Raw genomic sequence first — 72,089 nt, 5'->3', positions numbered from 1 at the left:
AGCGGCATGGATCCTTGACTTTTGCAAACCTAATCTTGAAACTTGACTCATATTTCTTGAATCCGAGACCGAGCCATTTAGGGAGGACAAAGGCATCTTTTCGGGGTGGTAAATTTTGTTTTCCTAGGATAGTTCTTTTCAATTTTTGTTCCTTTTGGGTTTACATTTGCCTTCTTGCTAACCATTTGAGACTTTTCCCTTCTTTTCAAGCCACATCTTTAGATTCTTGAGCCTTTTTCTTCCATATTCGGTTTTTGTGAGGCAAATGGTCATATTTTGGAGATTGTGGTGTATAAGTTTTGTTATTAGTTCAAATTAAAGCAAGTTTGTGTTTTGTGTATATTTTGTGAATAATGGCAAGTGAATAAATGAAAGATCCGTCCAATATAAAAAGGCAAGGACAAAGGAAGTGCAAAGTTCAAAAGCCGTCCAAAGTTAAATGAGGCAAGGACAATGCATTACAAAAAGAAAAAAAAGTGAAAAATGAAAATCCAAAAAATATTTTGATGTATTCTTTTCTTCTTCTAAGCATTGAGGACAATGCTTCATTTTAGCTTGGGGGAGGAGCGTTTACGCCTTTTGTGTATATGTTTGTGAATGTAGTTTTCAATAAGCTTGGGGGTATAAGATGTATGTATTTTTGTTTGGTTTGGTGACTACTTGATTGTGATCCTAAGAATTGGCCATTCTTTTGCTTCATTGATTAGGAAAACCACCAATTTCAAATTTTTTGTATTACAACCTTTGAGAAAGCCCTTTTGACCTAAGTGGTTGAGTCATTCATCGGAGGAGAGGAATGTGAGTTTTAGCCTAAGGAGAGGGGATGCAAAGTCAAGATGTCGAGTAGCCTAATTTTTTTTTCCGGTTCCTTAGAGGAATCATTGGGATGCTCACTAGAGGTTAATTTGAAGCTAGTAGGGAGAACGCGGTAAGAATGAACGGGATGAAAGTGGAGTGTGATACTTAGTTCTTTATGCTTAGCATGTTTTATTCTTTTATCAACCTTGGATATCTTGAAATGTGCACACCTCTATTTATTTGAGAAAGTTCTTCATTCATTTGAATTGTAGTCATGATGAAAAAGTCCAATTCGTAGAGCTTTCTATCTTTCTCTTTTCTTTTGTTTTGATTTTGCCTTTTTGTTTTGCCTCGTGTTCTCTTTATGAGAGTTATAGGTCAAGCTCTTAGGAAACCTTTACGAGACCTCACTCGTCCTCATAGGCGACTTTGGGGTTTAAAGGGCTTGTTGTGGCTAAAAACAACCGTGATTCCTACGACAGTGAGTCTTAGTGTATATTCTCATCTTGAGTCTTTCTTTTTCTTTTTGAATAAGTCTTTCATCCTTATTCTTTCTTGCTTTGTTTTTCTCAAGGATGAGCAAAAGTTTAGCTTGGGGGAATTTGATAAGTGTCATTTATGACACTCATTTGGCTTCTTTTAGGATGATTTTCATGCTCTTTTATAACTCTTTTCTTTAGTTTTCTTTAGTTTTGTTCTTTATTTCTTTAGTTTGTGCTTTCCTTAGTTAGTTTTCTTTCTTTGTGCATTTCTTTATTTATTTGGTCTTTTTCCCTTTTATTTGCTTGTTTTCATTTATTTTCAGGTTATGATCGTGTTCTAAGGATTCTCGAGCCTTCCCCTCATATTTCTCATCATTTTGGATGCCTCTTGCTTGTCATTTGGAGCTCAAGTTTTAAGGAATGCAAGGAGCAAGTTCATGAGATCGGTGCATGCATGCGGTGGGGACATCATCTTTGGCACGAACCCACCAAAATGGCCATTTCAAGACTGCCTACCTTAGTGTTCATCATCATCACCAAGACGAGCGCACGAGGATGAGCTAGGACGACGAAGAGGATGGCTCCGCTGCTGCAAGGTGCGGGCGCGCCTGCCAGGGCCCCTGTTCCGTACCCCTTTTCTCACGGCCGCGCCTCTCCCTTGTTGCGACCGCACATTCCGAGGTTTCTTTTGGACGATCTAACTAAATTTTTTCTTGTTAGTTTTTCTATATATAGTTTTTCCTTCTATTTTTAGAGAGAGAATGATTAGAATATAATAAGAGTTAGTTTTAGATCAAATTAGAGAGATTTTTAGAGAGAGAAACTCTAGGTTTTAATGAGAGAATTTCATGGTGGATTGTTGATGATTGAATATTTCTCCATTTCCTTTGATTTTTGATCAAGTTTGTAAGGATTCTTTTTCTTTAATTCAATCTTTAGTTTGATCTTTAGTTTGATTTCAATTGTTTTGTCGAATGTTCAAGTTTGATTGAAGTTTGATTGATTTGTGATTTGATTTTAGTTTGTTAATTTGATCATGATTAATTTGTTGTTTAGCTTTGTTTTGATCTTGATTTCTATGGATTGTGAGTAGTTTGATTGCTAGGGTAATGGTGAAACATATATGAGTAATGGATTGATGTTAATTTGGGGAAATTGATGGACTTGATGATGTGATTAAATTGGTTAATTGATTATGAGCATGTGTGTGTTTGATTTAGGCTTCATCACCCTAGTTATTCACACTAGATTGCATTGTAGGTTCACATTGATACGGACCATTGATTTGTGGCTTGCATTTAACGATTGAGGTGTCTTGTAACATTCCTAGCTAGAGTTTACCGTAGTTGACGCTAGTTAGACCTCTAGGAAATAGCTTGATATGCTCTTTTGGTTGCATGATTGGTTTTCCCTCGCATCACTCGACTTAGTCAACTCTTTCCCAATAAGCGGAATCTGTTACAAGTATATGTGGATCCCGAGCCCTAGTGTTTATTACATTTGTCCCAACCTAGCTTGTTTAGGTGTTTAGCATTCACGCCTTTACCTAACCTTTCCGGAATAGCTTGACTTGACAACATAAGATCGCCCTCCATTCCTTAGTGGTTCAACCTTTGACTTACCATTATACTTGTATAAGGGTGTGTTGAGAGATTACAAATTTTGTTTGCCCTAGGGTAAGGTTAGTTTCAACGACCTAGTCCGACCCCTTGTTAATATTCTTCCAAATGAAAGAGATGACATCCTTTGTCTTGATGCTCTTGACCGCCTCTGCCTCCACCCACTTGGTGAAGTAATCCACAACCTCCTGAATATATCGCTTTTTTCCTAGTGAAGGCGTGTAAGGACCCAAAATGTCCATGCCCCATTTGGAAAACGGGAATGGGTTATGGATTGCTATTAGGTCAGTTGCCAGCTGATGGATGAACTTGCCAAATCTTTAGCACTTGTCACATTGTTTTACCATCTCCATGGTGTATGACTCAAGAGTGGGCTAGAAGTAACCCTGCCTCTTGGTCCTAACAGCCAGGGATCTGCCGCCTTTGTGAGAGGCGTAGTATCCCGCATGCAGTTCTTCAAAAACTTCCTACCCCTTTTCCGGGGTAAAACACTTCAACTACGGCTTTAAGAAATCCTCCATGAAGAATTCTCCATTTTTATCTCGAAGTTTGCTGCTCGCTTCTTAAGAACAACTGCTTCCTGCGGTGAATAAGGCAGCGTGCCGTCTTGAAGATATGCCCGGATGCTATCCATACAGGTAGAGCTTCGGTCAATAACTTGATGGATGTTATAAATTGCACCCATTTGATGAGCATTTAGGTTTTTTTCTTCCTCTTTTCATAGCTTTCATGCTGAATAAATGCCTAGTTTTATGCATTTGGTCTTGGTTTAACCTTTTCTCTCTTATTTTGTAGCTTTTGTGTATTTTGTTGGTTTTTCTACTCTTTTCTCCTTTATTTGCTCTATTTTTGTGGTTGAAGGTATTGTACGATGTCCGGGTTTTTATATTGGTGATTTACTAAGGTGGAAGATGCTTTTGGAGCAAGCTCATGGAAATTGGAAAGCTCAAGATGCAAGGAAGTGGATTCTCCAAGTCCTACCTCTTGGGCTCTCAAGCCGTGCTCTCATGAAGATGGGGTGTTGAACCCACTGTCAAGTGCTTTTGAGGACTGCCACTCTTAGTGTTCATCATCATCATATTGCGCGTCCACTCGAAGACCTTAGCGAACGCACGAAGTCGCAAGATGATCCGAAGAAACCTAGAAGAGCGCGGGTGCGCTGCCCCCTTGCGCCGGCGCGCACCGTTTCTGTGCGGGCGCTCCTCGGGGGGTTCCGACTTAGCTCTTCTTTGTTTTGTGCCTCTTATAAATATCCATAAATACCCTTTTGAACCCAATTGTTGGAAGCAAGTTTCATTATATATTTTGATCATAATTTTCGCTTAGTTGAGAGCTTCTCTCTCTAGTTTTAGGGTTAGTTTAGGAGTAGATTTTAGAGAGAGAAAGTGAGGAATTTCAATGGTGATTGAGAGATTGAAGATTTAATGGTGACAATTGTGTTGGAGATCTTCTCTATTATTAATGAGCATTTCTAACTCTATCTCAATTTATTGCTTTGTTTGATTTCATATTCAAATTTGTTTGGTTTGATTTTGATGTTTGATTGTTGATTAGTGTAATTGTTGTCCATATTTTGTTGATTCTTGATTCCTTTACTTGATTGTTGATAGATGATAATGTTAGAGTAGTTGTTTGGCTAAGGATTGGGTGAAACTTGTATGACTGTTTGATTGTGCCTAATTTGGGGATTGTTTTGATTAATTGTTTAGATTAAAGTGATTAATGGAAGTTTGCATGTGTGTAATTCGATTAGGCCTTGAGGATTATGCTAGATTGCATTGTAGTTTCTAATGATACGGACCATTGATTTAGGAATTGTAATTGTTGATTGAGCTTGATTAGTGATGCTCCTAGTTTGACTCTCTCGTAGTTGGCGCTAGTTTAACCTCTAAGAGATAGCTTGTTGACTCTTTTGATTGAGCTTTCCATTAGTCTTCACAACCATTGACTTGCATGTATTTCCGAGTTGCTACAATTGTCATGATTACTCTTTGATCCCCGTTCCTAGTGCCTTATTTGTTTGGTTTCTTTGTTTGGTAGTTGGTTAGTTGTTCTCTTTCTATCTTTATCTTCGACCTAGCTTAGGCGCATAATTGAGAGCGCATGAACATTACCGTTCCTTTTAGTTTGACCCTTAACTTGCCTCTATACTATTATTTAGGTTGGTTAAGTGTTTATAAATTTAGTTTGACCGAGGGAGGATTTGTTTCAACAACCTAGTTCCACCCCTCGTCAGGACTCCAATGAGATCTTCCTCAATTATACTTTGTTTTTCCATTACTTTCCAAAAGACTGCCCGAGGCGTATCATAGGAGGCAAAGGACGCCAATTTTGATAGTGCATCTGCCTGATTGTTTTTTGACTTGGGCACTTGACTCATATGGAATTCTTCAAGTGTCCCAGCTTCAACTTTTCTCGCCTAAAGATATTTTATCATAGCCGGATGGATGGCCTCATAGTCACCATGGTATTGGCTAACGACCAACTGTGAATCAGAGCAGGCGTCAATATTTTGCCCCTATCGCCTTACAAATGCAGATATTGGCTAGCAGGGCTTTATATTCTGCCTCATTGTTTAAGTCTTGGAACTTGAACCTAGTGCATACTCGTTTTTGTCCCCTTCAGGAGAATGACAGATTATGCCTTCATCACAACCGTTCATAGTAGAGCTCCCGTCCATATACACTTTCCAAAACTGATCAGGATTGTTCGGAGCAACTGGCCTTGCCATTTCGACGATGAAGTTGGAAAACACCTGACCCTTCACTGCCTTTTTAGGTTCAAAAGTGATTTCAAGACTTTTCCTTTCAATAGCCCACTTAAGCATCCTACCATATGACTTCAAGGTTGTCATTGGCCGCTTGAGAGGTAAGTTTGTGTAGATCACAACCGGATGTACCAAGAAGTAAGGTTTCAACTTTTTGACAGTCATGTAAAGTGCAAGGCAAAATTTTTCAACCATGGGTACCGTAGTTTAGCGTTTCTGAGTACGTGGTTAATGAAATAGACTGGGAGCTAAATGTCATCTCTCTCAGCAAGGAGAACGACACTAATGCAATGATCTGAGACGGCTTAGTACATGTAAAGCGTCTCTTTGGGCAGAGGGCTAAAAAAAAACTTGGCAAAGAGTGTAAGTGTTCTTACCATTTTTAAAAGGCCGCCTCAGCATTATCCCCCCATTTAAATTTTGTCTTCTTTCTTATTGCTTGGAAGAAATATAGGCACTTGTCACCTGAGCGGTTGAGAAATCTTCCCAATGTCGCCAAGCAACATGTGAGCTTCTGAACTTCCTTGACAGTGCGGGGTGACTTCATGTTAATCACCGCCTGTATCTATTTGAGGTTAGCCTCTATCCCCCTTTGATCAATCAGGAATCATAAAATTCACATACTCAACACTAAAGACACACTTCTTGGGATTGAGCATGACCTTGTGCCGCTTGAGTGTGGTGAAGGTTTCTCGGAGGTTAGCAAGATGATCCGTCTGTTACTTGGATTTGACTATCATATCATCAATGTACGCCTCTACATTCCTCCCAATATGATTAATGAAGACAGTATTAATCATCCGTTGGAAAGAAGCAGTCGCATTCTTCAAGCCAAACGACATCATAGTATAACAGAATAACCCCTGATCGGTGATGAAGACCGTCTTCTCTTGATCTTTTTTCTATAGGGGTATCTGATGGAAACTTGAGCAGGCATTCATAAAACTCATCAGGGCATGCCCGGCTGTAGAGTCGACCAAACTATCGATCTTTGGGAGTGGGTAACTGTCCTTTGGACATGCCTTGGTTAAGTCAGTGTAATCTACACACATGCACCAGGTACCATTCGGCTTCTTTACAAGCACAAAATTTGCAACCCAGTCAGGGAAGTTACATGGTCGAATGAACCCAGCGCCTAACATTTTTTAACCTCGGCAGCTGCCACCTGACTTCTCTCCTCGCCGCGATTTCTTTTCTTCTGCCGGATGGGCTTCTTTTTAAGTTCAACGACGATTTTGTGGATAGCGATATCCAGGCTGATGCCTAGCATCTCTTCCTCTTCAAAGGCAAAGATGTCTTTGAATTCCTTCAGCAGAAGATGCAAATATGCACCAAACCTTTCTAAGGAAGCCATCCTCACCTTATTAGTTCGCTCTGGTGATATGTCCAATTTATATAGTGTTTTACCCCCGTCCCTTGGTCATAATTAGTAGTGTTTTTGGCTCTTTAGAGCCATTTTTATTACTAATTAGTGTTATTGTAGTTTTGCTTGAGTTTTGCAGGAAATTGCACATTTGGAGTGTTTTCCGGGTTTTTCGTGGAGCAACTACGAGCATTAGGAGGACACGACCATTTTTGAAGCCCAGGACCAGTTAGAGCCGGTGATTAATGGCTCGGTATATGATACCGGGGCATTTGGATCGAGTGTTCAAGACCCGAAGAGGAAATCCGGATTGGGCCGAAGAATCAAGCCCAATCGAAGTCCAAGCCTCGAGGAAGAGACCGAGCCCGATCGGGCAACCTTGCGCCCGATTGGGCGGGCGCGCAGAAGAGAGCACCAGCAAGAAGGCGTGCCCGATCAGGTGAGCATAAGCTCTATCGGGCGCGGGTGCCCAGGAAGATCGTGAAGAAAAAGGCGGGCCCGATCGGGCGGCCTTTCGCCCGATCGGGCGCGTGTTTTTAGAGCCGAGTTTTTAGTTTTCAATTAGGATTTGTTTTAGGGATGTTTAAGTACGATTTTTGTACGGAATTTTAATTACCTTCTCTTTTAGACTTTCTCTCTCTATTGAGAATATTTTCTCTCTCTTAAATTCTCTCAACTTTGTCCTTAATTCCATTCCTTAATCCAGATTTCTTTTGGTAACAATTTCTTCTCTTTTAATTTCAGTTATTTTCTTTAATTCTTTCATCATGTCTTATTTTATTGTTTTGATTAGTTTAGATTTAATTATGCTTGAGTAGTTTTATTTCTAGGGTTTATGGGGATCTAATAAATAATATGAAGGGGTAATTTGTGATTGTTGATTATCAATGCTTGATTAATTTTCTATTGATTGATTTAATGTTATGCAATTAGGTTTGGAAAGATTTAATTGTATGAGTTTACCAATATTGATTCGAGATTCGAGAAATGAAAATTGATGTTTAGGCTTAGTTTCAATAGGCGGACTAATTTATAAATGGTTAAGTCGAGATTCGAGAGATGAGATTTAATACTGGTAAATTAACTCTGTGATTGTAATACGTAGCGAAAGCCCTTTATAATATGATTAATTGATGCATTGATGATTGCTTATTATGATTTACCCTGGAATATTATTTATTAGTGAACATATGCTCTAGGTTTTTCCTTCATTGATTTATATCTTATTTTACTCCCTTCCTACTCTTACCTTTAGTAGTTTAATTACCCTTTTACAACAAATTTGGTTACTTAATAATTTAGATTGCTTCTAATTAATTAGGAATAAATTGACATGTTTCCTTGTGGTTCGACCCTTCTTTCCTATCTACATAGTGGATTTAGGTTTTATTTTTTATTAGGTGAATACGACTTGAGCCTGTCAAATTTTGGCGCCGTTGCCGGGGGAACGGTTTTATTTTTATTTTCTGATTTTGTTTTTTTGTAGTCTAGATTACCCCCTCTTGTCTCATAGAATGTTAGTTCTTTGAGGCAATTCTCATATTTGTCTTTTAGTTCCTTGTTTATGCCCAGGTGTTCCAGATCAGGTTACATCCCATTCGATCCTGAGATCGAGCACTCGTTTCATAGGCAAAGGAATCTCTATTGACAAATCCTGGCGGGTTCTGAGGAAGACAATAATCGAAGAGACCCTCCATCTGATTCTAGCGATACAAAAATTCCTTCAGATTTAGAATCAAAGATGACAGCCTAAAAGAAGCTCAGTGACTACTCGCAGCCAAAGCTCATAGATTTTCCGCACCTTACTCCCACTCCGGCCCTAGATGGAGTACAATTTGAAATCAAGCCCCAATTTATCACTATGATAGAGAGGAAGCAATTTAGTTGAGCTAAGGGTGAAGATTCTAATCTTCACATTGCAGATTTCTGCCAATATTGTAACACCATTAGACAAGTCGGGGTCACGCAAGACCAAATCAGGGAGATTCTTTTCCCTTTTCATTATGTGGCAAAGCTAAATTATGGTTTAATGGTTTGAATAGAACTACACTTGGTATTACTAACTGGGAAACTCTTTCCTTTAATTTCTATAATAAATATTACCCTGCAGAGAGAACATCTGTACTAAGGAGTGCTATTCAGAACTTCGCTCAAGAGGCGTATGAAACTTTATATGAGGCTTGGGAGAGGTTCAAGGACATATAGAGAGAATGCCCCCACCACAATCTAGCACAATGTAAATTAATCCAAGCTTTCTACAATGAACTTGGAAATTCATCTAGATCAGTTCTAGATTTTGTAGCTAGGAGGAGATTCATGAATTTAAATGTGGACGATGCCGGACAGGTTATCGAAGATATGGCAATACACAATTCCCAATACAAGAATCCGAGAGGGTTTTCAAATAAAGGAAAACATAATGTCGATTTCGTATCCTTTTTGCAAGCTCAATTAACATCTATTTGTCAAAAATTAGATAATCTTACTACTGCTCCTCACTCTATAGCTAATGTTTCTGCTGTTGCTAACAATGAAGCTTTTTGTGAAAATTGTGGAATTATAGGGCATTGGAAGCAAGATTGTAGGAGTTCCAAGAAACAAGTTAATGCCTTCCAAACCTATAGGCAAAATAACCCATATTCCAACTCTTATAATCCTGGTTACCGGAACCATCCATATCTTTCGTACCAGAGTACCAATGTACAAAAACCTCCACCTCCACAACAACCACAACAGCAACCCCCACCACAGCAGAAATTTACCATCCAAATTCTGGCAAAAAAAACCAAGCACAATCCTCATCATCTTCTGACCTTGCTATGACAGAAATTAGAGCAATGCTTACTAACATGCAAAAGCATATGGAGAGTAGGGATGCGCAAATTGATTCTATTTTAGCCCATAATAAAATCATGGATAATCAAATTGCACAACTTTCATCTACCCTACAAACCCGTCAGCAGGGAGCTCTACCATCACAACCAATCCATCCCTCAGATCATGCCAATGCAATCACTCTAAGGAGTGGTTCATATTATGATGGACCTCATATGCCAAAGGAAGATGGACCAGTTCCTGATCCATATTCCTCTATACCAAACGCTAATCCTGCTAACCCTGCAGGGCTACAAATAGATACTAACCCTTCTAATGTTTCTTTGCAGGGTAAATCTCAGGATAAGGGAGGAGATGTTCAGAGCCCAGTTATTAATCTATCGTTCCCTAATAGACAATTGAGAGTAAGTTTGATAAACAATTCGGTAAGTTCTTGGAGGTTGTAAAAAACTTACAGGTAACAGTTCCTTTCACTGATTTAATCACTTAGGTTCATGTATATGCTAAATTTATGAAAGACATTCTGACTAGGAAAAGGGCCTTTCATGAGGTAGAAACTGTAGCTTTTACATAGGAATGTAGCCTTATTGCAAAATACATCCCCTCCTAAATTAAAGGATCTTGTTAGTTTCTCTATCCCTTGTCATATAGGGAATGTTTTTAGTGATAAAGCTTTTTGTGATTTGGGTGCCAGTGTCAGTGTTATGCCATCGTCTGTCTGTGCTAAACTTAATATGGGTGATTTAAAAGTTACTAATATAACATTGCAAATGGTAGATCGTTCTGTAAAATACCCTCTACATATTTTAGAGGATGTCCCTGCCAAAGTTGGTAAATTTGGTATCCCTGTTGATTTTGTAGTTTTAGACATGGCTAAGGATACACAAATACCCATTATATTAGGTAGGCCTTTCCTCCATACTGCAGGAGCCATTATTAATGTAAAAAATGGTAAACTAACCCTTTCTGTTGGTGGTGATAATGTTACTTTTAATTTAGGGAAAGTTTTGAAAGGGCCTATGCTAGAGGAAAATTATTGTTTTATAGATGTAATTGATAAAATGGACGATATTTGTGATGATAGCTTGCCACAGGTTCTTGCAAGGGATCCCCTGGAGGAAATTCTTTGTGGGAATTTGAAAGGAATGGTGTCCTTCGAACAAGTGTATTATTCTGATAGCGGGTTCAGAATTATTAGAAAGCTAATATATTCAGTAAGGTCAAGTGATCGGAATGCCTGGGTGGAGGCCGCTTCCGATCAGTAATATTAATATAATTAATATTACAGCTTAATCTTGACTGAACCCTTCGGGTCACACCCAAGCAATTATATGCGAACCAACTCGACGAATTAATTCGGAAGAAATTAATTCGTCGCCCGAGTGTTAAATAATTAGACGTCCGTAATTCGAGCTTAGAGCGTCGAAACCGATCGTCGGAAGTCGAGTCTAAATAATAAAAGACGAGACGCGCAAAATAATAATAAATCAACAATATTCCCGAAAATACCCCTAGCATCGGAGTGCCCCGAGCATCCGAATGCTAGGGGCAAGACGAGCCGGCACACCGTGCTGCAGCCACGGCCAGCCGCGGCTAGGCACAGCAGCAGTCGCGCCGCGCCACGGCAGCAGCCGCAGTCGCAGTCGCACCACGCCACAGCAGCAGCAGGTGCGGGTTGGGCTCGGGCCAAGTGCGGGCTGGGTGCGGGCCGGGCTTGGGCCGGGCTCGGGCTTGGCTCGTGGCTTGGCTCGGGCCATAGGGTCGTGTATAAGGGGAAGGTTGGGAGCAAGTGGGTTGCCATGTGGCACAAGGTGAGGGAGAGAGTGGGGAGCAAGTTTGGTCCCCATCTCCAAGTGGTCCTCACCTACTCTCTCATGTATGCTTGACACTTGTTGATTTATTACTAGTTTGCATAATAATTTTATTTTAACTTTAAAATAAAATGAGAAAATCTCATTGTCCCACATTGATGGGAGAGATTTTCATACTCCATCATTCCCTATAAATACCCAACTTTGGGCATAGGAAATGATGCTTGAGTGGGAGTTAAAAAGATCATTCCATAATATTGGGAAAACTCTTAAACTCATATAACACTCGGGTTTTGGTCGGACCTCGCTAACCCCGAGGTAGTAGACCTTAAAGTTGTGTTCGCTTTTTTGTGGGTGGATACCGTTGGAGGCGCGGCGCTTGACGTGCTCGTAGCTTTCAAGTAAGAGCCCCGGTTTTTGGGCGAAGCTCGCTTCGAGGGTAAGATTCGTTATCTTTTCTTAGTGATTATTTATTTATGCTTTATGATTTTAATTATTGCGAGTGGTTCCTCGGGTCGGGGTTTGTTTCCGCGGTGAGTCGGACTCACCAAACCCCAACAGCGGTATCGGAGCCCCGCTCGTTTATTTTTATAATCATGTTTTTCAAGGTTTATTTTGGCTTAATTTTCTGGTTTAAGTTGCTAATTAGATTAGTAGCTCGGTTATATTTATTTTAATCCCGTTTTTAATGTCGATTTTGGCCCAGAACCCAGATTTTCGCCAAAGACTAGTGAATTTTGGGTGGAAAACGTGTTCTGGAAAGGTTTTTAATCCCAAAGGGGAATGTGATTTTAGCCAAATTCTGACCAGAAATGCCTTTTTCGAGGGGTTTTTCATTTTTGACGAAAAATTTTAAGTCTTTTCTAACCTTGAAATTAATGGCATAAATTGTTGATTATATGGTTGATTATTTGCATTATTTTCTGCAATTTTATGTCCCCTTAAAGCACACTTACTTGGTAGTATTTGATGCTTAAAGGTTGATTTATTTTCACATAATTGCAAACTAATTGCTTTTTAGTGTGAAAGTTTTAATTTTGAGGCTTCCATAAGTGTTAAAGATTCAATCTTTATTTGTGATAAGTGATTGAAACTTTAAAAACCACTAAATTCCATGTTATTTTGTGTTAAACTTTGATGTTTTAATCATTTTGAGTTGATTGGAAACATAAAGTTTCGATTTTTGTGATAGAAATTTGGTTATCTTCATGTTGGAAGATATAATTTTCAAGGATTCACAAAATTTAGATGTTGGAATTTTCATTTGAACATTAAAGTTCATATTTTTCCAACTTCCCTTTACTTTGTCAAAATCTCAAGTTTAATTTAAATTGATTAAATTGAAAGTGAGAAATTGCCTCAATTTTATGTTGCACCAAGCTAAACCAATTTAATTAAGAATGGTTCTTGGAATTATTTTGGTTATTTGCACTTTGAAAATTTTATTAAGTTAGACTTGTTTAAAATTTTATTTTGCTCTCTAAATTAGTTCTAAAATTAATTTAAAATTAATTATTGTTGTCTCGCGAAAAGGGATCAAATCCCGAGGTCGTGGCACGCAAAACGAGGCATTGCATCACCTTGGCGAGCCGGGCTGCATAGCAGCCCATATGTGGCTGCCAAGGTGGCAGCATCGCTTTACTTGCGGCCACACGCGCGGCAGCAGCCACGCAAGGCAGCAGCACACGCGCGGCAGCAGGTGCGGGCTGCAGCAGCCACGCGCGGCTGTGCCGTGGCAGCATTTCGCGGCCGTGTGCCGTGGGCCGTGTGTTCGTGGTCTTGGCGTGTGTGTATTCTTGGTGCGGTGAGGTGGCTAGCCATAGTAGGCTTGATGTTGCATATTTTGTCGTTTTACTTATTTTAATTAACTTTGTTTATTTTAATTAAAATTTTGGGAGGCTAGGCCTCGGTTTTGAGCGGCATTGGCAAAATTTCATTTTGACAAGTTTGGGTGCAACCGACTTAATTAATTGGATTAATTAAGGAAATGCAGAATTTAGTGGGAGCTTCAATTATTAATGACGTAATTTATATAATCGGTTAAACAACTTTGACTAGTTTTAATTAGGCGTGTTAATCGGATTAACCACCTAGATTAGTTACTAATGCGCGCGTTGTTCAAATGCATTTTACTTTGTTTTAATTTGTAAATTGCATGGGCCATTCACAAATAGTGAATGGATGAATGGAATATATGTATATATTCTCTCTCATAGGTTTTATGAAATGGCAACTAGTGGGACCCGACTAGAATAGAAAATACGGACTACGTGCCGTTATGTATTTTTGTAAATCTAAATACGGTCTACGCACCGTTAAGTATTTTTGTACTTTAATATTTAGATCTTTCCTAGTTGTAGACACTAGTTTTTGCATAGTTTGGTTAAGTCTTGAAGACGGCGTATCTTGGAAGACAAAGCCTCGAATTGCAAATGAAGACCTTTTGAAGATATGAAGATCTCAAGGGGTCATGCTAGTTTCCAATATGCATCTATAATTTCGATTTATATTTTATGCTTATATATATGTGTGAATTATTCGTTAGATGCATGATTAGGTTTTCTTGATGTTGCGATGATTAGTTAAGTTCACTTAAATCAACCAACATAGAAATCCTAGGTCCCTAATAATATTGAGTCAAACTTGCCTTTCCAAACAACACTTACTAACCGAACGAGAGTGATGGTAGGCTACGCCAAAGCGAGGTGTCATCACTTCTCCAAGGGGCATAAGGCACACCGGGTGTGCACGTTGGTTTTGGTTTAACTCATCGGTATGGGTGAGGAGTCCTCACATACCGTGGCAAAAGAGATACATCGTCAAAGATGCATTAGATGCGACGATTGTCTAACCAAGAGTGGCTTAGAGCCATTATCAAGGCAATGCTTACCTTAGAAGATTGAGTGTTTAAGACAAGCCAAAGCATGCTTAACCACTCTTTGTTTCTTCGGATCTTGGATTCGCCTTATTTTCGCCGAATAGGGACAATTATTATGCGTAAATAAGACGTTTAATAAGATTGAAGTTTGCATGAATGCTATTAAATTTCAAACTTATTATGTTCTTGATAAATGGTTATACTTAGCACTTATATTTATAGTATTCTAAATCAAATAATATTGTTTCCATGATTGGTAAAGGAAATCCTTGAGAATAGTTCTCAAAGAAAGGAAAAGCATTTCTAAAATACAATTCTCATAAATGACTTTTATAATTAAGTCCGAAAGGACGGTTGGACATCATGTATTCAAAATACTAGGTAGTTTTGATAAAACATGAGGTATTGAGTTGCAAACTCAAGATTGTCAATGTTTGACAACCAATGTATCTTTTCGCATCACAATTGAGTAGGACTCATTGATGTAGTAATTCGAGTAAGAATTAATGGAAAAGATGAAACTTTGTTTAACGGCGCACTAGGTGCTTGATTATGCCTAACAAAGTATAAGAGTCAAGGTACTTAAAGAAATGATTCTTAAAGTAAGATTATGAGATATTGTATGATAAGAAATATAGGAAAGAAGGAACGAAGAAAAGGAATTAGATTTCATTTCAACTCATGAGTTCATGTTATTGTAGTTAACTTAGCAAATCGTTATCTTCACAAGTATCGGATACTGCTTGAGTGTTCCAATATGATAGTGACCTCAAACTATTGAAGTTAAGCTAAGTTATCTTCTTACAAGCTTAGAATGAAGCAAGAAAAGCTACATCAGTTGTAAGGTCGTATGTTTTGTTTAAAGACCTTTTAAGCCAAAGGCTGGAACAAGTAATGGTTATTATGTTCCATAATCAGCATCTGATCCGTTTACACACGGAAAGACTCACATTCAAAGTAATGAGAAATAGTTGCGAGATTTATTTGAATGGGATGGTTATCCAAGCGTTGAGTTAAGAATGCTTGATTATAAACAAACATTTCTCTAACATGATAAACCCACTAAGTTCAAGTCATGGGCTTGATTTGCGTTCCAAACATCTTTAGCAATGTCAGATCGAGAAGAACGTACTCAAGGCTCTATTAAATAGGCTCTTGATAGTTGCTCGATTTGGAATCGTTCTAAGACAAGCAAGTCTTACTTGTTGAAACCGACAAAACAGAGAGCTATTGTTCTTGGTATACACAGTTGACTCCGAATGCTAAAGAGGATTCAATTACTTCAACGTTTCACAAAGAATTTGAAAGGATATGGCTATATTCATCAAATGTGAACAAACTTGACTTGAGTAGCTCAAGAGTTCGGTGAAGTACATAATCGACTTGGCAAGATATCAAAATGTCTAGATTAGATCGAGCGATGTTTGCTTGAGCCCAGCGTGACTATCTCAAAGTTATGAATGGAAATTTTCATAAATAACTCCATAAAGAACATGGTGTGTCTTCATGGAGACCTCGGTGTCATTTGAAAATGACTCGAACAATGATGGTTCACAACCCTTCCTATAAAGTTCTTAAAGATTTGCACAAATGACTAATGTTACACTAAACAATGTGTCGAAGCTAAGAAAGGACGCCATATTCAGTTATGGATAGAAATAACTTCTAAAAGTCTTTTCAAGTATATGTCTAAGGCTCTTAGTCTCAGTGGGAGTTCACTAGCTCAGTGGGAGAAAAGTGGCTCAGTGGGAGCTAGGTGACTCAGTGGGAGCTGAATGGCTCAATAAAGACTATGATAGCTCAAGTAGGAGCTAACTGTTTGTTTCACAACGAACTTTTAACCAAAGACAATATACATGTCTCTTTGTAAGCATTCAAGTGAGACTACGGGTATTACCTCCACATCCTAATTGAGAACAAAAAGTTGTTTGTTGCTCTAAGTAGTGTCTTTCTGGAAAGTAACACGTTACCAAAACGACAAGTGGGAGGAAAATGAACTCGATGACCATCGATCTTAGCAACAAACTAGAACTGAGAATCTCGGAAGACCTTAAAGGACTTCGTGATAATGCTTGATCAAGAATACTCAAAAGGACTTTACAAGTGCCTTAAAAGAGAATTCATTACTCATAAAACATTAAAGATGTTGGAGTAAGATCAACATAATAGAAGGGCTTTTAAAGCGCCTTAAAACTCAGTATTTGATGCAATTGCCCCGTATAGGTATAGAATTCACCAAAGGCTTGGATTGAATCCTATAAATTTTCTATTAAGTTAGAAACAAACCTAAGACTTACAAGCATACTATTTACTATTATATAGTAAAGGAATAATGTCTTGTAAGATAGCTACGACAAATCCAAATTCCGAATAATGGTTAAAATCCATGAAAATCCGAAATAGACTCCATGTTTGAAAATCATGTTTGAAACTTGATTAATTTGCATGAAAGGTGAAAGACCCATCGATTGCAAATAAGTTTTCAAGGAGAAAACTAACAAATGTGGAAATGTATATGCATACATAGCTAGATTGGTTGTAAAGGATATAATTAATTTCAAGGAGTTGATTTTAATAAAATCCCATTCACCAATCGGATTGCTCAAGTCTTTTCGTGATTGATCTAGCAAAATTGCGCATATGAAATATGGCAAAATAGATACCAAAACCGCCTTCCCAAAATGGAATTTTGGAAGTGACTATGGAATAGTCTAAGGGTTTTGAAAATCTAAATAATGCTAGATTTGAAAGCAAGCACATGGAATCCGTCATGGGATTAAAGGAAGCATTGCATGAAGGAATTGGAACGTGTTTTCTCATAAAGTTAATAAGAGGACTGACTTATGGAGAAACATAAAAAACAATTCTGATGAACAAGAAGTTTAGTGGGAGCAAAAGTAATGGTCCAACAAGAAGTTTACGAACTTTATTGTGAAACAACCATCAAATGCTAAATGTTTAGATTTGAAAGTATTTTCGACAATGGACCGAGCTAAAGACGATACTTAGTACATGTTGGGAATTAAGTTCTATGGTATAGACTTAATTAAATGTTTAAATGAGTAAAAGAAATTACCATGTTAAACATGAAAGACTTTGAAAGGATTTCGACCCATATGTATGAAGCTAAGTAAATGTTTGAACTAAGTATAAGCTAGGCTAAGTACTAAATCAAACAAGAAAGACTCTAGTAAGAGACTTTTAATCATATCATACAGCGAACAATTTGGCAAGACTCAGTGTAACTGTATGAGCTAAATGTCACATGGATGGAATAAAATTGAGAATCATTCTAGAATTAAATCCATCATGTAAGGCTATGATATGGAATCGTCAAATGACTTACATGCTTAGAGCATGTGAAGTACGTATATAATACCAATCGACATTAATCTAAGTATTAGATCATTAGATTATAGTCAAGAACATCCAAAGAACTTAGATAAGTAGTTGGATGAGTTCTTGACGCATGGAAACAAATATAATTTGAGTTTTGATGTTGCAACCACAAACCTTAACAAGGATTATATCCTTAGCAAGGAAGCCATTTATAAGCACGAGGAAAGAAGTGTCGTGGCTTGAGAATGTTAACATGGATGTGCATCTATGTATAATGTGCGGGAATTTAAGGAAAATTTCCATGATCACAAGTGATTAGGGTATCCCAAATCGTCGTGAGTCGCTTGGAGTAAAACCCAAGCAAGGCATCATCGGGGAGTCTACTAAAATATATGTTGAGAATATTGTTGCCTTAAAGGCAATAATAAGATAGATCTTAAATGGAAAGGTTCGTTGTTGAACATTAATGATTGTAGGTTGTCAAGAAGAAGGTCTCAAATCATGAAAATGAGTGGGAGCCATTGCTTGGACAATAAATCCTGAATCACATGTAATCCATTAACACTCTCAAAAAAATTTCATCTTATTATGGAAATGGTGGATAATGAAGATGCTAAGGTTTGCAAAGTAATTTTAACTAAACCTTTGCAATAAGTGAACGACAACATTCATAATTGCATGAAAGAAATCAAGCATATCAAATATGGGTGTGATTTCTATGAATGTTTTATGAAGAGTATTACTCTTTAAACATTTGGGAAAAACCATTTATCATAAGATGAAACATTTTGAAGTTCCATAGTGGAATAAAATATTTCTAAATATTCCACAAAACTATTTAATTGTGGTTTAGAATTAAATAATGAGTCCATTCGATTTTAATAAATATTCAAAATAGGGTATCAAGTCAATGGCTTGGATAAAGAAACACCTATTAAGTGAACATTGAATATTTTAATCGAAAATTATCCCTAATCAAGGTCATATTTAGTGGACGATTGATGACCATCAGAGATTAGTGTGTAGTATGATTTATAGCACCGTTTCTTGTGCTATGAGGATATAAATCATTTGCACAGGTATTGGTTTAGAACCATACTGGATCGACCTATGAGGATACTTTAAGAGATTTAAAATTGTCATAAGTATTTTCTCATTATTACTATCGGAACTCTTTTCCTTTGACCATGAGTAGTGGGAGATCTCTTGTTTGAGTACTGATCCGCTTTGGTATCCGCCAAACGTTCGTCGTAACTAGGGATTATAAAGACAAATATTGGGCGGGTGAGTCCTCTTAGTAAGAGAAGCTACATTACAAGACTGGAAATGTCCTCCTACTAACAATAGGTAACATGTCTTGTTGTTTACAAGGCCTCTCGAAGAGCGAGACTGTGAAAAATGCATGGCCGTGCTCAGATGGATTTTAGAAATCATCTGCTTATTAACAGTCAAACTCGGATTTCGAGAAACACTTCTGGACGTAATAGAGATGACTAGTAATCTTACTATGTAGTTCATGAAGAGACATGAAGAGACATAGGATAAGGGCTATACACTAAATACACACTTGTCCGAAAGGACAAGTGGGAGATTGAAAGGAATGGTGTCCTTCAAACAAGTGTATTATTCTGATAGCGGGTTCAGAATTATTAGAAAAATAATATATTCATTAAGGACAAGTGATCGGAATGCCTGGGTGGAGGTCGCTTCCGATCAGTAATATTAATATAATTAATATTACAGCTTAATCTTGACTGAACCCTTCGGGTCACACCCAAGCAATTATATGCGAACCAACTCGACGAATTAATTCGGAAGAAATTAATTCGTCGCCCGAGTGTTAAATAATTAGACGTCGGTAATTCGAGCTTAGAGCGTCGAAACCGATCGTCGGAAGTCGAGTCTAAATAATAAAAGACGAGGCGCGCAAAATAATAATAAATCAACAATATTCCCGAAAATACCCCTAGCATCGGAGTGCCCCGAGCATCCGAATGCTAGGGGCAAGACGAGCCGGCACACCGTGTTGCAGCCACGGCCAGCCGCGGCTAGGCACAGCAGCAGCCGCGCCACGGCAGCAGCCGCAGTCGCAGTCGCACCACGCCACAGCAGCAGCAGGTGCGGGCTGGGCTCGGGCCAGGTGCGGGCTGGGTGCGGGCCAGGTGCGGGCTGCGCTTGGGCCGGGCTCGGGCTTGGCTCGTGGCTTGGCTCGGGTCATAGGGCCATGTATAAGGGGAAGGTTGGGAGCAAGTGGGTTGCCATGTGGCACAAGGTGAGGGAGAGAGTGGGGAGCAAGTTTGGTCCCCATCTCCAAGTGGTCCTCACCTACTCTCTCTTGTATGCTTGACACTTGTTGATTTATTACTAGTTTACATAATAATTTTATTTTAGATTTAAAATAAAATGAGAAAAATCTCATTGTCCCACATTGATGGGAGAGATTTTCATACTCCATCATTCCCTATAAATACCCAACTTTGGGCATAGGAAATGATGCTTGAGTGGGAGTTAAAAAGAGCATTCCATAATATTGGGAAAACTCTTAAACTCATATAACACTCGGGTTTTGGTCGGACCTCTCTAACCCCCAGGTAGTAGACCTTAAAGTTGTGTTCGCCTTTTTGTGGGTGGATACCGTTGGAGGCGCGGCGCTTGACGTGCTCGTAGCTTTCAAGTAAGAGCCCCGGTTTTTGGGCGAAGCTCGCTTCGAGGGTAAGATTCGTTATCTTTTCTTAGTGATTATTTATTTATGCTTTAAGATTTTAATTATTGCGAGTGGTTCCTTGGGTCGGGGTTTGTTTCCGCGGTGAGTCGGACTCACCAAACCCCAACAGAATTTATCTGCAGATAATGCAAGCGTCTAGGGTAGTGAAGTACAGGATATTGAAAGAGCTCTTTCCCTAAAAGAGTTAGACCCCAAAGAGACAATGAAGGTAGTAAATCTAGTTCAGGAACCGAAACCTGCAGAGGTCAAGAAACATGAACTAAAACCTCTCCCTTCTCACTTAAAATATATGTTTCTATATGAGCAGGAACTATACCCCGTGATCATTAGTTCTGCTCTTGATGACCTACAAACTTCCCAACTTCTAGGGGTTCTTCAAACCCATAATAAAGCAATTGGGTACATTATTGATGATATCAAGGGTATTAGCCCTGATTTTTGTATGCACAAGATACATCTAGAGGATAACTATAAGCTCTGCATTCAACCCTAGAGAAGATTGAATCCTAACATGCAGGAAGTAGTCAAGAAAGAGATTATGAAATTGCTCGATGCAGGTATTATCTATCTTATTTCTGACTCCAAGTGGGTAAATCCTGTCCAGGCGCTTGGAGCGCGCCCCCTATTTTCACCATGTCCCGCAGAGCAAGCGGGCCTCCATGACATCCGGCCTTGCCAATTACAGGCGCAAGGTCGTAATGGGACATGGCTTCTCCTTATCCGTCCCCAACAAGGAGTATACAATAACCTGACCCTCTCTAGTCATTTATAAGGACAAAGCCTTCGGCTGCTACGAGGCGGTCGCTTACGCTTCCCTCTCCATCCGGCCGTGGAGAGGATACTGGATGGATACCAACTGGGTATCTGGCAACTTGTCCCGAATTCATGGATAAATATCATTGGGTACGTTGCCGCATGTGAAATGCTGGAGGTGGATCCCATCTTTGAGGCATTCGCCCACATGCAATATCTCAGCCGAGCGCCTGCCAAAGGCGGCGAAGGCAGGTACACCTTGACCACCTGCAAGGGGTACATGATGGCAGTCGGCAAAGAGAACAAATGGAAGGACTAGAGAACTAAGTTCTAAATTGTCCATTCCCCTGAAAGCCGACTGAACCAAAAATACAATCGGTGGAACAAGGAACCGCCCCTTCTTGCTGGCAAGAGTGCCTTGCCCCCTCTCCCTAGGCGGGCCCAGGAGGAAATTTTCGACCGGGGTCTGTTTGCAGTGTCCGTTCGGACAAACGAGCATGGGGAGAAAATAGTCGTCCCCAGAGCTACATTCCCCTTTACAAGTGGGTAGAAGATGGGGTGTTCTTGGCCGCTTGTGGTCTAAGTTCTGAGATGCCGAGAGGTAGTCGGCCGTCTGTCTTTTAAGTAAACTTAAAATTGTTTTCGGTGTATGCTTATAAAGCCTAACTCCCTCTTTTTGGTGCAGACAAAGCAACGGAAAAGCTCTCGGCAACGAAGAAGCCGGTTGTTGTCTCTGCAGCTAAGTACCGCACCAACGTCCTCAACAGGGCGAGTGACGAGCAGAAAGCAGCCGTAACTCCCAAGGTAGCTGTTTATGATACTTGAAATATTTTTCAACAAAGGTTAAATTTTGTCCACCTGCTTTTCAGACGCCTTTCTTTTCGTCCAAACAGAGGGGTTCTGTCAGGCCTTCTCCCTCCAAACAATCCCAACTCAAAATTCAAAAAACTGGGGCGGGCGATGTGAGTGCATCCGACAAAAACCATAAACACATTGCTCAAAAGTCCAAGAGAGGGGACGGCTCTGCTCTCGAAGCTGGCAGGGAGGTCAGCAAACTGGATGCTACTCAGGCATCAAAGGGTGGCTTTAAGAACCCAGCACTACTGTCGGCTCAACAGGAGAGAAGAGACGTCAGGGGAAGGAGAAGGAGGAGGAGGCCTAGCCGAACGGTATGGGCCGCATCTTTATTAAACTTCAATGCTTAATGTTGCTTCTTGGAATTTGACTAACTTATAATTTTGCAGCCCCCCCCCCCCCACAAAGGCCGACCGTCGTCCAAATGGCCAAGGAGATGCTACGGTCGCTTGATCCTGAGGACAGGGCGTCCGTAAGAGGAGTCGGCACCCTTAACTTGGATGCCATCTTGGGGAACCTCTGCGAGGTAAAAGAGTTAGTTGAATTTTCCATAATATTTAACACATATCCGACTGGTTTTGACCATTCGGTCTTTTCTTATTTCCAGGCCATGCTGCGCGTCCAAGGGCTCAAACGGCCAATCTAGGAAAAATCAAAAGAGGTAACAGCCGCTAAAGCTCGAGCCGAGTCCGCCTTAGACCGAGCTCAATTTGAAATTGCTTAGAATGAGCTTCTGACCCTTGATATGATGTATTCCCAGGCGGACACCAACCTGCAGGTGAAGAAGGACCTGGATTCGGCCCGCTCCAAAGTCAATGAACTTAAGGCCAAAGTTAAAGGCCTTAAGGAAAAACTTGAGCCTCTTCAAGAAGCCAAGAATGAGGTCGAGAGGGCCAAGGAGCGGGTGAGCCGCCTGGAGGGGCGCCTGACGAACCAGGAGCAGCAGCTGAAGGCCAAGTTCGAGTCCCGGGCTGAGGAGGAGAAACAGGCCCTTGTCCAACAAATGATGGAAGACTACGAATCCATCATGCGGGCGACATGGGAGGCGGTACAGCCGGGTGCTGATTTTGGCATCTGGAAATCAAAGTTTGATCAGGCAAACGAGGATTACAATGCTGAACTCCTTCGTCGGGCTGAAAAGGAAGAGGCGGATGGTGAAGAGGTCGACTCCTCTTCAGGCTCCTTCGGGGATGAAGACGGGGAAGAGGATGGTGATGACAATGAAGAGCAGCCAGCAACTGATGATGCGGCTGCCAATGCTGACAATCCCTCTGCCCCTTTAAGGTTTTTAGTAGTTATATCTGCGGCCGAATGGCCATTAATTTCATCTCCCGGCCTGCGTGCCGAGTATCCATGTATCTTTATGGACCGAGGGGTCGGGTGATTTGACAATTCCTCTAGCTTTGCCAGCTAACAATCTTACCCAATCGTCTGATGGCGATTGGGCCTTTTTAATTTAAAATCATTCGGCCATTGGCTGAAGTTAATCATATTGTTGTTCCTTAAATTTTTTCATTGCATGTTTCTTTTTTCTTTTTTTTGGCCAAGTATTATAACCTGTTTAGCATGCGAATGTTCTTTCCCCTGGACGGATGTCGAGTGGATAGATTGGCTTAGAAATTATTGATACTTAGAAGAGTATACATGGTTTTTAAGTCAATCAATCACTATGATGATTGCCCCAAACCACGCGACAGACGGCCATCAGGAGCGAATGAATAATTATTTTCATTCAGCCATTGGCTCAAGCGAAATACAATATTTTTGACATAGCAAATTTTGCTAAAAAGAAATCCCTCGCCTGTTTTGTTCCAAGAACTAAAAGCAGGCGCATTCGGCTTTAGGCCTTGACGAGATAAGGTGCTAAGTTTTAACTTAGTCTTGATATTTCTTTAGAATAATCCGCCTGTCTTTCCTCAAGACCAAAGAACATGCGCAGTCGACCCACAAGTCTCTTTTTTAATCTGCTGTGTTTTAGCTCGTTTTCTCGCAAGTAATAGTCTGCCTATTCTACGGTCGGACAGAAACAGGCGTATCTGGCCAGAGGCCTCATTAGGTGACTTGTAGATCAGTAAAAATTTTCCGCCTGTCTTGTCTTAGAGCAAAAACAGGCGCATCCGGCCTAATGCCTCAATGGTTTCTACTTGTGAAATAGTGACCCCTTTTCCGACTGTGCTAGAACAGTTAGAAAATTCTTGGCCTCTTGGATTTCACTTTCGATGGAACCAAACGACTACGAATGCTGCCTTAACATTCGGTAGGGTCGCTTGATGTATTTGTAGAGCAATGTGCCACCCAAATGGGAGATGCTTCTCCTCGACGAATTCGCCCGAATGGGCGTCGCCGGTTATCTGACTCATGTTGGAGCAGATGATCACACTCATATTGGAGCAGACTGTGACTATTCGGCCTCTATGCGTTTTTCTTAATATCCGGCCATTGGCCTCAAAATTATTTAAGCAAATATTCGTTAAGTGTTTAACATAATGCAGTAAGAATTTCGTAGGAACGACTGCTCTAGAGTAGTCGGTTCCTTCATAATGGTTGGGGCGTCTGTTATTGGGACAGACTTTCCCCAAATACATTGGCCTTCTGTATTTTGTACATGCGACACTAAAAATAAAAAGACAAAGTTGGAAAATGAAGGCATATTCTCATTAGAAAAGTTTGAAATGACAAAATTTGAGGTATTTACATTCGTACTTAGAAATGCTACTTTTTCAAGTTGTCCACATTCCAAGTTCTAGGAAGCTGCCTGCCGTCTGGTTCTTCCAGGCGGTAGGTGCCGTCTCTTAATTCCTCATATATTCGGTAGGGACTTCCCAATTTGGGGTCAACTTTCCCTGCTCATTCGCCCTATCGATTGCCTCCATTTTCCGTAGCACAAAGTCCCCCACTTTGAGAGGACGCTTGTGTACTCTTTTGTTGTAAGCCCGTGTCATTCTCAGATGGTAAATCTCATGGCGCAAGGTGGCATTGCCCCTTCGCTCTGGAAGTGAGTCCAATGCTAGCCGCATGGCCTCCCAGTTAGCTTCTTCGTCATATAACATGACTCGAAGAGTCGGCTCATAGTGTTCAATGGGCAGGACAACTTCTGCACCATACACCATGAGGAACGGGGTTTCTCCAGTAGCCCCTTTAGCAGTCGTTCTGATGGACCAGAGGACATGTGGTAGTTCATCCACCCAAAGGCCACCAGCCCGTTCAATTTTCTTTTTAATCCCGTCTGAGATTAGCTTATTGAAGGCTTCAATCTGGCCGTTTGCTTGAGGGCGGCCGACTGATACAAAGAGGCTTGAGACCCCTTGCTCTCCCAGCCAAGTCTTGAGTTGAGGCGTCTCAAATTGAGGACCATTGTCAAAAACATAGACATGGGCACCCCGAAACGAGTGATAATACTCTTCCAGATGAAGGAAATGACATCTTTTGTCTTAATGTTTTTTACCACCTCCGCCTCTACCCACTTGGTAAAGTAATCCACAGCTAGAAATATGTAGCGCTTGCCGCCTGGGGCCGCGGTGTAAGGCCCAAGTATGTCCATGCCCCATTTGGCAAAGGGAATTGGGCTGTGGATGGCCGTCAGGTCCATGGCCGGACGATGGATGATCTTGCCAAAATTTTGACACTTGTCACATTTTTTAACCATTTCCATAGCGTCTGACTCCGGAGTTGGCCAGAAATAGAGCCGCCTGGCCTTGGCAGCTAAAGACCTGCCGCCTATGTGAGAGGCGCAGAAACCCGCATGCAAATCTTCGAGGACCTCTCTACCCTTTTCTGGGGTAACACACTTCAATAGGGGTTTCAAAAAACCAGCTTTGAAAAGTTCCCCTTGTCTCAGCTCAAAGCTTGTCGCTTTCTTTTTTAGAACAGCCGCCTCCTAGGTGAATCAGGTAGCGTGCCGTCTGCAAGATAAGCCCGGATGCTGTCCATCCAGGTAGAGCTTCGATCGAGGATTCCAATGGGATCTTCATTAGATATACTTCTTTTTTCCATGACCTCCCAGAAGACCGACCGAGGCGTTTCACAAGAGGCGGATGATGCTAGTTTTGATAGAGCATCCGCCTGATTATTTGACTACCTGGGCACCTGAGTTAACTGAAACTCCTCAAGTGTACCAATTTCACTTTTGACCGCCTGCAAATATTTTATCATGGCCGGATTAGTGGCCTCGTACGTCCCATTAACCTGGAGTACGACTAGTTAAGAGTCAGAACATGCGGCTATCTTCTTTGCCCCTGCCGCCTTACAATATCGAATGCCGGCCAGCAGGGCCTCGTACTCGGCCTCATTGCTGGAGACCTGGAACTTGAAACGTAGTGCATATTCGTACTTATCTCCCTCAGGAGATTGACAGATAATCCCTGCACCACATCCGTTCACAGTGGAGCTCCCATCCACATAGACTTTCCAAACCTGGTATGTATTGTCCGGTACAGCCGGCCTTGTCATTTCGACAATAAAGTCGGCGAATGCTTGCCCCTTTATTGCCTTCCTTGGTTCAAAAGTGATTTCTAATCCTTGCATTTCAATAGCCCATTTAAGCATTCGTCCAGAAGACTTTATGGTTGTGAGTGGCCGTTTGATCGGTTGGTCAATATAGACTTTTACCGCATGCGCCAAGAAGTAGGGTTTTAGCTTCTTGATGGCCATGTATAGGGAAAGGCCGAATTTCTCAACCATGGGGTACTGAAGCTCTGCATTCCTCATAACATGGCTAATGAAATACACCGGGAGCTGAGTGTCGTCTCTTTCAGCTAAGAGAACGGCACTGAGGGCATGGTCAGAGACGGCTAAGTACATGAAGAGCTTCTCTTTGGGCAAGGGGCTGACAAGCCTTGGCAAAGAGTGCAAATTAGTTTTCAGCTTTTGAAAGGCCACCTCTGCATCATCCCCCCATTCAAAGTTGGTCTTCTTTTTTATTGCCTGGAAGAAGTAGAGACACTTGTCGCCTGACCAACTGAGGAATCTCCCCAAGGCCGCCAGACAACTTGTTAGCTTTTGCACTTCCTTCACAGTATGGGGCGACTGCATGTCGATTACCGCCTGTATTTTCTCAGGGTTGGCCTCTATTCCCCTTTGGTCAATTAAAAATCCGAGAAACTTCCCAGACACAACACCAAAGACACACTTTTTTGGGTTTAGCATGACCTTGTGCCGCCTGAGTGTCATGTCATCAATGTACGCCTCTACATTCCTTTCGATTTGATTAATGAAAACCGTATTAATCATTCGTTGGAAAGTAGCAGGCGCATTCTCCAAACCAAACGGCATCACCGTATTCAAGAACAACCCCTGATCAGTGACGAATGCTGTCTTTTCTTGATGGAAACCTGAATAGGCGTCCATAAATCTCATGGAAACCTGAATAGGCGTCCATAAATCTCATCAAGGCATGTCCGGCTGTTGAGTCGACCAGACTGTTGATTTTGGGCAATGGATAACTATCCTTTGGACATGCCTTGTTGAGGTCTGTGTAGTCAACACACATCTGCCAAGTTCCATTCGGCTTTTTTACTAACACAACGTTAGCTACCCATTCAGGGAAATTGCACGGCCGAATGAACTTGGCATCCAGCAGCTTTTTTACTTCGGCAGCAGCCGCCTGACTTCTTTCCTCGCCATGGTTTCTTTTCTTTTGCCGGATGGGATTCTTTTAGGATCCACGGCGAGTTTGTGGACAGCAAGATCCGGGCTGATGCCTGGCATCTCCTCCACTTCAAAGGCAAATATGTGTTTTAATTCTCTCAGCAGCTGATGAAGGCTTTCACCCAGCTCTACAAGTGCAACCTTCCCCACCTTAACCGTCCGCTCTGGGCGGCTGTCGTCCAGAGGGATATCGATGTGCTCACCAGCAGGCTGGGGACGGAGATCATCCGACCGTTCCCCGGTCAGTGATTTCTATTGTTTTTCTTTTTTGACCACCACTAGCGGATCAGTCTTTCTTTTCTTTCCGGCTGGTGGGGCCAACTGTTCCTCCTCTACATCGTCGAGGTTGATCGTTTGCTTGCCCCGACGGGATGCTACGGCCGCTGGCTTGACGTCTGAGAGGTAACACTCTCGAGCCGTCTTTTGGTCCCCATTAAGGGAACCGACTGTTCCATCATCTTTCTCATACTTGAGTAGCATGAGTGCAGGGATGATGACGGCCTTACACTCGTTAAGAGTGGGACGGCCAAAGATGAGGTTGTAAGCTGTGAGCTCTTCAACCACGAGGAAAAGGATGGTCATGTGTTGACCGTCTCCCCTGCTTCCCAGGCGGACAGGTAAGTCAATGCGTACGACTGGGTGCAAAAGTCGTCCCCCAAACCCAACAAGGGTGTGAGAAATCTCATCATGTTATCCGATTTGTACTTGAGATTGGATAAGCATTTGAGGCTGATGAGGTCAGAAGATCTTCTTGTGTCAATCAGAACTCGGTTAACCAGTTGGTTGGCGACCTTGCATTCAATGACAACAGGATCATCATGCGGCCGACGGACTTTGCCTCTGTCCTGCTCGGTGATGACAACTTTAGGGAAGGCGGATGTGCCTGCCGCATCCCCTTCCTCAACAGAGTTGACCATCTTCCTTAGATGGTCCTTGGTGCCCCGAATGGTCGGGCCACCACCGGAAAATCCGCCTGCTATGGTGTACACCGGTTCTTAATCGGTTTCGGCACTCACAGCAGGCTGGGGAGTCTTTTTCTTGGACTGCCCCGGATTTTCTTTTGAAGTCACTTTGGACTTCACATAGGACTTCAGCTGTCCTTTGTCGGTCAGACGGTCGAGCTCCCGCTTGAGACTAAAGCAGTCGTTCGTGTCATGGCCAACATCCTCATGGAAATAGTAATGCTTATTCTTGTTCCGATTTTCAGCGGAACCTTTCATAGGAGTCGGCTTCTCAAGAGTCAGCCGATCCTTAATTTCCAAGAGGATGGAGCAGCAGTCCTTGTGGAACTCGTACCTTGGGACATACGGTTTCCACTCTTTTTTCTTCTTCTGGGCCGGTTGATCAGAGTTATCAGTGGCCCAGACTTGCTTTTTCTTTTTGCTCTCTTCTGGCTTAGGAGCCGGCTGAGTAGGCCGACTCTCTTTCTGCCGGTCGGACTTCTTATGGTCCGTCTTCTTATTAGAGGAGCAGAGTTCGGTCGCTTGTATATAGGCTTCCGCCTCTCGCAAGGCTCCTTGCAGAGTAAAGATTTGTTTGCGGACGAGTTCATACTTAAAAGTAGACCCATCCTTCAGACCCTTAAAGAAGTCTGTGAAGGCGACCTCATCAGACAGCCCATGAATCTGGATTTGGACCAGATTGAACCGCCTGACATAGGAACGCAAACCTTCTCTATCTCCCTGCTGTACATTGCCCAAATCAAGACTTGTCTTTTTGGCAGGGATATTCATAGAGAAGTTTGAAGCAAACAAGAACGCAAGAGTCTTGAAGCTATTTATGCAACCAGCCGGCAGATTGCCAAACAACTGCTGGGCTATGCCCTTCAGGGTGGCTGGAAAGCAACGACACCATGCGGCATCATCCAACCCCTGTAGATACATGAGATGGGTGTATGCTAGTAGGTGGTCTTCTGGGTTGGAGGTCCCTTCATAGGCTCCAACCATTTTTAACTTTAGCCGGCTGTACGGCTTCAGTTATTTCCTTGGAGAAAGCAGAGGGTTGATCCCCAAGGTGTTGCAGCCTAAGCTGCCAGCCCATCGGCTGATAGCCGTATGCCGCCTGTCCTCCAAAGAGGGCAGGCTATATGTAAGGTAAGATCGGCGCCTGGTACAATGGATGTGCCATGTACTGGGCCGACTGAATCATATGAGGACCAGACTGAACCCGTGGGCTGCTAGCTGGTGTCTCATGTACAGACTGGGAACACCTCACAGAGGTGTTCCGGAAGCTATCATGATAAGTTGACGTTGAAGCCGACTCTGATAGTTGGGTCCTCTTCTGCTCAATGTATTGCCGAGCATCAGAGAATGTTTTCTTGCTACCATCCGGCTGTATGTGCCGGATGGATTTTCTTGTGCTCGCTTTCGGGAAACGGAGCCGAGTAAGGTCAAATTGGGGCCGGGCCTTCTCTGTAGGGGCAGGATGAGGAGTCGGCTGACGGTCCCTGACCGACTTCTGTTTTCCAGCCTGGGCTGGCTTCTTGGCCGACTACTCCTTTCTAGGAGTAGGCGACTTCTTTAAGGCGAGTTGTTTGATTTCTCCCCTAAGGCTGCTCAGGAGTGTCATTAGTTCATCTCGAGTGACGGGAATTCTTTGGCTGACCAGCAGTTCTGCTTGGCCCTGCTTGGTCATGGTGACGCTCCCGCCTTTCCTTACTGCGGATGCGTTTAGAGATGAGGGACCCATTTGGATCCACATAGGTTTCGACGTCAGCGTTGTCACCTGAGTCATGGTCCGTTTGGACCACTATGTCTTCTAGAGGCCGATTGGCCTCTGTGTTCGGTACAGGTACTTGTGAAGCCATTTCAGAGGTACTCCCCCCACAGACGGCGCCAAATGTTTCGGGGGTTTTTGTCCCTTGGGAGAGTTACAAAACTGAAACTGGATTCAACAACGGGCGCCTGTACCTGCAAAGCAAACGGACTGCCGAATGGTCGGTGGTCCTCCTACGAAGATTAAGTTAGTAAACGTTCGGTAATAAAACGTGCGGAAGTAAAGTTATCTGCTTGGATTCCAAGCAGAGGTAAAGTGTTGTATGTTCTTTGAAAATGACAACTCTGTAGTAAGTGACGTATTGTCTCGTAGTGCGTGAATATTCTCTCTCTTTTTCAGTGTATATATTTTTCTGTCTTGTCATAAATGTAAGAATGTCCCTACTTATAGGGTCCTTTTGGAAAGTGTGCCCTACTTAGGATCTGGTGACCTAGGGATTAGGGCACGCCGTTTTTAAGGGCCCCTTGGGATTTGGGCCTTGAAATCCGTCATTCTCAAGGGGCAATATAATCTCGACACGTGTCACCATCTGAAAGGTCCAAGTAGGTGCCCCTTCCAGTGACATGTGTCATGCTCTGATTGGGCCACTTGGCAGGGTATAAAATACCCAAATCAAGTACCACTAGCAGACGCCTATCCATCATCAATAGAATGGATCATCTTCTTAAGATGATCCTTGGTGCCCAGAATGGTCTAGCCATTACTTACAAATCAGCCTGCTATGTTGTAGACCGGCTCCTTGTCAGTGTCTGAACTACTAGCAAGTTGGACAGTCTTGGACAACTTTCTCGGATTCGTCTTGACAGTCACTTTAGACTTCAAAATATATGATTTCAGCACCCCTTGTCAGCCAAATGGTCCAACGTCCGCTTGAGGCTATAGCAGTCGTTGTTGTCATGGCCGACTTCCTCATGGAAGTAACAGTATTTATTTTTATTCCATGACTGGATGAAACTCTTCATCAGATTCGGCTTCTCAATGGTCAACCTCTCCTTTATTTCCATGAGGATATAGTATTAGTCTTTATTAAACTCGTACCTCGGGACGTACGGGTTGAATTCTTTCTTTTTCTTTTTAGATGGTTGATCAGTCTCATCAACCGCCCAAACTTCTTTTCTGTTTTTACTCTCTTCAGATTTTTAAGCTAGCTGAGCAAATCGACACTCTTTTTGTTTGTTAGACTTCTTAAAGTCTGACTGATGGGTGGACCAGCAGAGGTCAGTGGCTTGAATAAATCTCTCTTCCTCTATCAATGCCTTTTGGAGGGTGAAGACCCTCATCCGGACGAGGTCAACGTTAAAATTTAACCCATCCTTCAAACCCTAAAGAAGTCTGTATAAGCTACCTCGTCAGACATCCCTTATATCTGGATTCTAACTAGATTGAACCGTCTAACGTAGGAGCAAAGCCCTTCTCTCTCTCCTTGCTGTATGGTGCTAAAGTCAAAACTTGTTTTCTTGGCAAGAATGTTCATCGAGAAGTTTGAGGCAAATAGGAAGGCAAGTCTCCTAAAGCTATCAATACATTCGGATGGCAGGTTGCCAAACCATTGTTGGGCTGTGCCCTTCAAGGTAGCCGGGAAGCATCGGCACCACATAGCATCCTCTAATCCCTACATATGCATAAGGTTGATGTAGGCCATGAGGTGGTCCTTTAGGTTGGTGGTACAATTATAGGCACCAACTAAGACATTCTTAACCTTAGTCGGCTGTGCTGCCTCGGTTATTTCCTTGGTGAACACAGATGTTTGTTCACTAAGTTTGAGCAGACGGAGCTGCCAGTCCAAGAGCTGGACATTGTGTGCAGCCTGACCTCCAAAGAGGGTTGGCTGCATAAATTGTGGAACATACTGCCCGTATGGCGCCTAGGGCACATACGGGACTGTTACAATCATTAAAGGGCCAGTATGGACGAACTTGCCGCATGTATGGCTCTCATGAAAGGATTGAGAATTCCTTGCAGATGTATTTTTGAAGTTATCTTGAAAGCTTGATGTAGAGGCTGACTTAGACAGCTACTAACTCTGATTGTGCTCGATGATGTGTCGATCATCAGACAAGGTTTTCTTACTGCCATCCGGCTGAACCGCTGGGATGACCTTCCTTTTGCTCGTGTGGGGCAAAAGGATCTTGGCCTAGTGAATGACAGACGTAGTTTTCTCCTTTAGATGTGGAGTAGGTTGCCTGTCTCTAACTGACTTCCTCCTCTCAACTTAGGGAGTCTTCTTGGCCAACTGACCCTTGCTAGAGCAAGTCATCCTCTTGTTTATCAGGTCCTTGATTTCACCCTTAAAACTTGTCATGGACTTCATGAGCTCGTCTCGGGTAACTAGAGCCTGACCACGCACCGCCTAGGTGTTCCTAGGCGGTGGTTAAGTAGTCTTGCTGGTACCTAATTCATTTTTAGCTCATTCCAACTTATCTCTGGAACTCATGTGCTTAGAGTGGAGTGACCCATCAGGGCCCACTCAGGTTTCGACTTCACAGTCGTTGTCTGTATCATGGTCTGAATAGACCACCCCATCGGCTCCGGGCTGGTTGGGTTCAGGTGGCGGTACAAACTCTTAAACCATCTTAAAGGTACTCTCCCAACAGACGGCGCCAAATGTTTTAGGTATTTTTAGTCCCTCGGGAGAGTTATAGCTTGAAGACTAGTTCGATGCGGTCTTTACCTGCAAAAAACAACGAAGACTCCGGGTGGTTGGAGCTCCGCCTTCAACGATCAAGTTAGAACGTGTTTGGATAATGTAAAGAGTGCGGAAAAAGTAAAGTGAGATCTTCTTTGATTCTGATATCAGGTGTTTTCTCTGATGAGAGAGAATGTAGGGTAGTGTAATAAATGAATGTGTCCCCAAAATAGGGAAAATCTCCCTATTTATAGGGTATTGGAAATTCGTGCTCATTAGGTCATTCTGACTTAATGGGCTGCGCCGTTTTGCGCATTTCTCGGGATTTGGGCCTTGAAGGCCGCAGTTCTAGCTGATATATGAGGCTGACATGTGTCAGTTGATAAGTGGCCCATGTTGGATCTGTCCAGGCTTAACACGTGTCCCTCTCTGATTAGGCCACGTGTCTAGGGTAGTTTAACCCTAAACAAGTACCAAAAATTGATTGCTTACCTTTTTTAAAAAAGAATTTATATGATTTGATCTATATAAATGATTTAATTTGTATATAATATTTGGTTTTTGTATTTAAGGTATAATGATAAAAAAAATCTTAAAATTTTTAAACAAAATAATAATTTCTTTATGCTTATTATTTGATTACTCATAACTGGTAGTTTGTAATAGGGTCTGTTCCGATTTACTAAAAACAATTGAACTGAACTAATTAGGCAGAACTGAACAGAACTGAACTAAAATGAAATGAATTGTTTATAAGAGAAGGAAATTAGGAACTAGACTGAACTAATTTCACTTAATGAAATAATGTTGTCAAATACTTTCTATTTTTTGTATTCGTGTAGTGGTAAAGTCACACTAGCTTTTACATCCATTGTTTAAGTATGTCGTTGCTGTAAATGTTAGTTGTCTAATATATGAAATTGCATTGCACAGTTATTGACCACAAAATCAATAGATATATTAATATTAATATTAAAATTACATTTTTTTTTGTAAAGAATTAAAATTAAAAGTACATAGTTATATTGTAGCAGTTTTTTTTATTACATTTTATTATTAAATATTACTTTTTTTTTTGTTTAGATAGCCACAAATACATGTGCTGAGAATCAATCTTAGGATCCCTTGGAAATAGAAAGGGAATTTTAACTAACTGAGGTGTTTTTTTGATAGGTACCTAATATCTATAATTTTATGTTTTTTTTTTTTGTTACAAAAATTTTAAAGGTTTTGAAAAATATATTAAGTTCAATTTAAAAGTTATTAATAAAATAAGGACTAAGGAGGTGATGAGGCATGTATTATAAGTGGATGTAAATACCTTGGAAATAAAGTAAAGGGGAAAAGATTGTACAAGTATAATAGAGGTGATGGGCGGGTGATCGATTATTAACTGGGTATGGATACTTTAGTGAATGAGTACCTTTACCACAAAATTTTAAATGTGACTGGTTATGCAGGTGTGGCCAAGGTTATTTGGTTGCCAAGGGTTACTCGATTAGTCAAGCGTATCTTAATTAGGGGTTACTTGATGAGTTAGGCGTAACTTGATTAGGGATTACTCAATGAGTTAGGTGTAACTTGATCAGGGGTTACTCGGTCAGTTAAGCATAACTTGGTTAGGGGCTACTCGGTCGGTCAAGCCTTACTCGGTCGATCAAGAGTTACTCGTTCATGGGTTACGCGATCGGTTAGAGGTTACCTGGCCAGTGTTTTGGTGAGTGTCAGGTTGTCGCATGGTGTGGCTGGCCACACAAAAATAACAAAATTTTATATGTGGCTAGCCACACCGTGTGTTCAAGGTTATGCGAGTTACTCGAACAGGGGTTAGTTAAGGGGTTTGGTTAAGAGTTACTTGCTCATGGATTGTTTAAGGGGTTACTTAGTTAGGAGTTACTTGAGAAGTTTTGTTAGGGTTAGTTAAGGGGTTACTCGGCCAAGGGTTAGTTAAGGGGTTACTCCACCATTGTAACACATGTCATCCATATAATGAATTTACTTATAAATATTTCTTAAACATATATTTTAAACCCTCAAAATAATGATATACGAAGTACTACTTGAAAACAACTTTTTTTTATTCTTAAATTGTATGGAAAGATTTGAAAAATAATTCAACTCAATGAACTAACAATCAATACCCACATCAAGCCATATTTTTTCCCTCATTTCTACTGGCGCCATTGGCACCCTCATTTTTAAATGAGAGGATTTTTCCGTGTGGCTAGTTACAAAGTGTGGCTGGGTTTACTCGAGTTACTCGGTCAGGGGTTACTCGAGTTACTTCTGATCGAGTAACCCCTTAAAAAACCCTAACTAAGTAACTCGTACCCCCTCGAGTAAACCCCTTACCAAGTAACTCGAGTAACTCATGACCGAGAAACCCCTAAAGTAACCCATGACTGAGTAACCCCTAACAAAACCCCTCAAGTAACACATGACGACCGAGTAACCCTTACTGAACCCCTCAAGTAACCCCTAAATTACATCCTAATAGAGTGACCCGAGTAACCCATGACCGAGTAACCCCTCGAGAAACCCCCGACTGAGTAACCCCATAAGTAACCCATGACCAAGTAACTATCCCTGACCGAACCCCTCAAGTAACCCCTAAAATAAATCCTAACAGAGTAACCCGAGTAACCCATGACCGAGTAACTGATAGAGGAATAAACAAGTCGTCAATTGTCTATCCCAAAATCAAACACAATTTATAACATCCTAAACAAACCTAATACAAGTATAAGGCAAGTATAGGGTCGAACCCAAAGGAATGAGTCGGTATTAACTATAGCCTAAGTCAAGCTACTTTGAAGATTGTAGTGAGAAAATGGTTGGTACTATGGTAACAAAGCTAGACTAATCAAGTAATTCAAGAAACTAAACACTAGGGATATAGGTTCCACATGCAAGTTCAATATTCATGCTAATTGATAGTTCATTCAATTGATTCAAGCATTACAAAGGACAAACAATAGTAGCAATCAAGAGAATTCAAGAGCTATTTCCTAGAGGCAAAGCTAGTGGTCACTATGAATAGCTAATCAAGGAAATTAACAATCAAACTCAATCAATTAAAACAATTCTCAAATTGATGGTTCATGTCATTAAGAATTGCAGTGCAATCTAGATTAATCTTATAGGTTGATCACTCCTAATCTAATTAATCACATGCAAAACTATGTCAACCAATTTAATTGCAACAATTCAATCAATCAATGATCATCAACTAGCACAAATTATCAATCAAGCATGCTTCCCCTTCTCCGTAGCAAGTAATCTACTCACTAATCATGGTGTAACTCAAGAATAAATTACTAAAAATTGCATTGATCATCATTCTAAATCAAAATCAAGAGAAAATAATATCAACTACAATATCAAATTCAAATCCAAGGAAATCAAACAATCAAACATGAATCTAAAACAAACAAGTAAAGAGATGAAATAAAAGAAGAGATTCTCACTAATATTAATGATTGAAGATGAAGAAATCCAAGCACAATTGAACCAATGTTGAAATACAAATCCAAAACCAAGAACTTCTCTCTAACTTCTCTCTCTAAAACTAAGATGAAAATTATCTAAAAGTTTGTTTTCAAAAAGGAATTACAATTGTATTTATAGGCAAAGAAGGAAAACAGGATCCCCGCGCTCTCTCTAAGAAATCACGCGCCCTCGGGGAAATGGGTACAGAACCCATAACAAACTCAGCGGGTTATCTGGGCAACACCCGCACCTGCGGGTCTTCTAGCCCGCCCGCGGCAAGGGCGCGGCGAATCCCCTGCTCCCAGAGGTTGATCAGAGGGCCGCGGTCTCTCTAATTTGGAGTGCTCTCTCCAATCTACCCGCGCCCGCGAGCACCAGGCCGCGAAGAGTTCCAGGTCGATTTTGGATCATTTGGAGCAATCAAGCACACACCCGCGGCCTTCAGGACCCGCGCCCGCGGCAACTCGGCAAGAGATGATGCCCTCTGCGAGGCCTCTCTAAGCCCTCTCCAAGCCCTCTCCAAGCAGATTGCTTCCTCCTTACTTAGTCAAAATAGCTCATCTTGATCCCTTTGAAAAGACAACTCCTAGGTATCTACAAGAGAAAACAGAGGAAAGGAATAAAAGGGAAAAAGGGCCAAGTAAAAGCAAAATAAGAAGAAAACACGAAAAACACAAAGAAATAAGGAAATAAAGGAACTAAAGGAAAAGGGACCAAAATTAAGATAAGAAAGCATGAAAAAGGGATGAAATCATCCTAGAAGACTATCCGATGAGTGCCATAAATCACACTCATCAGTAACCCCTCTCGAAACCCCCGACCGAGTAACCCCATAAGTAACCCATGACTAAGTACCTTACCATGACCGAACCCCTCAAGTAACCCATGAACGAGCCCCTAAAGTAAACCTTGATCAAGTAACTCAGGTAACTCATGACCGAGTAACCCCTGACCGAGTAATCTCTTAAATAATTCATGACAGAGTATTTAACTAACCCTTGACCGAACCCCTCAAGTAACCCTTGACCAAGTAACTCGAGTAACTCCTATCCACGGTGTAACCAATCACATATAAAATTTTGCCTTTTAAATAACTATTTCCGTCCTCTAACTACATATATTTTTTTGGAAACATTTACCATTATATTAATAATATGATCACTATATATTGTACTCCCTCCGTCTCTTTATTAGTGTCCACTTTCTATCATTTATTACTCACATAATAAAGAGAAAAGTGGACATTAATAAAGAGACGAAGGGAGTAATTTTTATATCACAAATAATTTGGTATCTCTTTTCTCTTCTATAGCTTTTAAAAACACTTAAAGTTTAACATGAAACTTATACAAAATCTACAACATATTTTCTGTGCGGTTGGTCACACTGTGTGATCGATTGTAAAAAATGGAGTAATTAACCCCTATGACACTAACAAGTCATGCCCCCAAACTTCTTCGATTTCTAAGTTGTGCCCATGCTTTTTCAAACATCTAAGTTGTGCCCTCAACCTCACTAATTTTTATTAACAATAGTATTTGACGTTAACAATAACCTTTTTTATTATTTTATTTTCTGATTTTAAAAATTTATTTAAAGTTTTAAACCAATTAGAACGGGACACGTGTCAAATTAATAATACCACGACGTCAATGTTGATAAAATAACTTAACTTTCGTTAACGGATTTGGGTGTCAAAGGGTATTGTTGATAAAATATCGTGAGGTGGAGGGCACAACTTATAAATTTGAAAAAGCATGGGTACAACTTAGAAACCGAAGAACTTGGGGGGCATAGCTTAGAAAAACTCAATCCCTATTATATTGATAGAGTAACTTCTAAGCTCGGTTCTCTTCACCTTATATTTGCTTAAATGAAATTATTTTTATTGAACTAAAATTATTTTTGCAAAACTAAAATTATTTTTACTAAACTAAAATTATTTTTACTAAATTGAAATTATTTTTGTTGATAATTTTTTTTATCGTTTCTCTATTACTCTCTCTGTCCCTTAATATAAAGTCACTTTTGGTTTTTTCGCGGGAATTAAGAAAGTTGTAAATTCTTTAAAACTTAAAATTAAAAGTAAATATGTACATGTAGGGTTAGAGAGAGATGGAAAGAAAGAAAAAATTGTTAGGAATAATTAAAGAGATAGTGCGAGAAAGTGTTGGAAATTGATGTCAAAAGTACAAAAAATCAAACGAATAAAGATGACAACTCATCAAAAAAAAGAGTATTAATTAATGTCAAAAAATACAACCTTTAAATAGAAAGAGGCATTGCATTTTAATTTACCCAAAAAGGAAATGAGACTTTGTATTAAGGGACGCAATGAGTATATTTCTTATTTAAAGTAGTTGCTTTTTGCTAAAATGAAATTAAATATACCAAATTGAAGTTATTTATACTAAACTAAAATTATTTTCACCAAATAATATATCTTTAAGAGTTTAAGGTGAAGTGAACAGAGTCTTATTATATATACTAATTTAGTAATCCTTAAATAACAAAGTACAACACTAACAAAGTAACAACTATAACACTAATTGGGTGTAGTGGCGGAGGGAGGGGGGTACAAGGGGGGACAACTTTTCCCCCACTTCAATAAAAAAAAAAGTTAGTTAAAACTAATTATGTAAAGCATAAAAAATAAGAATAAGGGTTTGGTTCAATGGTTTCAGGGGTTATTAGTAGTCTCCATGGTCATGGGTTCAATCCCTTTGACCAACATTTTTTTTCTTCTTATTTTTATTTTAAATTTTTCCTCTTTTCATGCATGTTTCTTTACTTCACACATTCAATTAGAAGTAATTCATAGTACTATTTAATGGCATCATGTTCTAACTTTTAAATTACCATAGTAATTTACATATATAATTTTTTATTTATATAAATGCATACATTACAACCCCAATTTATTGGTTATTTAGTAATTTCGGGTAAATGTGTTTGATTTTATTATATATCTCAATATAAATTAATTTGTCACAGGTTTAAAAACTTTGAACCTATGGATCCGCTATTGACCAAATTTGAATAAGAAATTGTTTATTTGTTAGGATTATCGTGAATTAGAAATCACATTAATGAATTATTTGATAATTTTTATTGTATATCACTTCAAAAAAGAATGAATATTTAAAGGTGAAGTTGTAATTGTATATATGGTTTTTTTCAATTTTTGGACTGTATAACTAAGAAATTTGGATTTTCAGGTTGTAAAACTTAAAATTATTAAGCATAGTCCCTACAATTTCTTGTATGTTTAAAAGGTTTGTCCATTTATAGAATGTACGCCACCTTTAGTCCGTCCGCTAGGTGAAGAATCCTTGCTCCGCCACTGACTGGGTAACCCCTATTACATTAACCGAGTAATCTTATGATGGTTGCTACACAGATATAAAATTAGTACAAAAATCTATATTAAAAATGAAAATTATAGCTTATCTTATATATAGGGTGGTACATATACACTTACATGCCTCATATTATTATTTCAAAAAACCTACATAAGATGTGTGGCCTATCCTCTAGTCCAAGTCCTTTCTTATGAACAAATCTAGTGATTTTCTAGCCCCTTTGGATTGAATGTAAATGTGATAAAAAGATCTTAATATCCATACCACCTGCATATAAATAGTCATCATATATCTAGCACTATTAGTAAATGAAGAATATAAGACAATCCGTAATCATGTAGATTAGGTATCAACGTCTCCTCTAAAAATTGCATCATCAAAATTCTTGTACAATTCTAACCTCAATTGTTTTTATGTGTTCAAATGTAGTTAAATCTATTAGCCTCAATCATAGTGTAGACATTAGCCAAAAACTACTTAAATAACTTTCTTAATTGACATCAATAATATTGCAGCTAAAAAATTCTTTCATACTCAATCTCTGCCTTTTGTTGGAAGAACAACTTCCATCATTATCCCTTAACAGAATTTCTACCCTATAACCATCACTATCCTCAAAAGTATAATTAGTTAACATCCTTTGACCTTTTTTTTTTAATTTACTAAATTGTAATATAAAGTTGACTAACATAGTTAGGGATAGAAGTTTTTATTGGCTATATATAAGGATTTTTATATAATAATAAATATTTTCTTAGTTCTTTAAAATTTTCTAGATTTTTTTTAATTATTCATAATTTGTAATGACCATTGTTATAGAAAAATAAAGGAACCGATAATCTATTATGCACTAAACTATACAAATTAAAGATGTTTATATAAATACATTTTTATTATATATATAAAGTAAAAAAAAATGTATTGTAGGGTAAAAATATCTTATATAATCAATAAGGAAGTCCCAATTATTTCCTTGATAAACAAATTTTTTTATTAACTGGAAAAATCGGAAATAAATGTACAATTTTTTTGTCCAGTTATCATGATATTTTGGTAAATAAATCAAAAATAGTGAGACTCATTTATGACGAAAAAGTTATTGATTGATTTACATTTTTGCCATTTTGTTTAGTCATCATGGTATTTTGGTAAATAAATATAAAAACTATGAGACTCATATATGACACAAAATTGTTATTTATTTACATTTTTGTCATTTGCTTAACATATTTTGTTTATCAAGGAGATAAATTTGTATTTTCTCATAATAAATTTTACCATTAATAACTTATTTTTGTTAATGATATATTATCAAACATACAATAAGTGTGATGTATATATAAGTAATTATGTTTACACATGCAACTAGTGAATATAAATGCTTGATGAACACTTTTAAATGATACTCCGTATCATAGGTTGTGTTATAGTAAAGTGTATGACGTCAATTGTTATGATTTATATATTTATAAAAAAATTATTAGGATTTCTTAAAAAATCATTGTAAGTTATGTGCTTATGTCTGGTTATTAGACCAATGACTAATATTAATTGTACCTAACAACTGTATAGTATTGTCTATATTGGAGAATATTTCAACAGTTAGTAGTTTTGACTCATGTAGGCTTATAGAGAAAATATTCATGACAAATATAATTAGTGTAGTATAGTAAATTTTTAAGTGGTTTGATAAAAAATATTAATAATATTTCCTAATAATTTTTAAGTGGTTTGATAAAAATATAGAGAAAATATTCGTGACAAATCTAACTTAGTAGTAATAATTTTTAAGTGGTTTGATAAAAATATAAATAAAGGATGAGGCTATACAAAAATTTAAAACAAAGAAATAAAGAAGCAAGCAAATGAAGATTGAAAACAAAACCTGGGAAATATGAAGACTCTTGAATGAGTTGCAAGCTAAGAAAAACTCACGGTAATGGGTTTTCCCGGCAAAACCTTGAGCCCTACATGTATGAAAATTATTCATTAATTAAATTAAATCAAAACAAATAGAAAAAAAAAGAAGAGTGAAACAAGGTTGCATTGGTTGAAGGAGATTACTCCAGAACATCGAAGAATGATCTTGTGATGACATTTCTTTGATATTGATTATCAAATTTGAAATTATTTGAAATAGTTAAGATTTTTTGAGAGATTATGTAACAAATATAGGTAAATATGGGGTACTTTATTATAGATTTAAAAAGGAAAAAAGGAAGGAGATGGAAGATTGAAAGGTTACAGCAGATTACTTGTAGTAGTGTGATAGCGCGCCTCTGAAAGATGCACTCCTTAATTTAATCATCATGCCTTTTTTTCTGTCCTTTAATTACTACTCCGTACTGTCATTTCATCTTCTCGCAACAGAAGACAACACTTTATTAAAATTTTTACATGTAATAATAATTAAATATTGTTACATTTAAGTAATTGTTACATAAAAAAAATAAAAAATTTGTTACATTTACCGACTAATGTACTTCGTATTATTTAAGCACTAGCACAACTTATTTGTACAACTTGTATTGTTGTTTCTATTTCCTGGTTTTGGTCTATACAATCAATTGGATCAATTACGGAGTATAAGGTATACTTTTATTTATATTTACTTCATATTGACTAATTGTTAAGAAGGAAAATAATTTAATAATAACGCTACATAAAATAATAGTAGTAATTGTTTATACATACTCCGTATTATATTATTAGGATGTTATTGTACACAAAAATATTAGTATATACATTACTCCTTCAAACTTTATCATCATAAATAGATATATATATAAAGTACAAGAACTACTATATATACCAAGATTAAAATACTACCTCCGTCACAGGTTATGTGCAACGATTAGACATTTTCCCTCTCTGCTTTATGTCAAATCGTTGCATGTAACTTGTAACGGAGGTAGTAAAAGATAATTTTTTTAACAAACTAGAAAAAGGAGCCAAAATATTCATAAATAGTCATATTTTGTATATTATAGTTAAGGTGAGAAAAAAATCTAAATACCTAGAATTAAAATCGATGTTTTGGACTTTCGGTGGAATTGATCTACTGCTTAATTTTTGAACCAGCCATCTAATACTACTTTGAATATTAATATTTATAAAAAAATCTTCATTAATAAAAATACAGAAGATAATATTTCCTAACAAATACTCCGTAAAACAATAATTTTTATTTGATTTATAAAAAATACTCCGTAAAAATTAGTCAACTTTATTAATGATTAACTTTGAAATATCATTCAATTTTAGGGTTTAAATAGAATATTTGGACCCTATATAATCATTTGGCCGTAGCTAATTTAAGGTGGACCTAGACTCAATTAAGTATTTTGATCATAACTTATTTGTTAATGAGCGAGGTAAATATTATGGAAGTCTGGATATATAATTCATAGTTTAATGATTTTGATTAAGATGAAGAAATTTGTTGTCCTTTTTCCTATAACACAAAATATCACCAACACCGATTTTATAAGAAATAGTTGAAATTCGGATTCAAACATATCAATGAAAGATAGGAATGGGAAAAATACTCTAAGGCTTTTAATATAAGGAATCGATCAATTATTATCACTAAAACTCCAAAAAAAAAAAAAAAAAAAAACAATAATTTTTATTTATGTTTATACAAAAAAAAAATAGTCACACTAATGGAAAAAAAAGTCCTCTGTAACGGACAAAAACTGCCCATCCGTAACGAGCATCGGCCGTTACGGATGGCCTTTGTTATTTGTTACAGGCATATTCGTAACGAGCATCGGCCGTTACGGCTGGCCTTTGTTATTTGTTACAGGCATATTCGTAACGAGCAGAGGTGCCCGTTACGAATAGTGGGTTATTTGTAACGGACATTTCAGATGACCATTACGAATAACCTATTATTTGTAATGGGCACTTTGTATACAATAATGACTTATTGTATTTTAATTTGTACTTATTTATAACGGGCAAAAAATATGCCTGTTATTAATAAGTACTTATTCGTAACGGGAAACACTAATGCCCATTATGAATAAGTACTTATTGTAACGGGCATATTTGTTACCCGTTACAAATAGCCTGTAAATTAAAGTTTTTTTAATTAAATTTCGGCAGCTTATATTTATATTTATAATTAATACATATTAATTAGAACTTGTAATAATAAATTTGTTCCTACATGTATACATGTAAATAAACAATTATACCAAACAAATATTCTTAGAAATTAATAAAACATAGTAATATAAAAATATAAATAATACATTGCAAATAAAAACTTGTATAAGTTTATCCAACACATACAACAACACTAATAATATTACATTGTTCTACCTAATAGTCATGCGTTCAATAAATATTTAGATCTATAGCATTGCGGCCATTGTTTTGGAACCACATTCAACTCAAAAAGACAGACAAATAAGGTTACAAAATAAAAACAATCATTAGAATAAATGTTTTCTTTCCCATATTTCATATTAAAGAAATACAACTCTATCTTTCTCATCTTTCATGTGTTTACTCTAATCGTTTCAAAATTACCTAAGAGACTTCTATTTCTCCCATCTTTATGTGTTGGTCCAATTTATAGAAATAATGGTCTGTTTGGACAACCTTCTGAAAATCAACTTCTGTTTCTTAAAATTAGTTTTCCAAAAACTATTTCTAGAGAAACACTTTGAGAAAACGTAAGTGTTTGGCTTCAACAAAATAAGAAGTGATTATGAGAAATAGAAACTATTTTACCTTGTTTGGCCCAATAAATTAATAATTGTTTCTTACATATTATTGCAAATAAAAATCTATCATCAAAGTTAATTTTAATTTTATTTTATTTTTGAAATCAAGTTCTAATTAATATAAATAATTGAGTTCTTTGGAGGATCCACTGATCAATTGTTTCACCCATTGTCACATCATCGCACTCGCCGCCACCGAAGAATTAACAAAAGGAAACGACAAACCATTCTAGTCTCTACAACCACCTCTACATCCTCCCTTAAAAGTGACCAAACTAACGAAATGAGCAAGAAATTAATCAGAAAATCAAACAAAAACAACAAAAAAAGAAACAAAAAAATTACTAACCGAAAGTAGTAGTATTATTATCTCTAGCAAAAGCCAAACAAGAATTAGTAAACCTCATCAAATTATATAATCCCCATTTCCCACGAACTGATAAATATCAAATTGTGCATTATAATTACAATCAAATTAACAAAATCCGTCTGTCTAAAATAAAAATTAATAAAATCCAAAAACTCAGCCCATGGATGATGAAAAGTAATAGTAGAATTAGAAAACCCATTTGGGTTTCATCCAAAAGATTAGCTTGATGGGTATGAAGTTGTTGGGAGGATTTGAGAGGAGAGAAAAAAAGAGGCGGTGGAGGGAGAGAGAGAAAAAGGATTGCATCTATTAGATGGGATATTAGTAGTCAATTTGCATAATGTTGAGGGCGCTTTTGTTTGAAAAAAATTCATTAAATGGGTAAAATAGCTCCCTGAAAAATAGCAAAGAAGAAGCTACAATTTGCTGCTTCTCCTTCTACCCTCCTTAGAAGTTATTTTGGGCTTCTTATTAAAATGTTTCTATTTCTTGAAAACCCCTTGTTTGCCCAACTTCTATTTCTTAGATAGAGAAACACTTTTTAAAGCTAGGCCTTATATGTCCATTTTATACAGTGTTTTATTACCCCTGTCCCTTGTTCATAATTAGTAGTGTTTTTGGCTCTCTAAAGCACTGTTATTACTAATTGGTATTTTCTAGTGTTTTCATAGTTTTAATTGAGTTTTGTAGGGATTTACATCTTTGGAGCATTTTCCCGATATTTTTATGGAGCAACTACGAGTATTGGAGGAGCGCGACCATCCTTTATAGCCCAAGGCCGGTTAAAGTCATCAAACCGGTGATTAAGGGATCAGCAGTTGAGATTCCGAGACATTTGGACCGAGTATTCAAGACCCGAAGAGGAAATCCGGATTGGGCCAAAGAATCAAAGCCCAATCCAAGTCCAAGCTTCCCCAAGTGTCCTTGCCCGGCCAAGGAAGCTCCCGTCGAAAGGCGCGCCCGACCAGGCGGGGTTGATGAAGAAAAAGGCCTCGCTCTCGAGCTCGAGCTCGTGCCCAGCCTGGTGTGAGAGATGCCCATGATGGAAAAAAGGCGAGCTCGACTAGGCGGTGTGGCGCCCGACTGGGCGCATGTTTCTGAAGAGATGATTTGGGTGATTTTTGTTAGTTTTAATTAGGATTAATTAGATATTTAATATAAATACGTATTAGAGTTTTATTTTTACTCTCTCTCTCTCTTCTTTTAATTCTAATTATTCTTTCTCTTAGACTTTTTCTTTCTACTTAGTTTTAGATTATTTTCTCTCTCTTTAATTTTGTTCTTAATTCAACTCTTTAATTCTGATTACTTTGGTAACGATTTCTTCTACTTTAATCTCAGTTATTTATTTTATTTCTTTCATCATGACTTGTTTAATTTCTTTGTTTAGTTTACATTCAATTATATTTGAGTAGTTTTTCTTTCTAGGGTTTATGGGAATCCATAAATAATATGAAGGGGTAAATTATTGTTGTTGATTATCAATGCTTGATTAATTTCCTATTGATTGATTTAATGCTCTGCAACTAGATTAGCGCTGGCCTTTTATGTATGAGTTAAGAAATATTGATTCGAGATTCGAGAGATGAGAATTGATATTTAGGCTTATTTTTAATAGGCAGGTTAATTTATAAATGGTTAAGTCGAGATTCGAGAGATGAGGTTTAATACCGGTAGATTAATTTTGTGATTGTATTAAGTAGCGAGAGCCCTTTATGATCTGATTAGTTGATGATTGATTATTATGTATTACCCTGGAATATTATTTATTGGTGAACCTATGCCGTAGGTCTTTTATTCTTTGATTTTCCTCCCATAATATCACATTCCTAGTTCCATCTTAAGACATATAACAACTTTTCCAAGCATTGTGGATTTGGTTAGGAATGTGTGTTAGTTCCTGGTATGTCAATGAATTTGAGTATTGATTTGCAACTATGAGTAGTGTTTCATGTCTCATTATTATGCACATTGTGGAGGACGAAGGCATTTGTTCTTTTAGGTAGCCTTCAGATGATTTTAGATACATTTGTTCCCTTTTTGCTAGCCATGTTGTTGCCTTGACTTTTTGTTGTTTATAAACCACATTACAAGCCTATTTTGCCCCATTGGTTAATAGTCCCAAGCTTGGCTTGGGGGAGCTATTAGTGAGTGAGGTGAGGGAGTTTGTAGTGTGCTTATTATTTGCACCATTTGGGTGGGTTTTTTGAAGTATTTTGTTCTTGATCATAGTTTATTTTTGATGAGTTTGAAAGTTTAATGTTTTTGAAAAAAAATAAAGTATGATGATATGAAGAAAAAAAAAGAAAAGTGAAAAAAAAGTGAACTTCAATAGAGAAAAAAAATAAAGCAAAAAAGAAAAAATTGTTTAATGTTCAAATGTTCTAGTTGGAGGTTGATCAAAAGGAAGAAACAAAGAAAAAAATTGAGTTTCAATGAAAATCATGTTCGGAGAATAAAGTTTGTTTATTCACTCAAGTTCTATATTATTATACTTTTGTGTGTGATATTGTAAGTGTTGGGATTGTTTGTTATGTTTAGAGTTATATTTGGTGAACTTTTGTTGGAGTTGAGTATGTTGGAGATGATTGGTCATTATTTATTTTTGACCTTGGTTTTATTAAGTTTTTACTCCCTTAAGCATGGATTTTCTCTCACTTTTTCCCAAATATTTCCTACCCTTTTACCCGAGCCTTACATTACAAGCTTTAAAGGTCTTCCGACCTTGTGCATAGAGTCGTGCAAACTTGAAAGTGTTGTCTATCAATGCAAGGAATGACTTGACATATTTCGAGTCGACTATTAGGCTGAGTTCTCGTCTTTGTAACACACGAGAGTTGTGAGTTTGGGAGGGCATTGTTCAAATAAAGGGGTTGGGATGGAGAGCGATCGAGTACATCTTTTACTCGTCACATAAATGAGAGTTTAGTGTGTGAGCACTAGTCTTGATTCTATATGCTCTTGTGGTTTGCTCTATTTTACAATTGTTAGGGAGGACGAGTGATTGGATGGATGAGATTGGTTGATGTTGAAACATGTTTATTAGATTTTCCTTGAATTTTTTGTGCTTGTATTTGACTATTTGGGGTGAGGCATGTATTTATTTATTTATTGATGAGATCTTTTCTTAGGGACAAGCAAAGGTTTGGCTTGGGGGAGTTTGATATTTTCATTTTATATAGTGTTTTACCCCGTCCCTTGGTCATAATTGGTAGTGTTTTTGGCTCTCTAAAGCCACTTTTATTACTAATTGGTGTTTTCTAGTGTTTTTGTAGTTTTGGTTGAGTTTTGTAGGGATTTGCACCTTTGGAGCATTTTTCGGGATTTTAATGGAGCAAATACTAGCATTGGAGGAGCACGACCATCCTTTATAGCCCAAGGTCGGTTAGAGTCATCGAACCGGTGATTAAGGGCTCAGCAATTGAGATTTTGAGGCATTTGAACCGAGTATTCAAGACCCGAAGAGGAAATCCGGATTGGGCCAAAGAATCAAAGCCCAATTAAAGTCCAAGCTTCCCCAAGTGTCCTTGCCCGGCCAAAAAAGCTCTTGCCGGAAGGCGCGCCCGACCGGGCGGGGTTGATTAAGAAAAAGTCCTTGCGCCCGAGCGCGCGCCTGGTCGGGCGCAAGAGACGCCCATGATGGAAAAAACGCGGGCCCGATCGGGCGGTGTGGCGCCCGACCGGGAGCTTATTTTTGAAGAGCTGATTTTGACGCTTTTTGTTAGTTTTAATTAGGATTAATTAGATGTTTAATATAAATACGTTTTAGAGTTTTTTTTACTCTATCTCTCTCTTATTTTACTTCTAATTATTATTTATCTTAGACTTTCTCTCTCTACTTAGTTTTAGATTATTTTCTCTCTCTATAATTTTGTTCTTAATTCAACTCTTTAATTCCGATTACTTTGGTAACGATTTCTTCTACTTTATTCTCAGTTATTTATTTTATTTCTTTCATCATGACTTGTTTAATTTCTTTGTTTAGTTTACATTCAATTATATTTGAGTAGTTTTTCTTTCTAGGGTTTATGGGAATCCATAAATAATATGAAGGGGTAAATTATTGTTGTTGATTATCAATGCTTGATTAATTTCCTATTGATTGATTTAATGCTCTGCAACTAGATTAGCGCTGGCCTTTTATGTATGAGTTAAGAAATATTGATTCGAGATTCGAGAGATGAGAATTGATATTTAGGCTTAGTTTTAATAGGCAGGTTAATTTATAAATGGTTAAGTCGAGATTCGAGAGATGAGGTTTAATACCGGTAGATTAATTTTGTGATTGTATTAAGTAGCGAGAGCCCTTTATGATCTGATTAGTTGATGATTGATTATTATGTATTACCCTGGAATATTATTTATTGGTGAACCTATGCCGTAGGTCTTTTATTCTTTGATTTTCCTCCCATAATATCACATTCCTAGTTCCATCTTAAGACATATAACAACTTTTCCAAGCAACACAAAAATCCCTAAACCATGCAAGTTGAAGTTTACAGACCCAAGCTCAAAATTAATCAGCAAAAATTCTTATCAAATATAAACAAAATCTGCTTGCAGATAGATGGCAAGGAATCAATCAGTAGCACAAAAAGTACTTGATAAATTTGAGCTCAGATAATACTGTGTACAACATATATAATTACGTCAGATTATCATGAAAATGCAGATAAATTAACAAGAAACATCCTTTGAAAGCTTATAAGCAAAGATCTATATAATTTGCGGTGCTGTAGGTATTTGTAAAAGGTATAATTTCTATGTGAGAAAATTGAATTAAAATATAAAATTCAAAACCACTTGTTCCAAAAACATGAAATTGTAAATTGAGCAAACAAAAACTCAAAAACCATGATATAATGAAATCATTTAAAGAGAAAAGAAGAAAATAAAAGGGACGAACCTATAGGAAAAATCCTTTCGGGAGGGGGAAACGACTAGAGGTTAGTTTGTATTAACTCCTTGCGCCACTGTTACCGCTGCTACGACCGACCAACGCGCCGGCAACATGAAAGAGAAAAGAGGAGGAGAAGAGAGAGAAAGAGAGAGTTTGAGGAAGAAGATAAGAGGAAAAGAAAAAAGGAAAGACAGAACACACACTTGTGTAACAAAAACGGCTATGAAAAGAATTACGAGTATATGGTTTTAAACCCTAACGCATGATTTATCCGTAACAGGCTTTATATTTTCCCGATACAAATATTTACTATTCGTTATGGGCATTTATTTGCCCGTTACAAATGAGTTTTTTTTTTTGTAACGGTCAAATATTTTTCCCGTTACAATTATTCTTTTTGTAACGAATTTTATAATGCTTGTTACGAATAGGGTGTTACAAATGACAATTTTCCAACTAGTGTACTCATATTTCAATGCAAGACGACATTTAGTGGGTACCTACATAATACAAAAAACTCGATCAATATTATACATGTTAACCATGCTAAGTCACATATTTAGTATTAGTTCATAAGTGTAGGTGTCATTTGAAGTGCGCCTACATTAAGCATGTGTGAATATTGGCACTCATAGGAAATGGAAATTGACGTATACAATTAGGGACAAATAAGTAAGGGAGCCGCCAACAAGTTTGTAAGGAACTTGTAAGCTGTTCACGGATCATAAAAGGCAACCACAATTAAGGGACAACGATTGAACCGTAAAGGTTACACCCCATTCATAATCCATAAGATTACTAACTCTATATGGTTTGGAATCACGAAAGGAGGATCGGGGAGAGATGATGGTACAAAGTGAGTCATGGAGTCACATTCGCCCGTATTAGCCTTGATATGTCCATTTTATATGGCGTTTTTTTCCCCGTCCCTTGGTCATAATTCGTAGTGTTTTTGGCTCTTTAGAGCCAAATTTATTACTAATTTGTGTTTTCTAGTGTTTTCATAGTTTTGGTTGAGTTTTGCAGGGATTTGCACTTTTGAAGCATTTTCCCGTGATTTTATTAGAGCGACTACGAGCATTGGAGGAGCACAACCATCTTTCATAGTGTAAGGAGGGTGTTCCCATTGTAGGGGGTCCTTCTCCTTAGATGTCCATGGCCCTTTAAAAGCCTAGGACTTAACACTTGTTAGGGTGTATTAGGATTTGAATTCCTGATTGTTTGGGAGACCTTAATTAGAAATGATACTCTCATCGCGCTTTTTAGTAAGAAACAAGTAGGAGTCGCCAATGAGTTTTAAGAACTCATAAACCTCCCAAGTACAGTTCAATGGATAATTAGCATGAATCGTAAGTTTACCCATGCCCAAATTGGTCTACATAAACCAGAAATGAGTTCGGGAGCGAGGGTACTAAGATAACGTTCCCTTTAGAGGAGAATCGCTATCTTAGCCTTAGTACGACCTCTACTAGCTCTTCCTTTTTCACAATTTCATTACCAAACAATATATGCAACGTGTGACCTAAAGACTAAGTTAGTTGATTTTTTTACAAGCATTAATCATGTAGGAATTACATTGCAAAAGTCGTTATTCTTTGTTTAATCAATATTCGTGAAAAGAACAAAATAAAAAATATTCGCCATGTCTAAGTGATAAAACAACAATTAATTATCAAATTCTAGTCTTGATTAAAAGAAAGAATTATATGTGAATTAATTAACTAAAAGTTTGTTTAAAGTGATCAACCAACACTATTTATTCAATTAAAGTTATTGAAACAATAAAAGAAAAGTGATTTATCTAAGTGCTCTGGAAACTAACCGTTCTTCTTTTATGTTAAATCTCCGTTGAATGCGTTTATGGACTTTCTTTCTTCTTCGTACCTCCAAGGACTTCAATGGATTCAGTTAGGGTTGAAAATTATTTGATAACAGAGAAGAAAAAGTAGCATGATAGTAAGAGAAGTTGAGAGATCAGGGTTATGAGAATGCTAGGGTTTTAATTAAGATTATTCGGTCCTCGTAATGTTGAACGAAGACCCACATTTATAGGCGTAAGGATATAGGTTTAGGGTTTTAGAGCCATGCAGTCAAGTGGCGCGCGCAACACTCTAAGTCGTGCTGGGTGCCGCGCGCATCTCAGTAAGTCGCGCTGGGATGCGGTTTGCCTGATACGAAAACACGTTTTAAAACTTCCATAACTTTTGATTGAAAAGTTGTATTTATTCATGTGAGATACGATTGGAAAGATCTGAATGTCTACTTTCCAATTCCATTAGAACTAGGTTAAAATATGTTATGTATCAAATGATATGGCCGTTGGAGTGCAAGGGTGTCAGTTTTAGGGCTCGATTTAGTGTTTTGATCATAACTTCTTCGTTTTAACTCGGAATTGGGCTTATAATATACCGTTGGAAAGTTATTTGAAAGGGCTATCCATATGTATAGGCCATAAATGGAAATATGATGTTTTTTTTATCTGTTTGGCTCGGTTTTCAACAATGTAAGATCCATTGGATCAAATTATTACATTTGCCGCATTTGGGTCCGTTATTAATAAAGTTTATACATGTATGAGCACGTTTAAGGCCTAATTAGTAATCGGACAAGGCTCTAAGATTACTTGGTCTCAAATATGATTTTTTACTTACTTCATATTACATTTCTTAGTTCATAAACACTTTAACTTTGATCTAACATGAAGAACGTATTTTTGTAACATCATCGCACTTCCTTTTGGGACAAGAGGCCAAAAGTAGGTGTCTACACATAGCCCAAGGCCAGTTAGAGTCATCAAACTGGTGATTACAAGCTCGACATATGTGATACTGGGGCATTTGGACCAAGTATTCAAGACCCGAAGAGGAAATTCGGATTGGGCCGAAGGATCGGAGCCCAATCAAGAGTCCAAGATAAACCAAGTGCTTCGCCCGACCAATTTGGTATCTCTCGAAGGCGCGCCCAACCGGGCAGGGAAAAAGAAGAATGAAGCAGCCCTTCGCCCGAGCTCGCGCCCGGCCGGGCGCGAGAGATGCACCTGATGGAATAAGGCGGGACCGATCAGGCGGTGCCTCGCCCGATCGGGCGCGTGTTTTGGAGAGCTTTTTTCCGGCGATTTTTACTTAGTTTCTAATTAGGATTTTAGGAGCTTAGTATAAATACGTTTTAAGTCATTTTGATATGACTATTCTCTTCTCCTAGACTTTCTCTCTCTACTTAGTATTATTTTCTCTCTCTATAACTCTATACTTTGTTCTTGATTCAACTCTTTATTGACGTTAATTTCGGTAACAATTTCTTCTTTATTAATTTCAGTAATTTTATTTCTTTTATTCATCATGTCTCCTTTAACTGCTTTGTTTAGTTTATATTTAATTATGTGTGAGTAGTTTTCTTTCTAGGGTTTGTGGGGATCCATAAATAAAATGAAGGGGTAATTTATTGTTGTTGATTATCAATGCTTGATTAATTTCCTATTGATTGATTTAATGCTATGCAACTAGATTTGCGCAGACCTTTTATGTATGAGTTTAGCAATATTAATTTGAGATTCGAGAGATGAGAAGTAATATTTAGGCTTAATTTCAATAGGCAGGTTAATTTTTAAATGGTTAAGTCGAGATTCGAGAGATGAGATTTAATACCGGTAGATTAATTCTGTGATTGTAATATGTATCGAAAGCGCTTTATGATCTGGTTAATTGATGCGTTGATGATTGATTTTCATGTTATACTCTGGAATATTATTTATTGGGTGAACCTATGCCCTAGGCCTTTATTCCTTGATCTTCTCTACCCTTAATCTTATTAGTTTTTTTTCCCTTCCATATTATTATCTTGTTACTTAATAATTTAGATTACTTTAATTAATTAGGAATAGAAAGACCAGTTTCCATATGGATTCGACCCTACTTCCCTATCTACATTAGTTAGAGGATTTAGGAATTACTTTTGATTTGGTGATACGACTTTAGCCTGTCAAGCCTCTACTCGATTCTTATAGTGAAAAGTGATTCCTGCGATCTCAAAGGCATGTAAACAAAGATTCAATTCGCTCCAAACTATTATTATGCCAAATTGGTTGAATATTAATACAACACATAATTCTAAAATATCGTGATCACTTCAATTAAACAATCAGATTAAAAAGGAACCAATACCTGTTGTCCAAATTATCTTATTAGGCGTGATTTTCAATTACATATTCCCTTTAAACATGCAATATGGTGATTATAAAAAATATAATAGAATAAAGATTAATATTGGAAGCAATATAACAATAAGTTGTTAGTCAAATCAAATATAAATTATTTAAACTAATCATGATATACAAGAAATATAAAAATAAAATAAGTATTAAAGTAATTAATTATTCACATTTCGCGCGCTCCTTTAAATTGCTGCATCATGAATAAATTGTTAGTAACTTCAACAAAAATATAAATCAAATTGAAATTAAATTAAAAGTAGAGTTGATTTGGTCCAAACCCTCAGTTAAGTATACCTTTCACGCATTGATTTAAGGACGGAACCTTAAATGTTGTATGGACTCCTTGGAGTGCTTAGGAGAAGTATTATGGAAGAATAAGGTGGCTAGGGTTTAGGCTAAAGCAAGAGAGAAAGAGAGAAGAGAATGATTTTTGGTGTAGAGGGAGAGAGAATAATTGTTGGTGCCCCGAACTGTAGAAAGAAGGGGGTATTTATAGAGAAAATGAGTAGAGGGAACACACGAAACCCTAAAAAGATAAAACCCTAGTTTTGAGGCACCGCGACACGACAAAACGTGCCTTGACACGGTACATAATACCGCGTCGCGGTGCAATAGCTGCCCTAAAATTATAAAACATGTGCAGGGTTTACGCGGAGAAAACACAGGAAAATCCCGTGACACGACACATGTACCGTGACACAGAAGAAAATGTCGTGACACGACAAAGTCCACCGTGTCGCGGCACATGGTGCGGTGTCATGGTGTTTTGTTTTTTTCGAAAATACACGAAAAAAGCACCATGACATGGTGTAGAATACTGTGTCACGACAATATGCACCGTGCCACGTCAGCTTTTATTGCGTCGCGACATTTTATCTGTTGCGCGGTAATTCCAGTTTATTACGTGTTTTTAAAACTACGATAACTTTTGATTCGTAACTTGAATAAGGCATATAATACATCATTGGAAAGCTTAATAATTTCTAAACCAATTAGAATAAGATCAAAATAATTTGTAGATGTTAAGATATGGCCGTTTTAGTGAAAGGGTGTTGGTTTTGGGCCGAGTTTAGTATTTTGCTCATATCTTCTTCGTTTTAAATCGGAATTGTCTTATGCTATATTTTTGGAAAGCTTATTGAAAGGCCTATCCAAAAAAATAATAATTGGATCAAAATTATAGAGCCGAAAATTCAGTTTTTCTCGGTTTAGTGATGTGTACACGAAAAGTGGAAAGTAAGTTATGGTTTAGGGAAATAAGCTAGGAATTGAGTTGGTTTATGAAATGTACTGGGAATGAATATGGATTTAAGCTCTCCCAAGTTCAAATACTCAACCCTACCAATAATGGCGGTGAAAGGTTGTTCATCATCGGGTTTGGTTTTGGGGAGATGTTTTTAGGTGTCTACAATAAGACACATACCTCTATTACACAAGTACTTTGTGTTGCCTCCATGGTCGTCATCACTTGAATTCCTTGAAATGCCTCTACGTCGTCGATCATCTATGACAGTAAATTGGCGAGATAAGCTTTCACCTCCATTGCCACACGTTGTTCCAACCTCTCTTGCATCTTCTCTTCAACCATTTCTTCAATCCACTCTTGAATTTTCTCTTCAACCTTTACTTCTAGCCTCGCCTCAAATTCTTGAGTTAGTGTAGCTTTCATGATTCTAACTCTTCTAATAAGTAATGATAGGTTGTCATACACCCGTCAAAAATAAATTCCTAACAAAACCAACTGACAATGTACTAGGGTAAGTAGGGTCGAATCCATAGGGAGATGGTATTCAATCTAACCTCTAAGAAATTGGAGAAACTAAACTATGTCACGAAATTGGGATAGGGAAGTAGTCTAAATTAAAATAGGAATAAAACAATTGATAAAAAGACCTAGGGTTATGGTTCACCATGTTTATAGCTCTAAATCTATCAAATATCAATAAAAATTCAATCAATCAATTATCTAGAGCAATTGCTAAGCCTACGGTCGGGTCTTAACGCTCTCAATTCAACATATGCAGTACGGTCGCTAACATAATCAGAATTGTTAATTGTAGGGAAGCCTCTAAAAGTAAGATCTTTCGATTCAAACTCTTATTAACATGAATTAATCAAACAATTGATCAGGTTGCAAGATTAACAATAAAACACTATCAATTACAGAAATCAATAATCAAAATAGTAAAATTATCAATCAACATTCATAATATAAACATGGATTCCCAAACTCTAGAAATAAACTACTCTAGCATGAAATAAATAATTAAAACTAAATCTAAGGAATAAAAAATAATTAAAAACAAGAGATAGAAATAAAATACCTTAATGAATTGAAATAATAAACCCAAGAATCATCCATGGAAGAATCCATGGAGATGCCATGAGATACTAGGGTTCGAGAGAAAACTAAAAAGAATGTAAAATAATAAAAGATATAAAAGGCATAAGGGAAAAATAATATTCCTTGGAGTATTTATATTATCCTAAAACTAATCTAAAGATAAATAAAGAAAAAAATAAGAAAATAAAAAATACATAAGCCGCATTACTATTGGACCATAGATGATGACGTGGCATGAAGATGATCGATGCAAAAGGGACGAGTGAAGAAATGACAGCGACAAAGCCTCGTGGCTGCTGTTCACTCGCCAAAACCTGCGGGCACAGGTCAGCCCCGAGCCCTGGCAGTAGCTACGGAGCCTCGATTGGGCGCGGGGTATGGTCACAGGCTACCTAGCTTGGATTAAAACGGCCATAACTTCTGTTCTAGGATACTTCTCGGGTCATGTTACCTATCATTGGAAAGCTCTTCAAGTCTAGTTTTCAACGCAATTTTCATCGCATCAATCCAATCTGTAAAACTCAAGTTATGATCAAAAGAGTTGACAAATGTCAGTTTTGCCACTTTGTAAAATATCTTTTAACTTCATTTCTAACTCAAATTCAATTCCGAAAAGTGCATAACAACCTTTGTGGATGCTATATTCATTCCTCATGCATATAAATCTCAAAATCAACATTCACGAACATGGTATCTACGATTAATAAGCTCAATTCGTTGGCTTCCATCTAAATTAAATATCATCCGAATCAACTCCAAACACTTCGAAAGCGTCCAAATGACTATAAAATTACCTGAAACATCAAGACAAACACAAACGGAGTGTAATAGAGCACAAAACAAACAACTTATGCATTTGCGTCCTAAAAAGCAACAAAAGACCTAAAAAGCTACTATAAACTTAGCATAAACGTGCCTATAAACTCTATATAAATATGACTCATCAATTCCCCCAAGCTAAATCGTTGCTTGTCCCCAAGCAACACTAGACTCAAGACGGAGAAACAAGACAAATAGTACTTCCAGGGAACCAGAATAAGACCAACTCGACTCTCGAGCAAACAATCAAACCAAAGTTATCAAGACCAAAATTTAGCTCGGATACAAATAGAACCACTTAACATCACGATCCACAATTGAAACCAAACTTGGCCACAAACGATTTCCCAATCAAGCTAGTCTTCGCCGCACACCTTGTAGAATATAAATATTTGATGCAACGTAACATAGGGTAACTTGACGATAGCAAGAGATAATGTTCACTCAATCACAAAACAGACATGCCGATCAAAAGGACTTTATAAGCTTGTAATGAGGCTAAGGTAAAGGGGTAGGATAATATTTAGGAAAATGTGAGTAAAAAGCCAACTTGGGGAGCAAAAACATAAATGTTATCAAATAATGATCTAACTCCGATTGACATCACCAACTTTCTCCAAAACATTATATCGAACCAAGATTGAAATTATTTATACATTGTAATGAATAATTTTTTTCTTCGTTTCCTTTTTCTTTGCCTAATTTTTCTCAATTCTTTGGCTTTTTCCTTGAAGTACATATAACAAGATTTTTTTTTTCACGTCTTCAAGTAACACTTCTCAACTATAAATCCAACTTTTTTATTCAATCTTTATTCCACCATGTTTTGCATAAATTAAATCTTAACACTCAAACAACGACACCACATCAATAAGCTCCCCAAGCTAGCTAGACTTGGGAATAGTAACCAATGGGGCTAAAGAGGCTTGTAATGTAGCTATACATCAATGAATGGGCAAGGCAACAACATGGGTGAGCAAAGGGAACAATTTTATCTAAATGTCATCTGAAGGTTACCTAAAGAACATGATCTTTATCATATGCGGCATGTGTGAATCATAATCAAATTACTAATAAATTTCAAGCCAAAGTCATTAAAATAACAAATTGCATCAATCACACTAACACAAAGTAAGGTGACCTAGCAAGAGAATTGGCTAGCTATACTTGATATGGGACAACCAATCTTTCCATAAACCATTAAATTGATTCACATAATGTCAAGCAGTTAGCAATGTATAGCACAGACCGACTGAATTTTAGAATTATAACTGAGATCAAAAGAAGCTCAAGAGAGTCAAATCAAATCCGCACACGGTTCGAAGTCAAAATATGAAAAATAGACACAAGTATGCAGTATCAAAACAACTAAAAAAACCTAAGAAAGCAATACATTCTTTTTCGTTGTATGTAAACTCCCACTCCTATTGAATGGTACAAACCATACAACACCTAGAAAACAAAAGAACTAAACTTAATACAATTAACATGCACAAAGTGATGATGACAATCATCCTCCCCCAAGCTAAACATCACATAGTCCTCAATGTGAACAAAGAGGAACTAAAGCATAAATAAGGGAGAGGCACAACTCACAAAGGGGTGGGTAAGCGAAGGGAGCGTCAAAGGTATAGACACCTCCACCACAATTGGTAGTTGTAATTGAGTAGCCGATGTAACCAAGGAACTTAGCTATGTTTGTACCTAGCAACAAAGTTCATCACTTGAACACACATTAGAATTATTATTTAAACAACGAAAAAAAAAATTGAAATAAAAAAAAAACAAAGAAAATTGGGTTGCCTCCCAATTAGCGCTGGTTTTTAAGGTCCCGCACGACTTTCTCAATTCGTCAATCGAAAGAATCCAATGCCTTGAGTAACTTATCATACGCCCCTGCAAACATATCATTGAGCACCATATATGTCTTGACTATAAGCACACAAAACTTGAAATACAGGGGGTTAGAAAAAATAAAAGAAAAATAATCGGAAAAAGGAAAGTTAAAGTAATAAGAAAAAGGAGAGTATATACAACTTACCTTTGCTTGCTCCTTAGGCAATGTAGACCTTTTTGAATAAACATCAAGGTCTACATGGCCAAATGTATCATGGCATGGAGACATTTTAAGAAAGTAAGGATGATTCAACATAGTAAATGAAGGAACTAGATTAAACCTCTGGGAAAACGGGATATAAAGGGTTAGTGGGTTAAGCTCAACATCAATGCATTTACCTTCAACTTCACCCTCATGAGTAAATTAGTCAGTAAAATCTTCAACTACCAAAAGATCCAAAACCAATGGTTTCTCAACCAAAGACTTAACAATAATTGGTTGATCTTCCTTTTCCACTACCTCTATATCTTCATTCCAATAATTTTCACCATCAGAATCATAAAGAGATGAAAGATTATTCTCCTCTATTATTATACTTTCATTTGACGGGAAGTAAATATCATGAGTCAAATTAATGCTTTCCTCCACTGAAATACAATTCTCAAAACCAATATCATTATCATCATGTATCACCTGTTGGTTAGTACATTGTTGCACAGCAAGTAATTCAATAGATTTTGAAATACGTTGACAATCATGCATCAATTCATTAAGTTCTTCATGCTGATTAACAATAAACTCATTCATCATATTGAAAATTTTCCTACACTCCGATGAATTGGATTGAGTATAATTATCCACTTGGGGTTGGTAAGAGAAATTTTAAATTAGGCATATGTGACTCACTAGGGTAATAAGAAATTTCACAGGAATTCATGCACATATTTTGTGAATTCTAATAATCATATGATGCATCAAACATAGAAACATTAGCATTCAATTCCCGAAATTATAATCATGTTGCCCCTGGTAATTAAAATCATTCATCCCATACGAATTATAAAAATACCACGCCATGATGACAAAATCAAAGTAAAACAAAAAAGAAGTATATACAAAATAAATAATAAACATATATACAAGTTTAGTTCAACCAAAAATAAAAGTCAAATCAAATTAAGCCGTCTCCCCGGCAACGACGCCAAAATTTGATAGGTTGTCATACACCTGTCAAAAATAAATTCCTAACAAAACCAACTAACAATGTAGTAGGGTAAGTAGGGTCGAATCCACAGTCTAACCTCTAAGAAATTGGAGAAACTAAACTATGTCACGAAATTGGGATAAGGAAGTAGTCTAAATTAAAATACGAATAAAACAATTGATAAAAAGACCTAGGGTTATGGTTCACCATGTTTATAGCTCTAAATCTATCAAATATCAGTAAAAATTCAATCAATCAATTATCTAGAGCAATTTCTAAGCCTACGGTCGGGTCTTAATGCTCTCAATTCAACATATGCAGTACGTTCGCTAACATAATCAGAATTGCTAATTGTAGGGAAGCCTCTAAAAGTAAGATCTTTCGATTCAAACTCTTTTTAACATGAATTAATCAAACAATTGATCAGGTTGCAAGATTAATAATAAAACACTATCAATTAGAGAAATCAATAATCAAAATAGTAAAATTATCAATCAAGATTCATAATATAAACATGGATTCCCAAACCCTAGAAATAAACTACTCTAGCATGAAATAAATAATTAAAACTAAATCTAAGGAATAAAACATAATTAAAAACAAGAAATAGAAATAAATACCTCAATGAATTGAAATAATAAACCCAAGAATCATCCATGGAAGAATCCATGGAGATGCCATGAGAAACTAGGGTTCAAGAGAAAACTAAAAAGAACGTAAAATAATAAAAGATATAAAAGGCATAAGGGAAAAATAATATTCCTTGGAAAATTTATATTATCCTAAAACTAATCTAAAGATAAATAAAGAAAAAAAAATAAGAAAATAAATAATACATAAGCCGCATTACTATTGGACCATAGATGATGACGTGGCACGAAGATGATCGATGCAAAAGGGACGAGTGAAGACGTGACAGCGACAAAGCCTCGTGGCTGCTGTTCACTCGCCAAAACCTGCGGGCATAGGTCAGCCCCGCGCCCTGGAAGTAGCTACGGAGCCTCGATTGGGCGCGGGGTATGGTCGCAGGCTACCTAGCTTGTATTAAAACGGCCATAACTTCTGTTCTAGGAGACGTCTCGGGTCATGTGACCTATCATTGGAAAGCTCTTCATGTCTAGTTTTTAACGCAATTTGAATCGCATCAATCCAATCTGAAAAACCTAAGTTATTATCAAACGAGTGGACAAAGGTCAGTTTTGCCACTTTGTAAAATATCTTTTAACTTCGTTTCTAACTCAAATTCAATTCCGAAAAGTGCATAAAAACCCTTGTGGATGCTATATTCATTCCTCATGCATATAAATCTCAAAATCAACATTCACGAACATGGTATCTACGATTAATAAGCTCAATTCGTCGGCTTCCATCTAAATTAAATATCATCCGAATCAACTCCAAACACTTCGAAAGCGTCCAAATGACTATAAAATTACCTGAAACATCAAGACAAACACAAATGGAGCGTAATAGAGCACAAAACAAACAACTTATGTATTTGCGTCCTAAAAAGCAACAAAAGACCTAAAAAGATACTATAAACTTAGCATAAACGTGCCTATAAACTCTATATAAATATGACTCATCAAGTATCCACCTTGTCTAAATGATTTACCCTTTTTGTATCCCTTCCCAAATACTTTTGTGTGACTAACTTCAACCCTTCACCTTCCTAGTGCTTTCACATGCCCGCGGTGATCCTTTTTTCCTAAGGCCTTGCTAAGGTTATCCATACCAATATCTTCACTTAAATCGTTTCCTTTAGCAATCTTTTGCAAGTTTTCCAACTATTCAAAAAAATATCAATATATAAATATATATTAGAATACACATATAGGTTTTTATATGAAAATAACAAATGCTTGGTTACTCTGAACAACACTTACAATAGCATTGGCTATTTTATGTGTTTTAGCATTCTTCGCGTCTATAGCTCACGATCCATTTGCACGACGAGTTTGACGGGCTAAAATCCACCAAAGAGACTGGTTTTTAACCTTTTCACTCATTACACTTCTTGTCGTGGACCCTGTGGTGCTTGAGGTTGATGATTAGTTGGAATTATATTTGTCTTACTCCAATCAACGCGAGCCCTCTCATAACTCTTGGTGCCTAGATGGTGGTGATGCTTATTATTCTTTGCATTTTCCTTGCCTTTCTTACTTAGAGCTTGTTACAAATAGAACAAAACATTGTAAGTAATGTTGTAGTTGAAATGAAGTATGTGAAAATATTTTCATAATATCTTACACACCTTAAATTCATCTGTATTGCAATATATCTCAAACTCTTTCCATTGCTCTTCTGTGATGTAACCTTCATAAAGCTCCCACAGCTTAATGTTTGCAATAGGTGAGTCAGGCGGAGGTGCAATTTCCTTAGTTATGAATTGTGAAACTAACCAAGACTTGTGCTTCCTAAATCTAGAACCCATAACTTCGTGGAACTTCTTCTCTAACACCATTGGGATCATCAATATGGAACTTTCGCTACAAAATTAGAGGATGTTAATATTCAGAACTAATTGTAAGTATCATTTAATTTGAGAACTAACCATATTTATATCTTAATTACCTTACTCTCCTCCCACAAGTTTTGCTTTTGAACTTTATCATACTTCGGATATCCCTTCACATTAATGTTAATTCTTTGAGCACAATTACCAATTTGCTTCCCATAAGAAGATTCCCATTTTCCGATAGGCATATCAAACTCATCAAATTCGAGGAACATGGGTGTAGTTGTTTGGAATGCTTTAGATGGGCCTCGTCCCTTTCTTGTAGATGATTTTCCTTAGGAAGTGGAGGCATCCATATCATTTGATTGTTCCTGTCCATCATGATCATCTATGTTTTCTTCCATTGTTTTATGCCTACACCTACACAAGAAATTAAATTAATAAGAATAAGAATAAATATCATACCAATAAAATCATATTAATGTAAATACTATACAATAAAGCAACTACTGATTTAGATATATACCAATTTAATTAATTCAATATTTATTGCCAAAAAATACAAATATATTGTTAAAGGAATACAATAACACAAACCTCGGGTGTAGTTATAACAACCATTAACCCTTCCTAACGATCATACTCTTCATCATCAGCAATATCTTCCCTTTCTTGTAGAGGTTGCACTCCCATTGTTAAATATGGGATGTCATCAAATTGGTCATACTCTTCTTTCTCCACAACATCTTCCACACCCATAATTTTTCTCTTGCCTTCAACTACAACACACCATTGTAGATCTATATTATCCTTGATGTACAATACATGTTTCGCTTGTGAGGATAATATAAAAGGCTTTTCACCATCAATGTATTGACTAGAGTCAACCAAGGTGAATCCAAATAACTCATCGATTTTTAGACCATGACGGTTATCAACCCATGTGCAACGAAATGAAGGAATTGTGAAATCAACATAATCCAGCTTCTTAATTTCTTGAATCACACTATAATATTCCTATGTAACTTCAATTGGCTTTGTATCCCTAGCACTTGAGTATTTAGTAGAAGATGCAACCACGACAACACCATTATTTTTTTGCACACTTTTTTATCCCGACGACAAGTGGAAAAAGCAAATCCATTAATATCGTAACCCTCATATGTATAAACAAGTGGTTGTAGACCTCGTGAAAGCCACTTAGCTTGATCGTTTATGAAACATTCTCATTTCTTCTCAATTCAAGCTTCACTTGGCCTTCAAACCACTCAACAAAGAGGCGATTATGCTCCTGCATCAAAGCATAGGAACTAATCCTGGGATTGTGAATTTTCAACTCATCGACATGTTTTTAAATGTATGGATGAACTACAGATAGGTTTTGTAGCATAACTCAGTGGGCTTTCTTATATCGATCAACTGGAGGTTTAACCAATTTTCAACCTATTGTATCCTTCCTTTAAAGTCTTCCCTCGTGACGAGAATTCAGAATCCCAATTTTGTTACCCTTAGCTAAGAAGTTCCCTACTTCCTCTACTATGGTTCTTTTATTGATGCTCCCTTTAGGATTTGCTTTGTTTTTTCCTTATCTCCAAAAGTAGCCATTTGCCTTTCATAAGGGTACATCTAAAGCATAAATACAGGACCACACTCCTTTATCTCACGAGGCAAGTGTATAACAAGGTGAACCATTATGTCAAAAAAGGAGGAGGAAAATACATCTCGAATTTGCATAATGTTTCAATAATATCATATTCCATATTTTCGAGTGTTTTTGGATCAATCACCTTACTGCAAATTGCATTGAAAAACAAACAAAGCTCCACAACAGCATGCGTAACATGTTTGGCAAAATCCGTCGAAGTGCAATTGGCATGAACACTTACATCATCACATGAAAATCATGGGACTACATACCAACAATTTTCTTATCAAGAGTAGAAACAAAACGCCCTATGTTCGACAAATATCCTGTCGGCACCTTGATTCCTTTCAAACACTCACAAGAGATCCTTTTTTCTTCTCTAGACAATGTATAGCAAGCATGGGGCAAAAATGCTTTTTTGTTGCATGATTATTCTTAGGTCATAACTTAGGTCGAATTCTGGCTTCTTTCATGTCGCTACGCAAGTTATCACCATCCTTTGTCCTTCTTTAATATTCAACAAAGTCCCAATTAGTGTCTCACAAACATTTATTCAATATGCATAACATCAAGACAATGTCGAACCGATAAGTGCTTCCAATAAGGAAAATCCCACAATTTAGACACTTTTTTCCATAGCACACCCTTCTTCGATTTTTCTCTGTGCATCTTACTGATAAGTGGTTTATTTGACCACTTATTGTGTTAATTCAAACCCAATTTTGCAATCTTTTCCCCTCTTTCTATCCCATTTTTGATTGAAAATGTTGTATCTCAGCTTCGCCCCCTCTTTATTTGTGTTTGTCCTTGTTTTGTAGGTCTTATGACTCATTTGACAAACTTTCAAAGCGTGGAATGTGTTCAAGGAAAGGAACAAGAGGAAGGAGAGCCCTCTCTGGAGTGGGCACTCCTCAACTTACCACATTTTTCCCAAGTCCATTCCATTGAAGAGCGGGCAAGCTCCCTTGCTGGAGTGGGAGCTCCTAGCTGCTCCAAACATTCTGCCATAACACTGAAGTAGGGAGGAGCGGGCGCTCCTCCCAATGAAGATCAATTCTGCCTATGCTGTGGAGCAAGGTAGTGGGCGTGCACCCTGTGAGGAGCGGGCGCTCCTCCTAGGAAGCTTTGAATCTACCTTCTTCTGAAGCAAGCAAGAGCGGGCGCGCATCATTCAGGAGCGGGGCTCCTAGCTGAGGAGCTGGCGCTCCACATTATGGAGCGGGCACTCCTCGCTGGGTTTTTGTTTTATTTTGACGAATTTACCTATGTGTTTCGAGGAGTATAAATACATCCCTTTTAGCTCATTTGTAACTTGGACAACAATATCCTAGTTTTTAAGAACTCCTCTTAGTTCTAAACATTCCTCTTAGTTAATTTAGCTTAGTTTCCATCAATCTAATCATTGTATTAGTGAAATTCAAGAATCATTCTCAAGATTTGGAACTTTGTAATCAACATTTGAAGCTTCAATTAGTAATTTCTTCAACCTTTTTCTACTTAATTTCAGATTTTATTTGGTATTTGCATGTTACTTGAATCCTTTTAGTTCTTGATAATTTTTTGTTGGATGAAGTGAATTCAATTGTTAACAACTTTTCCCCAATTATTGATGTAGTTAGAACCCTAATACTTGTTTGCATGTTGACAAATATGAGTTGTGAGTAGTCTTCTTGCTAGGGGTTGGGTGAAGCTCAACCTATGGGCTAGTTATGCAAATGTGGGAGAAGCATTGATGTTTATATTGCAATTAAATTGATTGTATGAGATTGCTTGTTAGTTGTTCATGATAAGATTAGCTACCCTTGACTTAGGAGCTTGATAGCATGATATGCTTAATTTGATATGGAAACGTGAATTGAGCATGGCATTACTTATTGCAATTTTATTATGTATCTTCTACTGCTAAACTAATGAGGAATCTAAGTTTAGTAGTGTGAGTTGTTTTCTAATTGCATGAGGTTGATCTTACATATAGTCCTTGCTATATATTGTCTATTTTACTCCTCGTTTGCCTAATTGCCTTGGTTGAGTGGATCCCATTCCCTAGTGTCTTCAATCCATCATTTTAGAACCATAGTTTGTTTATCTACTCGACGAACCCTCAATTCACCAAAGACTTTGAATTAGCTTAAGTGTTAAGATCTTTAGCAACCATATCCCGTTCCTTGTGGACTGAACTCTTAATTGTCATTATGCTTGGTTTGTAGGATGTTTGTTTATAAGTGTGTTTGATTGAGTGTGGAATGTGCGACCATTCTAACACCAATCAAAATGGCGTCGTTGCCGGGGACCAGTGATGTTGATTGCTATTAATTGATTACTTAAGTCTAGTTCACCATAAAACAACAAAAATTCAAAAAGAGTGTGTTTCTTTTTGGCTACACTTGTAACCTTTTTACTAATCGAAATTGTTGAGAGTGTATGCACAGAACTCGTAACAGGATTTTGGTGCCTTACGATCCCGAGATTGAGAAAACCTAGAGGAGAATAAGGAGAATCGATTCTAGGTCATTAACTACTTCCCCAACTAGGGAGGTCAATTTCGAGGAGGAACAAGAGCAAATGGGTGACACAGATCCACCACCTCAAAGACCTTTAAAGGAGTTGGGAACTCCAGGAGCTTATAGAGCTTCAAGTAGCATTGCTCCGCCCATTACTCAAGCCAATGATTTTGAAATTCAGCCCGTAATGTTAAATTTAATTGAAAGGAGGCAATTTAGTGAAGAAAAACATGAGAGCCCTCTTGCACACTTGAACGAGTTTGAAAAATATTGCAACACGATCAAGGTAAATGGGGTACCTCAAGAATTTGTGAGACTAAAGTTATTTCCTTTTCCTTGATAGGAAGGGCTCTTGAATGGCTTAAGAAGGAGGTAAGGCCTAAATCTTTGAGAACTTGGGATGTGATCACCACAGCTTTCTTAGGGAGATTCTACCCTCAAAAGAAGACGGCCGAGGCAAGGGCTTTAATCCAAGGTTTTCGTCAAAAGGCTAGGGAAACCATATACGAGGCAAAGAAAAGATACAAAGAATATCAAAGAGAGTGTCCTCATCATGGCATTCTGACATACCAAGTGCTTCAAATTTTCTATGGGGGCTTGAGCCCACAAGGAGAGACTAGCTTAGATACGAGAGCGAGTGGCCTGATCATGAACAAAATGGGAGCAAGTCATTGAAATAATTGAGGATGTGATGAAGCACCACATGGATTGGCAAGAAGGTGAGAGGGAGTCTCTAAGAAAAGGAGGAAATGTGGTATACTCCGTCGATCACCTCAACGCCATCAATAATTTGACGTCTCAAATTGCCAACCTTGGTAAGGAGATGAAATCTATCAAGGAAAAACTTGAGACCTCCACTACATAACAAGAGCATCTCTCCTAATCTAATGGGAGAGGTATAAATTCTAACTATTTTCCTTCTACATCTACTAACATGCCACATGGATGTTTATTTTATGAAAACTGTAGGTCATGTGACCATGATACCTCTTATTGCAATTATGATTCCCAACCTCAACCCCAATATGAAGATGGTAATGATAATGAAAATGAATAAGTCAATGCCTTGTCTTATGAAAATAGACCTAGCAATGACAATCAAAGATACTTACCACCTAATCAAAGAGAACAAGGGGAAAATTCCTATAATCAAAGAGGAAATGATTATGATTACCATAACCAAAACCAATGGGGAAATAGGAACGAAAGGGACAAAAATCCCCAAGGTAACTACAACCAACAAGGTGGTTATGGTAACCATAACCAAAATAAATAAGGGAACTATGGGAATCAAGGCCAATATCACCAAGGGGGGAACTCTAATAATAAGAATAATTGGAACAACAATAACAACAGAGGTTCTTCTAATCAAAATGCTTCAAATTCAAATGTGAGAGGTAATAGAGCTCCCTAAGATAACTACTATGCACAAGCACCACCTAGTAGATCTAACTTATAGGAAATTATGGAGAGTCAAACCAAAATGTTAAATACTTTCATGGCCTCTAGTGATAAGAAATTTAGTGAAGTCAAGACCCATAACAAAATGCTTGAAACACAAATTTCTCAATTGGCCAATGCTTTAAAGGAAGGGACTAGCACTTCCAAACTTCCACCCCAAGGACTAGATCCCAAGACGCCCGTCAATTCAATATCAACTAGGAGTGGTAAAGTGTTGGAAGAGAGTGTCCCTAGGAGAAGCGATGAGAAAGTGAACATGAGTGAGCCTCCCCTTGAGAGTCATTTTGATCAAGAAGGAGAGAAAAATCATGAGAATGAAAAAGAAAAAGAACGTGAGAAATAAAAAGAATGTGAAAAAGAGAAATATTTTGAAAAAGAAAGTGAAGAAAAAAGAGAAAAAGAGAGGGAAAAAAAACAATTGCAAAAACAACCTTATCCTCACAAATTTGTTAGAAACAAATTATAGGTGCAATTTGGAAAGTTTCTTGAAACATTGAAACAAATTCACCTTTCAATTCCTTTTACCGATGCTATCAAGCAAATGCCTAACTATGCTAGATTTTTAAAAGACATTTTAAGTGGAAGGAGAAAGTGTGAATTGGTGGAAACGGTGAATCTCACCGAGAATTGTAGTGCAATTATCATGAACTAAATGCCTCCGAAATAGAAAAACCCCGGTAAATTTTTATCCCTTGTGCTATATATAAAATGCAAATTGATAATGCTTTGTGTGATCTTGGGGCTAGTGTTATTCGTATGCCATATTCGGTATATCAAAGACTTGAGATAGGGGAACTTCTACCCACCAACATTACCCTACAATTGGCTGATCGTTCTATCAAATTTCCTAAGGGTAAGGTAGAGGATGTTCCTCTAAGGGTGGGAAAGTTTGTAATCCCGGTGGATTTTGTTGTGTTAAAAATGGATGAAGATGTGAACATTCTAATAATTCTTGGAAGACCTTTTCTTGCTACTTCGGGTACTTTAATAGACGCTAAAAGTGCTAAAATTTCACTAAAAGTAGGATATGAGATGATAGAATATGATTGAATTTTTTTGTGAAAAACTACCTTTTATATACAACTTTTTGTGAAAAACTACCTTTTAAAAAAAATGTTGTAAATGACTACCTCTTTTTTGAAAAATGTTGTAAATGACTACCACTTGCCGGAATCTGGCCGTTGACTCACTTTTCCGGCGTTGACCACCCACGTGTCGGTCACATGACCTTTATTTATTTTTCTTTTTTTTCTATGCATGCACCACCAGCAACGCCGCCATCTTGACCACCGCCCCACCACCACAACACCTCAACCCGCCTCAAAAAACCCTTACAACCGCCCCCAAGCAAACCCCACTTGAAACCGCCTACACCTCGGAAAATCAAACACAAACCCTTAATAGCTCCCCAATTCCGCGACCTTCAAACAGCAACACCATTAACTCCATTCCCCTGCTATCACTGCGCCACCACTCTCCATCTTTACCTCTTGACGCCACCAATAATTACACCACCACACCCACCAATCTGCAAATAGCAGCCATACTAACCACCATCCCAACCACGGTACACTAACAACAATAACGCAGCAATCAAATTAAAAAAATTAATTATTGTAAATACCAAACAATTGAGGAAAGGAAAGGAAGGGTTATGGTTTTTGAGGGGGTCGAAGGAGGGTGGGCGGGATTTCGAGGGTGAGAAATGCATAGGTTGGATGAAATTTGACCGAAAATTGATAATTTATTTGAGGGGTGGCCAGAAATCAAGAATCAAGGGGAAGGGGAGGCGTTTCAATTCGAAGGAAATGATGAGCAGTAAAGGGAGGTTGGCAGGGAAAGGGCTGTCAAACCGAAAATAATGGAAGTGGGGGTAGGGAGGGGAGTAGCCGGAAATTGATAATTCTGTTAGAGGGCTACAAGAAGGGGTAAGGAGGGCTAGGGAAAAGGAGCATTGCGGGGGTGGGAAATGGTCGGAATTGGAAAAGGGAGGCGGGGGGGTAACCAGTGCAGCAGTCAGAAACTGGACAACAGAGGGGTGGTGATGGCGAGGAGGTAGGGGGTGGTCAAAAACTAGAAAAGGGAGGACGAGGAGGGGGTGGGGGTGGGGGTGGTTGAAAACGGGAAAAGGTCGCCACGTGGGGTGGTCAACGCCGAGAAAGTGAGTCAACAGTCAGATTTCGACAAGTGGTAGTCCCTTACAACATTTTTATTAAAAAGAGGTAGTCATTTACAACAATTTTTTTAAAAGGTAGTTTTTCACAAAAAGTTGTATATAAAAGGTAGTTTTTCACAAAAAATCCAATTTGATTTTAATGAGACCATGAAATATCCAAGCTCTAATATTGTTAATTGTATGATGATTGATACTATTGATTCTATTGTGACTTTTATGCGTGAGCATTTTCTCACTACTAACGGTGCCCTTAAGAATGTCCTTTTGAACAAGGAAAAGATAGGTGAGAAAGGCAAGGAGATTGCATTGTATGAAGAAATGCTTGAAGGAAGTATGGAAGAGAGCATTGAGCAAGTATGCATGAGAATCACAAGTGATGATGCATTGGAAATTGCTACCTCAAGAGAAGGTGAGGATATTACAATGGTAGAGTTAAATTCTTTATCATCACACCTAAGGTATGTGTTTTTGGGTCCTAATTCCACTTTTTCGGTGATTGTGAATTCCTCTTTGAACGAGTGCCAAACTCAAATGTTATGTGGTGTTTTGAGAAACCAAAAAGGTGCTTTAGGCTATACCATTGATAACCTCAAAGGTATCAGTCTCACTTTATGTATGCACCACATAACACTTGAGGAGGGTGCTAAGCCTTCCATTAAAAGGCAAAGGAAACTCAATCCTCAAAAGGGGGAGGTGGTGAAGAAATAAATCACCAAACTCCTTGATGTCGGCATCATCTTCCCCATTTCGAGTTCTAGATGGGTTTCCCCCGTTCATGTGGTCCCTAAAAAGGGAGGAATGACCGTAGTTGAAAATGAGAATGGTGATCTCATTTCAACTAGAATAGTGACTGATTGGAGGATGTGCATAGACTATAGACGTCTAAATGCATCCACTAAAAGGGGTCATTTTTCCCTCCCTTTTATCGACTAAATGCTTGAGAGACTAACCAAGCACAAGTATTATTGCTTTCTTGATGGCTATTCAGGTTTCTTTTAAACCCCCATACACCCGGATGACCAAGAGAAGACAACTTTTACTTGTCCATATGGTACTTTTTCATATAGAAGGATGACGTTTGGATTTTGGAATGCACTGGCAACCTTTGAAAGGTGCATGATGAGTATCTTTGGAGACATGCTTGAAGCCGAAATGGAAGTGTTCATACATGACTTCTCTGTAGGGGGCCTTTCATTTGAAGATTGTTTGTCCAATTTGGGAAAATTCTTAGTAAGATGTGAGAAGGTCAACTTGGTCCTAAATTGGGAGAAATGCCACTTCATGGTTGAAGAGGGAATCTTCCTT

The 72,089-nt window shown here is 38.0% G+C and overlaps 1 long non-coding RNA gene across 2 annotated transcripts; it reads right to left on the bottom strand.

Annotated features, from left to right (window-relative positions):
• Positions 1-36,868: 36,868 nt before the first annotated feature.
• Positions 36,869-50,394, bottom strand: LOC110700062. Of its 2 annotated transcripts, XR_002507100.1 has the most exons (4): positions 50,136-50,394; positions 42,379-42,480; positions 42,009-42,090; positions 36,869-40,390 (listed from the first exon to the last, which is right to left on the bottom strand). It is a non-coding gene; the product is annotated as an uncharacterized LOC110700062 (long non-coding RNA). The 2 variants fall into 2 exon arrangements; XR_002507099.1 differs by lacking the exon at positions 42,379-42,480 and having other exon boundaries at positions 50,136-50,392.
• Between the last annotated feature and the right edge of the window lie 21,695 nt (positions 50,395-72,089).

The sequence above is a fragment of the Chenopodium quinoa genome, unplaced genomic scaffold (genome assembly GCF_001683475.1).
Source record: "Chenopodium quinoa cultivar QQ74 unplaced genomic scaffold, ASM168347v1, whole genome shotgun sequence".
NCBI lineage: Eukaryota > Viridiplantae > Streptophyta > Magnoliopsida > Caryophyllales > Amaranthaceae > Chenopodium > Chenopodium quinoa.
This window is presented reverse-complemented; position numbering and strand designations above follow the sequence as displayed.